Source organism: Adiantum capillus-veneris, chromosome 19, assembly GCF_014529385.1.
Source record: "Adiantum capillus-veneris isolate H3 chromosome 19, ASM1452938v2, whole genome shotgun sequence".
NCBI lineage: Eukaryota > Viridiplantae > Streptophyta > Polypodiopsida > Polypodiales > Pteridaceae > Adiantum > Adiantum capillus-veneris.
In genome coordinates, this window is record NC_140949.1 from 35,447,837 (window position 1) to 35,519,925 (window position 72,089).

Genomic DNA, 72,089 nt, shown 5'->3' on the forward strand with positions numbered 1-72,089 from the left:
TAGTCATCAAGCACTAAGAGCAGTACCATGCGATGCTTGTTTGTCTGAATTATTGGAGTGTAATAAGACAATTTTTTTGCAGACAGGTGACGTCTCCACATTACTACTAGAGAATCCCTTGGGGCTTATACTACTTTGTTGTTTAATATTCTATTGGTTTGTGCTAGTGTGCATAGAAGTACTTGTTTGTCTCTACTTCTATTAATGTCTCTACTTTTATTAATGTCTGCTAGTAGTGATTAGTGACTATGGTGCATGGCACTAAATAGTCTTTTATGCTATGGTTATACATTATCAGGGCACACACTATCATACATAATTGTTTTCACTATGTGTGACAAGTCGATGCCATGTGGTATATTTTTATAGCACTAGCATATAATACTTTGTCTAAAATCAATTTGTGGTACATGTTTTTTTATATAAGTGGTATTTGATGTAGGGCACTAAGAGTAATTTTTTTGCTTATGATATGCTATATTGCTTTGTGCCATATGATGTATAATAGCATTTGGTATAGTTAATAGTTTAAACTCTTTTTCAAAAAAAAAAATCCAATTTGGAACCTTCATTAAAGTTTTGTGTCATAGAGACGCAAGATTTGTGACCCACCACTTTTCATGAACCCAAAATTGTTGAATCCAAGAAATTGCAGGGCACCAACCATTGGGGTTGAGCTTGCGATGCCCTACATTCAAGTTTGATCTTGTGATGGTATGATAGCTATGGGCAATGCCTTCTACAAGGAACGACCAGAATGAAAACACCATAAAGAGGGAGATAAACCGAAAGCCAAGCTTGATTCTTCCTCACAAGAAAACTTGTGTTTAATCCTAAAAGGCCAAAACTTGAATTCAAAAACACCTAAACTGCAATCTCAAGAAGCAGCAACATGCAAATCCTTCTAAGTGTAACCAAAATCTCTACCGCAAACTCTTCACAAACACACAAAACAACACCATAACCAAAACCAATGATCAGCAAGGCTTACAAAGAAAAAACTCCATATCAAGAACCAAATATACAAAAGAAAGCAAGGCCTCTCCTTCACAGCAAGGAGACCACACAAAAACCACATATATGCATGCGAAAAGAAAGTGCTTGCGCAAAAAGCAATCGACCATTGCACGAGGTTTATAATGTATTCATAAGTATCACTCCATAAATGGTTGAGCTGCCTAAACTAAAACAATTGAGGCTTTAAAAGGGCTGTTCAATATTGTGACCACTTTAAACATCCAACACTAAACAATTAGAATTGAACAACGCATGCAAGCTCAATTAGCTCTCAAATGTTACATTAAACATAAAATTTTAACAAACTCCAAAACTATAGATTACTAAGTGGATAACAACCAATCATAGGTGATCGTCTCATCAAAATAACAAGATGATAGTGACTCTCTATGTATTGAGTTTAATAAAGGTCTAGAGGCGCATAAAATCCCCAAATAAGAGGGGCGTGTGCTCACACAAATGGTCACCCAAAACACCCACTTCAAGCCCAACAACAAAGAAACTACAAAGAAAAAAACTAATGTACGACACTATCTGTACATATGGAACCCTGTAGGGTGTGATAGGGACTTGTATATTGAATAAATCCAACCTTGGACTCTAAGTTTTTGTGCAGTTTGTACTTATGATCATGTGACAATGCACTGAGGGCATATCTATGGATTCATGGGAGCTAGTTGTTGATGTGTCAATCATTATCATTCCCCTTTTCTTTTGGGTTTTGGCACCTCGTGTGCGATGCCCACATCTATGTTTCCTTTGTGGATTGGGGGAGAGATGTTGTAGCAGTGACTCCTCATTGAGGGCACTATACTATAGGCTAGTTAGCAACCGTTCTAGCTTGGGCTCTTATCAGCACTATGAGTGTGATAATTCAAAAATGATATCTTTTGGAGATATATATATATATATATATATATATATATATATATTGGCAACTCTTTATAGGTACTCCTTGACAACTCTTGGCTAAATGATCAATGCCACAACCTGCACAATGCCTACTCTATTCTTTCGCTTCATAATCTAGGAGTTGAAGTGCACAACAAGAGTAAGGGCATTTGAAGTCGTGTTTTTGGCACTCAAGTAGCGAGTATACACCAAATGTCCATGGAGGGACATGCTCTCTCCTCACATCCCAACATGTTCTCTTGACATCAACAACATAGAGCATTGCCATCTTGATTCTTAAGGCGTGCCCCTCGGCTCTTCACTAAACAACAAAAAGTTAGCGAGGGAGGCATGCCAACAATTGAAATGTTCATGAATGATAGCATCTCTCTCAGGAATGATGGCCTTTGAAATAACCATACATTGCCATATCTAGCAACACATGCACATTTTCAAGCATCAATAGCATTTTCCTCTCTCTCTCTCTCTCTCTCTCTCTCTCTCTCTCCCAAATAAAAAATAAAAAATAAAAATAAAAATTGTAGTCATCACCAAGTTGCAACCATTAGTAGATTCTCAAGATTCGAGAGAGTTACTATAAAGTTAATGGAATTTTTTTCTTGGAGCCCATTAGGAGATGTATATTGATGACCTAAAGGCATTTTACCTTGATTACCTAATAGACTTCTACAAAATGTTGGCAAGACAAAAAGCGATCATAGTTCAAGCATTCAATGCAAAAAAAAAGTTAGCATTTTCTGTGCATGACAATTGCATTCAATGCTATACTAATTTGTATTTTCTATGTATGTATATTGTGGTGTACTAGCCTCCACACCATACATTGATTGTCCATCTTGCTAGACTACACGGTATGTAAACCAAGTGCAAGGCAAGGAAGCCCTTGAATATTTTCCCTAGGGAGAAAATGATGGTGTTTCACCAAATGCAAACACTTATGCTTGCATCTTGAAGGCATGTGCCATCTCGCAATATGCTTGCAAAGCGAGAACATTCATGATGAGATTTTTACCCACCGGCTCTGGGATTTTGTGCTTAGCACACCTTTGTTTAACACATAAGAAAAATTTGGTGTACTTCCAAAGGCACAAGAAGTTACAGTTGAACTATCCAAGATGAAATCTCATGGAATGCCAAAGCAACCCTAGTTACACTAGACATGAGATCTTTCAAGTAGTAAAGATGTCATTTGTCTATTGTAGCGAGGAAGAATTGATGATCTCATTGCTCAAGAAGATTGTGTGATTCTAATTCTCACAATCTGGGAACTAGGTTCATAACTCTAAGCAATCTATATTTCCAAACTCAGCTTAGGATAGTTAATAGTTTAAACTTAAAATAAATAAATTTGAAATCCAATTTGGAATCTTCACTAAAGTTTTGTGTCATAGAGATGCAAGATTTGTGACCCACCACTCCTAAAATGACAGGGTTTTTTCATGAACCCAAAATTGTTGAATCCGAGAAATTACGCACCAGCCATTGGGGTTGAGCTTGCGATGCCCTACATTCAAGTTTGATCTTGTGATGGTATGATAGCTATGGGCAATGCCCTCTACAAGGCACGACCAAAATGAAAACGCCATAAAGAGGGAGGTAAACCGAGAGCCAAGCTTGATTCTTCCTCACAAGAAAACTTGCGTTTAATTGTAAAAGACCAGTAATTTGAATTCAAAAACATCTAAACTGCAATCTCAAGAAGCAACGATATGCAAATCCTTCTATGTGTAAACAAAATCTCTACCACAGACTCTTCACAAACACACAAAACAACACCATAACCAAAACCAATGATCAACAAGGCTTACAAAGAAAAAACTCCATATCAAGAACCAAATATACAAAAGAAAGAAAGGTCTCTCCTTCACAGCAAGGAGACCACACAAAAACACCTATGCATGTGACAAGAGAGTGCTTGCACAGAAAGCAATCAACCATTGCAGAGAGAAAGCTCTCTCCTTCTTCACAGCAAGGAGACCACACAAAAACAGCATCTATGCATGCGGAAAGAGAATGCTTACACACAGAGCAATCAACCAGCGCTTGAAAATAACAATCAAACACACTCTCAACCAAGCCACGAACCACCCCCAAATGCATAAGCTATGGATCTCAACCAAGACCCAAGCATTCGATTTCTTCTACACATGTTGCTTGTATTTTTTCCTCGTGCAAAAAAATGACCCCTTCTCATGAAAAAAAAAAGTACCTTCTTAGCCCACACACGTGTACCACTTACTTATTAAACCCATCACTTATTTAAAAAACCTTTCTACCTCTACTTTTGACAAAACTATTCATATTTAGCAGAATTCCGTCAATTACAAAAAACTTTGCTTGCAAAGCTTTGCCACTTTTGCAATTTATTTTCTAAAATAATTCACGAATCATAATAATGTTTTATTCATCTATTTACATTGTCCTTATATATGATTTTCTAACTAAGAACAGAACTATGAGCTAGCAAGCAACAAAGCTCTTAACTCACGAAGTAGATATAGTCAAGATTGAAATTAGACAGTAGTAGGGACGTGCAAGGAGCCATTGAAGCAAAGCTATGAGAGCTACTTAATGCAAATGAGCCTTTGCGAACTTGTCATATTACTTGCATGCAAATGCTAGTTGGATAGTAGATATATATATTCTTACAAGTGTACTTCATCCTCCTTGCATTCAACATGCTCTATACCCGATCCTCGCTACAAAACTAACACTTATCATCCATCATCAATATGCAACCATACAACATGCATATACACAATGCAATTCAAAAGGGGAAGGAACACACATAAACTATACATTCACGCATGCCATAAGACAAGAGAATGTTGCTCTACATTTTGCTAAAAATTGTCAAATTGTTGACCTTTCAGGTGTTGGGCATATTCTAATTGCAACACTACAAGATAGGAGCTTCTCTTGGAAACGTTACATTAAAAAAAGAGCACCACTTGAGTCACTACATGCATTACTCACAAAAAGTAGCATTCAAGGAGACGCCGTCATTTTGCACCAAATTGAAAATGTTCTAGGGCCACACAAGATTTAAATCACTTTCCGTGCATTGAACCGGTTAAAGAATGAAGACAACAAAAGTACCCTTACCTTAAAGAATGTTCAAAATCTTCCCTGGAGGCTAACTTGGGTATAACCCATATTTTGATAGTGCAGGGTGCCCTTCAATGCTATTATTGACGCTCTATTAAAGTTTTACAATGCTATTGGCGGCCTTTGCTCAAAACAAGATGCTGCCACCATAGACCTAGTGCTTGATTGGTCAATCATGGTGGCAGCAATGGAGAAGCCTTGTTCAAGATGGACCATTGAGTAGCACACAACGAGCACCACATCATGACTCATAATGTATCTCACAATAGTAACAATGATAGCATACACTCAGAAGGGCACCATTCGAAACCTCGCAAGCAAAGTGAGAAGATGAACTCTTCCTTGCCACTCTACATGGTGCGAGCCATTAGTATAAGGTGAATGCATGTCATGAATAAAACTACAAAGGTGACACCAATATGAGTGATGATAAAGAGAAGGGAAGGAAAGGAGGGAAGGAATGCTCCCACATGGAAGGTACAAAGGGTGCTTAAGAGGGTGTTTCTACATGTAGATGACATGTAATGGCTAACATGGAGAGCCCTACAAATACCTATCTAGAAGTTACAAGTGATTTCAGAGAAGGATTTCAAACACATACAGCCTGAACTGAGCACATCTTGCCTTCCATGCATAAGGTATATCATCATAACTAAAGCAGCACACTTACCTTCTTCACTCTCTGTTTTCCATAGCAGTTAAAACCCTCAGATTATGTTAAAGAAAACTACGGAGAACCCTGCTGATATGTACAATGCTGCGAAAACAGAAAGTAACATTATGATCTGCTATGAAATGAGTTGTCAAGCAAAGCATTGCAGAAACCACAACCACTAAGCCTGCCACATCTTTCAGGGAGGGAAGAGGAAAGCGTGAAAGAGTAGCACATTATACTGGATAAAATTTGCCCTCTCTAGGTCCGCACATCCACCACTAAGACCCAACCTTGCCAACTAGTCAAAACCACCTTGTTACAGGTCCTATGCTCTTATTTGTACAGGAACACTGTAGAAGTATATTCCAATCTGTTTTATATGGGAGCACTCCGGCTCCCTCCTATAAAACATCTGCATAAGATTACATTTCCACAGACAGAACCCAAAAGAACTTGTTCACTAAGGATTGACGCATAAGATTGAACCTTCAAACACTACACACCATCCAAAAAATGCTAAGAGACCAACAGATCACCTCTCCTGATTGTGATTCACATCTGGTGGGTATAAAGTTTGAGCATGTATACACTCCTCGACGAGGTGATGCTGGTCCTTGTGGTGATACAAACGTGCCTTTTCTGTGCAACCTGCTCCGGACGAAGAATGAGCCTGCTCAACAAAAGCCAGAACACAGCTGCCTTTTGACCCTTCAGGTACTGATTTCAAATGGAGAACCTTCAACCACAAAGAATTTGTATGGATGAAATCATAAAGCAACATCCCCTTGTCAAGATGGGCTTAAGGTTTCCACAACTTCATAACACTGTCTTCTCCATAAGTTACAAGAAGGTTCCTATGTGGATGATGAGTGACGCCAATCGCATCCTTCTCATGAACCTGCACCAAAAGGCAGCCGCAAGCTCAATGTCACAGCACCTGCATGTGATACATAACAAAAATGCAGACAGAAGACATTTGTCAAAGAGTCCAGGCAATCTAAGAGATGCATACCTTCAACAGATGCTCTAACTTTCCTGACTGATGACTGAAGCAATAAAGCATCCTGGAGAAAGATACCAGATCACAACACACACACAAGTAACCAGAGCTCAAATTGTGCACTGCGAACTTTCCAGAAGCTTACCTGTCTTCTCCCACACAATAAATCCATTCCCCTTTTGGAGAAACACAAGCACCAACAAAATCACCTCCTTCCCGTTTTCCCGAAGAAAAACTCTTAACCACCTACAAATCACTTATTCTTTTAGAGACATCCAGTTGCATGAAGCAAATTTGTTTTTTTTTTTTGACAAGCAAGTAATTAAAAGGAAGGAGAGACTGTTTCAGATCAACAAGAACTTGTCCTGTTACTTATGTGTTGCTTGGCATCATGCAAAAAGCTCTTACCTGGCCCTGAAGGGTCATAATATAGATTGAGGAAGCTCTGTTGCATACTAGAATATGGTCTGGATTCTTGGGAAACAGATGTACAGAATTGACCGTTGCATCCCCACCCTGCATATCACAGTAAATAATCAACGAAGCTGTTCTGTGCTAAATTCGATTCGATGGAAAGGCTTTATAGGTGTATTACATACCCGCAAAGGAGGTGGAGGCTTGAAAGTTTGAAGGCAATCTGTGGTTTTCAAGTCCCACACCTATAAGAAAGTGAGGATTGCTTTTATCAGAAAATGCATGAATTGAAACAAAGGGAGCATCAATTCCGCACCACTTACTTTAACTGAACCATCACTGGAGGCTGTCAAAATGCGTGTACCATCACTGGTAAAAATCGCATGGTTCACATAAGATGAATGACCCCTGAATTCCTTCAGTTGTTTTCCGGACTTCAACCCATGTATTCTGTTGAGCCCAGGTTAAACAACTAGCCATAAGTAGACCTTTGACAAACAACCAATAAATATCCTCACTGTATTCCTCCTACCTGGCAGTGCCATCAAAGGAAGTACTTAGTATTTGACTGCTATCACGAGAAAACATAATACTCGTTACACCTTGAGCATGTGCTCTCTCCAACCGCCGCAAGCACTGCCCTGTCCGAATTCTCCACACCTAGAGTACAAGAACAACTTTCAATAGCCCAATTAACTAAGAACAAATCTGCACAAAAATGTCAATCACCAATACCTTAATTTTTCCATCTTGCGAGCCAGATGCAATCATCTCAGAATCCCTGCTAAAATCAGCGCATAACACTGATTCATCATGCATCATAAATGCATCCTGAAAGAAATAGCAGCAAAGCTTAACAAGAAATGTTACGTTCTCCTTGTGACTTCATGAAACATTGTTAAGGATCACAGTTATGACCTCTTACAAGAATTCTTAAACTGGTTGATTAGCTATTGTTGCTTCAAAAAGCTTAAATGTTAGAGGATGTCATTTCCAATGAAATTTTCCATGCAGCAGGCTGTTGGGCGCACACACAAACAGCTTGCACGTGACAACAGCTCTAATTTTCTGAGTTATCACTGCTAATTTTTTGCCACACTAGACGACCAGAGAAACAAGGTGGCAACTCAATTTTTGAAGACGACGACTTGATAATTCTGACAATTGATACAGAAGGAGCCACCAAGGAAAAGACAAAGCCTTAAGGGAAGATGTGTAAGAGAAATATGAGTATGTCAAAATCCACATTGCTCACACCATTATCTTTTCTGATAGACTGTCCAGTATCTCTAAAATTTTCATTTTCCACACCATTGGACTTCTTCCTGAGGTTGAAGTATCCAGCTCTTCCATTCTTCATCTAATTCATGTATTTCTTATCTATTCAAAACTGTGCAGACCTACCTGCTTGCAAGAAAATTAGGCTTCTTTGGAAGGAGATTGGAGGCACCCACCCATGCAACTTAATCAACCAAATGGTCCAGTCATCATACATTAATCACTTTCAGCAGCAATTTGCTTGAATGTCTCCTTACCCTGTATCTGTCTTTGTATCCAGCACTTACAGCGTAAATGGCATGAAAGGAGGGAGAAAATGCTGAATTCATCTCCACATTGTGAAAGCTACAAGATGAGCATGCTCGTAAACTCTAGCTATAAAGCAAGAAGCAATTAGTGGGACACCTGGCCTTCTGACCTGGAGGAGTCTATTTCACGCAATTCAACTATATCTCTTGGAGTCCACATGAGATAAGGCATCTACATACATTCACTCATAACTAACTTGAACATTCATTTTAAAAATAGAAAGAAGGACAGAAAATTTTGTGATATAGAATCTCCTGTGGCAATGGATACACGCAAAACTTTGTGTGGGCAATTCAAAATGTTCCATTTCGCATAAGCTCCCTGTGTGTTCTATGATTGACAGTAGATTATGAATTTTCCCACCAATCCATGGTTAAGAAATGCCTTCTGAAGGACAATAATTGGGAATCCTCTTTCATTATTTTCCACGTTCCAATTAGAAAACAAATTTGTTCTAAATTCAATTGAATTATGCACGTTTCTTGACTGCATAACAGAAAACATGTTGTTCTAAATGTGACCACATACCTAAGTGTGCTCCTTGTGCCTAGATAATATTGTGAAGGAACACTGGAAACAATGTAATTAAAAAGCTGTGCTGAAGGATAAAACTTGATTGAAAAGAAAAATCGGAAGAAAAGAAAGAATGCAAGGAAATTAGGTGCAAACGTGCAGTGTCAAGACAAGAAAGGGACGATCAGGAATTGGTAACAAATAACAAAAAAATGCAGTCAATGCAACACTTACATCTGCTTGATATTGTAGATCTTTCTTTAGCTTCCCACTAATATAATCCCAGACCTGCAGTCAGTCATCAGCAATCATAAAATATGGTCATACTTCCTAAATTGATTGGTGAGTAAATGCCATGATGCAAGGTAATAATTGTGATTATAAAGGTTTAGGTTGGAAATTGGAAACGAGTACTGAACATGATGACATTTTATAGCTTTTAATAAGAGAAATGGCAATCAACCTCCAGAAACCCATCAACAGAAGAGGATACAAGGTATTGACCGTCTGGAGAGAATCGTGCAGATTCTGGATGGCTCTGCTTCCCAAACTGCCGAAGATCACGCCGAACATTAGAACACATCTAAGAATTGTTCCTGCTTGGTTTGTTACAAGAGGAATTAAGTGTTACTTTTATTGAATGGGCTAGCACTGTGGGATAAGTTTCTTCCTCATCTGCCTTCACTGCTGCTGTACCTCGGAAAAGATCGAATTGGGTGCCTGGTGGCAGCAGTCCTAAAAAAAATGTCACAAAAAAGGAAATGGACCAATCAGTAACCTCTTCAAACTGATGAAATGGAAAGAAAATATGTAAATTATTCAGAGAGAAATGAACCTTGGTGTTGTTGCCATTTCAACGCCTGACCGATAAGGCCCATTAATCTTGATGGAGGTACTACGGTAACCTCGGTTGCAAGAGCTGTGACCAAAGGTGAAGATGAGAAAATAAAAGAAGAAACACAAATTTTTCATAAAGCAAAGAAGGTGACACATATTTCAGTCCTGCATTAATGAAACATGTAGTGACATAAATATCTACCATTACTTATACACCCACATATGAAGTTTCGAGAATTATTGCAACTTATGCACTGCATTAGAGCACAGAAGATATCAATTATGAACTTGCCTTGACCTATCTGAGCTCTCCTTTTCTCTTTGGAAGAATCTTGATAAGCCTACTGACAAAGTTCCACACGGAGATAAGCTTCAGACCACTTGTCAATGCCAGGCCAAGAAAATCACATCAAAATCTACTTGCAGTTGCACATATTACCTCCCTAGGATCAAAATACGTCCGGACTAACAAATGTTCAAGCCGCAGATATCTTTCGGGCTGTTCTTGCTTCATAAAGCCCATCGCTTGTGTCTGCCGTAGTATAGACCTTGCTGTATCCAGCTCCCGTAATTCTATCATCTCCAACACTATCTATGACAGTGGTAAGAAGGAGCTTAACATAACAAAAGGAGGGCAGAAATCCAGCATATGATAGAATTCCAAAGATAGATAACCTGCTCGTATAAATCTTCAAGCTTCTTTCTTGGAAGCTTGAGCTGAACAACCTGTGGTAGAACTGCATCCCAGCGCCCATTGTTGATGTCGGCAACAAATGTTTCAAGACTATCTACAGTATTTAATGAGACTTGACACTCGTTTTGTAAGGTCTGAAAAGTTTGATGCAGGGAGTTTTCTTTGCAAAATTGCAGAACAATCTTGATGACGCTGCAATATGAATTGTATACATGTCAGAAACAAAACTGCAAATTCATGTCAACAGTCATTTGTTCAGAATTAAACATGTTCGCCTGGAAAATCTTTAATTAAACAAAATATCTTATGGCTGGTAGATCCATTTAATATGCAGATACAACCAATGAGAATAATAACAACCAGCTCCTACAGCAGCAGGGTAAAGACAGTGGTCTATCAAATCTGCAAACAAATACTTAACACAGAAAAATAATTAACTTGACAAGAGAGAGATACGCATGGAAAATCTCACATAGGCGAGCTTGATTGCTTCTGCAGAAGAGACATTTGAACCCCCAACAAGTACGAAGTTCATCTTGTTGCTGAGGGCGATGCACAGAAAGAAGGTGAAAATCTTGATGAGACTTTTGCTCCCACTGCACAATTTACCTCTACTCATCTTGTGTTTGCACTAGTCCATAAACAGATGTGAATTCTACTTTTCTAAATGGTGATTTAGAGGACGAAATGTATGCGAAACAACTAACTGGTTTTGTTGTTGATGCTTATGACTTGTTGAACAAGTCATTATCAGGATCATCTACTTGTTAAAGAAGGCACTCTATTGTCTATTGCATCCATGATGCTGGTATCATAAGATAGACAAGTGAAACCAGCTGGAGACTTGAGCAAGCGGTGAAACACTGTAAATAATACCACAACTGAATTGAAACAGCAAACTGAACTTGAAATTACTTAAAGAGTCAAGGCACAGAGGGGCCAAGTTCCCCTTATAGCTGCAGCGGCCCCTCAGTGCCCCTTGAGGCATTCCTTATACAACACAGTAATATATTTGGCTCTTCTTATATAATCAATTGCCACTGATACATATAGCAAAAAAACCAAGCTTCGACAAGTGCGAAATCCATCAATAGTATTACCTCTTTGGGAAATATATGACAGAATGGTTCATTCCCATGGATAGCATGTTACACAGAAAAAGAGAACATGCTGGAAAGACAAAACCCCCCTTTTTCTCTAAATAATTGGCCCCACATTGGTGTAATTCTGCACATGTCTGCTTTATGTACCATCTGGCTTGAATTGCTAATGCATCTTCTTTTCCCCTCAATAACGTATAGGTTTTATGATGTCCAATAATATATTTTACACCAGTTTCTAAACCTCAACATATCCCATAAAGATATGGTGGTTGGGGGTCATCGGACCACAGCAAGTAATACTGTTTACACTGAATATAATTTTCTGATCCTTTTTTAGTAAAGCCCCCAGCTGCTACCACATGCACATGATATCGTGAATTTTTTATGAGCTTGAACTAGCTGGCATGGAATACCCACGAGGGAAGTTTTAATGCACCAATTGTTAAACTGCTATATATTGATCTTGGTTACAATCGTTCTCTAAGCCCACTCACACAATTTGAGAACAACTTGGGGGCTGGCGTTTGATTTATTAGCTTAGGTCTACCCAAAGCAACTAAAACATCTACTATTTAAATCATGGCCCAATAGCAGAGGCACATAGCCCATGTGGAGAAACTACAAGCAAAGTGGACATAAAAATACACCACATCAGTATAAATCATAGAAAACTGTCACATGAACGCACCGTACCGCTGCCACCTTGCTGGCCATACAATAGGCCACATCACTGTCCGTACCACATCATCAGCCCATACACAAGCCATGCAGGGAGATACAGCATGTTGGTATGGGGAGATGACATCATGGTTTCAGGCACATGGGTTCAGCATAGACAGGTTGCCACCCTTCCAGTACTCATTGGATGCACCATCTCTCACTCTTACACAGTCCGAGATCACCAGGCTCATCCGTCAAGACCTGACCCAGCTAGACACCAGGCGACATGGATACAGCCGGCGCAGGGGCTGGGCACGAAGATGGCTTTCTACAGAGAGCATCTTCTCCAGCTTACGGAGGATGGTTTTGTGACGAGACCCATATACATGGACACCCACTTGTCTCATGGGAAGATGTGCTATTGGCCAGTTACGCACGTCTTCTCACCAGCTGCGGATTGAGACTGGGAGATACAGCGGAGTACCAGCAGAGGCCAGGACTTGCCCCTTGTGTGACATGGAGCCTGAGACAGAGTTGCACTACACATGCCGCTGCCCCGTCTACTACGAGATACGAGGCCGCTTCCATTGCTTGTTCAAAGAGGGTTTTGGACCACTCTCCAGAGTCATGGGGATATGAGGATCAGAGATGCTTGGGTTTGTTCCTGCTCGAGCTACGCAGACACAGAGATAGCCTGATGAGTGGAGAGGCTAGCCAGTCTCAGAGACGGATCACAGATTTCTTTAGAGCAGACATTGGACAGCCGCAGGAGCTACTACCACAGCAGAGCTCACTTCCGTCTCACACCAGAGGCACACTGATCGACCGAGCGAGTGAGCTGGGAAATCCAGGCGCCCACGACTGCGGAGGACTACACAGCATCGACGGAGGCTTCATCAGAAGATTCGAAGCACTCTGGCCAGGCATGCACGATGCCCGGTCAGACTACTGACCATGGAGGAGATTGATGAGATCCGCTAGCGCCCGATGCTAGATCTCCTATGATTTAGCTATCCCGGCAAGCTACCCCTTTTGCTTAGTTCACATCGACCAGTCTAGGATCCCATAGTATTTTTTGTTTTGTTTTGTTATGTTGTTAGTTAGTTTGTTACTCTGCTTTGTATCAGATCCACCACATTCATAGTGGTCTCGTACGGTCCCGTACGTTTTGTACACGTACGATGATGTGCGGTACTAAACGAACTAAAAAATATTAAGATGTACGATGACGTTACGTACGTTCAAAATAAAAAAACCAAGAATTCTTACGTCTAAGGCTCAGGCCCTTGGGTTTAAACTTTACACTTAAAGAAACTTGACATTATGAGATCTTCAATGGGAGCTTGAGAGGGAGAGACCCAATGGAGAGAAGATGGAGAGGCAAGACTCTAGTCTCTAGAGCTTGTCACTTGAGAGCTAGAACATGGGAGCATTGAGCAGTGAGAGCATTGAGAGCAATGAGCATTGAGAGCATTGAGAGCTTGAGAGCAATGAGCATTGAGAGCTTGGAAGTGTTGGAGAACAAGATGGAGAGGCATTGCTTAAATAGGAAGAGGCTAGAGCATGAGAGAGAGAGAGAGAGTTGGGCTGCTCAATGTAATCCATTCACAATTGTGAATTTTGCCCAAAAAAACCACCAAAAAAAAAAAAAAAAAACGTACAAAACGTACGGGACGGTACGTGACCCGCAGTACGGAACGAGACGTTCCGTACGTCGTACGAAAACTACCCTGACCACATTGTAACTTTCCGGTCTCATAGGTCACTTTGGCCTTTTGAAGACGTTAATATAATATAACATTTCATTTCATTTCTCTCTCTCTCTCTCTCTCTCTCTCTCTCTCTCTCTCTCTCTCTCTCTCTCTCTCTCTCTCTGTGCTGCTCGTTGTTGCCTGGCTTGCGCCATACCCCCCCCCCGCCTCTGCCCCTCGCGCCCGCCCTGCACTGCATCCACGCGCCCGCCGCCCTGCACCCCCGCCTCTGCCCCGCGCGCCCGTCGCCCTGCACCCCTGTCGCCCTTGCCCTGCTCGCGCGCTGCACGCTGCCCTAGCCCCCCAACCTCTACGCGTAGCATGTCTCCCCCCCCTTTCCTACACGTAACATGTCTTCCCCCCCCACCTCCCCCCTTTTTTTTCTTTCACGCGTAGGACGTCAGTTTTTTTTTTTTTTTTTTTTTTTTTTTGGCCCCGTTCCTCCCACTCTATCTACCATACTTATTCCCCCCCCCCCCCCCCCCCCCCCCCCGCGGCTCTCTCTCTCGTAACTAACGTTTTCACCCCCAGGTCTTACCGCCTCCGCTCTACCACTCGCCGAGACCGCTGCTAGTGTGGGTGCACACGTGCATCTATCCCCCCCCTTGCGGACAGCGATCAAGCATGAGGAAGACAAACGATAAAGCTGACCCCCTAGAGGATGCCATTCGAAAATGCAAAGAGGAAATGACGGAGACCGTCACCAAGTTGAACCGCAATCTCTGGGGCACAATAAACATCCTCGAAGGACGTGTGCTGATCCAAGAGAGCAAGATAAGCACGCTGGAAGACCGAGTGACGACCCAAGAGGAAGAGATCGCGTCACTCAAGAAAGAACTCGCCGAAGCCCGATCAAGAAACACACTGGAAGAGGGCGAACTGCAACCCTCAGTAATTGAAGAAATCAACACGATCAAGGAACAAGTACGGGCCATCAAAGAGGGAGAAGAACAGCACAAAGAAATGACGACTTCTTGGGTGGATGTTCTTACCAAAACCCAACAGAAGGCGGACGAAGCCGAGAAATGGATCAAGGTGGCCAAGAAAGGGAAAGACAAGGAGATAACGCCCACGTCCACACCCAACAACATCATTAACCAGACACTAGAGGAGGAGCAGAGGAGAAGGGTGCGCGCTTTACATGTGAGAATTTGCGGTCTTAAAGACAAAGGCAATGTGGACGAAGAAGTAAAAGAACTCACAGCCCTGATGGGGATTCATGAGCCAACACACACAAGGGCATGGAGAGTGGGCAACATAAAGAAAAATGGAGGCAGTGGAGAAACCTCAAAAGAAAGAGCACTCATCCTCCGTTTTCCCTCCATGGAAGCAAAGAAGTCATTCTTGAAGAAAAAACCAACTCTTAAGGAGACTGGCATCTTTCTCGGGGACGATCTCACCCTCTCGCAGATCGCTCATATGCAGGAAGTAATGCCGGAGATTAGAGCGGCAAGGGGAAAAGGCAAGATCGCTTTTTACCGAGACGGAAAAGTAGTAATACTGGAGCGACGCTCCACATGACGGTGCGAGACTTATGGGACCACACTCAAAGTAGCTGCCTGGAATTGCAATGGATCTATGCGTCTTGATGTGGGTGCTTTTGAGGATAGCTTTACTGGAAGAGACATCATCTTCTACTCTGAGACACACCAGGCCCCGGGGCAATCCATGCCTCACATCAATGGATATAAGTGGGAGACAGCCTACAGACAGGAGACACGCTCAGAGCACAGAGGGCGAGGCTCGGGAGGAGTGGTAGTGTTATTTAGAGAGGATCTGCAGCCACTGATACATATAGCCCGCAGGGACGAGCAAGCCAGGTACATGTGGGTGAGACTGAAAGCAGAGACAGGCAGATACCTCTATCTAGCTATTTGTTACTTTCCCCCGAGTACATCAGTTTATGCACCACCCAGGGGACAATCCCCTTTCTCTATTTTGGATGATGACATATGGGAGTTCTCTAGGGACGGTGACATTATCATCCTCGAGGACTTCAATGCTAGGACTGCCCATCACCAAGCAGTGTTTTATGATACTTCAGAGGAGATGCTAAGAGAGATAGATGTGGCAGATACGGGCCTTTCCAGACTATCACACGATATGGAATATACTGAGTATGGGTGACACCTGATAGACATGGGCACTGCACATGGATTGGCCATCTTGAACGGCCTACAGAGATTTCCTGCTGCGGGAGGCTTAACATGCTTCCCACACAGACATGGAACCAGCACGGTGGACTATGTCATGGCACAACCGAATCTCATCTCTAGTATCCAAGAACTCACAGTTGGGCCCAGACCGGTCGGGGTGGCAGTGGATCATGCTCTGGTGTCAATGACCATCTCTTTCCAATTCAGTGTAGCACATAGGCCACGAGTAGTACCCCCTACTCGCTACACATTCACAAGGGAGACAGACTCTGTATACATGGACGGAATCTACAGACGCCTATGCACTGAGGACCCGGGGCGACCTCTAGAGGAGCTAACTACTATATTGACACAGACATTACATGAGGCAGCAGCAGAAGCATATCCACACACCCAGCCTGAGCAGAGCCGCCGTTCTGGGAGCATGCCTCAGAACAGCTGGTACGATGAGGATTGCCGCCAGACTAGAGCCAGACTTCAGAGGGAGGTGCTGTTGAGGGACGTCACTCACAGACAGTCACAGATGGACTTTCGACGCCTGATGCGACGGAAGAAGAGGGGTTTTCTGGCTCGGCTCGAGCAGGATCTATATCAGCTATTCATGAGTCAAGACCCGCGTGAGGCGTGGCGGCTCTTTCATGAGCAATCCCCCCCCCTTGCTATTTCCTCCACAGAGACCTGGGGTCAGTACGCATCATCTTTGTACACAGTACCTGAACAGCCGCCCCTCCCCAACCCCCCCGACCCATGCCCACATACATGTGTCTTTTTCACCGTTGAGATGGTGAAGAAAGCTATTGACAGGATGAAGACTGGGAGAGCATATAATCATGAGGGCCTAGTAGCTGAGCATTTCATGCATGCCAAAGACCTACTAGCAGAGCTTCTAGCAGTTATGTTTAACCGTGCCATGTGTGAGGGCCTACCGGACACTTGGAGCCTATCTACGATCGTACCTATCTTCAAATCAGGAGACCCCATGGAGCCTGGGAATTATCGCACTATTATGATCGGGCACACACTGGCACGGTTGTATGCATCCATTCTTGAGCAACAACTGAGTAGATGGGTAGAGAGGGAAGGAATGCGTGCAACTGGGCAGGTAGGATTCAGGAGAGGCTTCTCTACTCTTGACCATATCCTAACACTCAGGGCCATCATCGAGGAAGGCAGATCTCATGGGAGACGGATCTATTGTAGCTTTGTGGACTTCCACAAAGCTTTCGACACGGTTTCCAGAGCTAGACTGATGCGCAGATTACAGGAAATGGGAGTACCCACAGAGCTCATTTGGGGGATCATGGCATTATACAGATCAGTAGTAGGGCATGTACGCACCCCGGAGGGACTCTCAATACCGGTTCACTCCACTATTGGGGTGAAGCAGGGTTGCCCGCTCTCTCCTACTCTTTTCAGTATGTATGTGGATGAGGTTTCTAACTACATTGACAGGGACGAGGATAAAGGTGCACAGTTGGTAGGGACATGGATTCCAGTTTTGTTATATGCGGACGATATTGTGTTGATCTCCGAATCCCCAGAGGGAATGCAAAGCCAATTGGATGCTTTGCATACATTTGCCCACGAAAGTGGTTTGTTTGTCACCCTTGGTAAAACCAAGGTTATGGTGTTTAATACCACCCCACAGTGGATCAGGAGATCAGCACCTACATTCACATACGGCCAGGAGATTGTGGAGTACACAGATGCTTACATGTACCTTGGAGTGGTTTTTACTGGACCCACATTCTCACTCAGAAGAGCAGCAGAGACCAGACTGACTAGAGCCCACGCAGCATTGGGTAGATTGGAGAGGATGTGTTCGCAGGTTCAGTTTCAAGAACCCCGGACGAAGCTCTGGCTCTTTGACACCTTGGTGGCCTCAGCATTGCTTTATGGAACCAAGATATGGGGACCTTCATTGGATCACCACGGGAGGCCGGGTCGCACAGACGGATGGGGAAACATGGAGAAGCCTCTCGTCTCTATGATCTCGCGGCTCATTAGAGCCAAGGCATCAGTACCACGGGCCATTATTCGAGCAGAGCTGGCGGCCCCCCCACTAGTGGTAGAGGCGCTCACCAGATCAGTCTCCTTCATAAACCGCACATGGGAACTTCCCAGAGACAGATATGCTCGCATAGCACTTGAGTCCTCCCGACAGTTAGCCATACAAGGAGATACAACATGCTAGTATGGGGAGATGACATCGTGGTTTCAGGCGCATGGGTTCAGCATAGACAGGCTGCCACCATTCCAGTACTCACTGGATGCACCATCTCTCATTCTTACACAGTCGGAGATCATCACCAAGCTCATCCGCCAAGACCTGACCAAGCTAGACACCAGGAGGACATGGATACAACCAGCACAAGAATTGGGCACGAAGATGGCTTTCTACAGAGACCACCTTCTCCAGCTTACGGAAGATGGTTTTGTGATGAGACCCAGATACATGGATACCCACCTGTCTCATGGGATACGGTGTGCTATTGGCCAGTTACGCACATCGTCTCACCAAATCAGGTTGAAACCGAGAGATATAGCGGAGTACCAGCAGAGGCCAGGACATGCCCCTTGTGTGACATGGAACCTGAGACAGAGCTGCATTATACATGCCGCTGCCCCGTCTACTACGAGATACGAGGCCGCTTCCATTGCTTGTTCAGAGAGGGTTTTGGACCACTCTCAAGAGTAATGGGATACGAAGATCAAAGATGCCTGGGTTTGTTCTTGCTCGAGCTGCGCAGACACAGAGAGAGCCTGATGAATGGCAAGGCTAACCAGTCTCAAAGACGGATTACAGACTTCTTCAGAGCAGACACGGGACAGCCGCAAGAGCCACTCCCATAGCAGAGCTCCCCCCCGTCTCACACCAGAGGCACATTGATTGACCGAGCGATTGAACTCGGGAAATCCAGGCGCCCATGACTGCGCAAGACTACACAGCATCGACGGAGGCTACGTCAAAAGATTCAGAGCACGCTGGCCAGGCATGCACGACGCCCGGTCAGACTACTAACCATGGAGGAAATTGATGAGATTCGCCAACGACCGATGCTAGATCTTTTGTGATTCAGCTATCCCAACTAGCCGCCCATTTTTGCTTAGTTTTTCGGCTTAGCTCACATCGACCTATCTAGAATCCCATAATATATATCTTTGTTTTGTACTGTTGATTAGGTTATTTTGTTACTCTGACTTTGTATCAGATCCACCACCTTGTAACTTTCTGGTCTCATAGGTCACTATGGCCTTTTGAAGACGTTAATATAACATTTCATTTCATTTCATTTCTCTCTCTCTCTCTCTCTCTCTCTCTCTCTCTCTCTCTCTCTCTCTCTCTCTCTCTCTCTCTCAAATAAACTGAATAAATACAAATCTCAAGGGCATAGCCTCAAGATAAGGGTACAATGCTGACCATCAAAGAGGTGTGTGAGCAAAAATCCATAAAATATACAAAGGTCGTTGCAGGCTTGGACACTCCAAGCAAGAAATCAACAGCAACACACGAACAGAAACTACAAAATCAGTGAATTTTGAGAGAGAGAGAGAGAGAGAGAGAGAGAGAGAGAGAGAGAGAGAGACAGCACTGCAAAGTTCCGAGCCAAGACGCACCGGTCCCAAAGACTGGCCCCCCCTTCTGGTATTTCTTTATTATTATGCTCGCAAAGTACAACTAGTTCTCGCTCCGTTCTGGCTACCTTCTTCCTATGGCCTCGACGTCACCTTGCACATTCTTTGTGTTTGCAGATTTTTGTTTGATTGTCCTCCACCTTTTTGTTCCATCACCCTTGCTACTAATGCTTGGATCTAAGAGGCAAAGGGCAAGGAATGCAAAACGGTAGGGATGTTGTCTGGGATCTGCAAACTCGACAAGGCTAAGGGCTGATCTAGTATGGTTGACGTTGAGGACGGGCTGAAAACTAATAAGTAGCCCAAGTAATCAATGCATGGTCGTCACCAAACGCAGGATGGATACTTTGCATGACGGTGATTGTAGCAAGGCTACAGTGTCACAGGCACTGGACAAACAGTTGGTTGCAGTTGGGATGGGGTTCACACTGGACGGACTTTTGTTGAGCAGTGACACATGGCAGGCATACGGGTGGTGGTCTAGCAAATGCGGGGCCAAACCACCACGACCACAATTTGGAGATAGTCTTAGTTGGACGGGATATTTGTGAGCCATTGGTGGCTCTTTATGGTTGTATATATCCATAGTGTTTGGGGCTATGGATATCATCTACTTTGTGTGGTCAGTACTCTAGAGTCTATCATCTTGAGTTATACACAGCACGTCTGCACCATCCCCGCACATTTGAGCCTCGACACCCCATTGTACCTATGAGTTCTTGGCTGGAGCTGAGTGTGTTGCCATGCCAGAGTCTGTACTGGTTTCTTTGAGTTAGTCGAGTCCCATATATTCAGATTCTGCTGTTGTCAATTGATGTCTCTGTTTTGTTGCTCTGTTGTTCCTTGTTTTTTGTGTTGTCATTCTGTTGGAGTGACACACACTGCACTGAGGAGCACCCACTGTAGAGAGCACAACACGATATCTCAGCTACATGTGCTCTGATTTTTGGCACGCCCGGTGGGACCTCAACTGAAATCTCACTCCGTGGAAAGTCCAGTCGAGGACCTATTGGGTTTAACCTCTCTGTCTTGGTCTGTTGGTTTCGACTGGGTTGGGCTGCGCTTGGTCCAGTCTAGTTTCACCTTGTCGTGCTTAGTCTAGAGCTGTCTGTCTAGTCTCTCGTCCTGGTCTAGTAGTCTCTCAACTTGGTCTAGTTGTTGCTAAATGGACTATTTTCTTATTTTCTCAAGAAATTTCTTTTTATTGAAATTAGGATATTTAAAGTTGTGCATTTGAACCGTAAGGTTAGGAACTGTAGATCTACTGGAATTATTAAAAACCATCAGGATCGGAAAACTCTGATGCGTCATATGATGGGTGACATTAAGCATCGCGAAGGGGTTTTACCGTTAGTTTGGTAGGAGAGACCGGGAAACGAATATTCCTCATGCGTCACGTGATGGGGTGACGGGAGCATCGGAAAGGGAATATCTCGTTGGTCTGGCAGGAAACCCGAATTGGAAAGAGGAATACGCGTAAAGACGCAAGCACAAGAATAAAGATGGGTTTTGAGAGGCTTTTCTTAAAAAGAGAAATATTTTAACGAGTTTTCCGAGAAGAGCAGACGTATCCCGCGAGGAATCTATGTCTGCATTGCATTTGTGCATGTGGTTGCATACAAGGACGCCTTGGAAGTGTTGTGAAAAGCATTGTTTTTAACCTATATGTTTTGCACTGATAAGGTTTTATTGAGTTTTTGGGCAGGTTCATACCAATTTTAAAATATGTCGATCGCCCACTTAATAATTGGGCAACCACTTAGAAAATAAAGCAACAAAATCAGCCAGCGAATTCTCTCCCTATTTCGGGTAGAAGATAAATTAATTAATTAATTTTATAATAAAAAAATCCGCCGCGATCTCTACGCGGGCAGCCTCCGCTCAATTATTCCTGCCGTGGCCAAGGAGCTATAAAAGCATCCCATGCCCTCACTCAAAGAAAGGAGTTGCCAGCGCCAGCAAGAGAAGACTCTGCCGCCAGAAGACGCAAAAGATCGCGAGACTACGAAGCACGAAGTCGCTTTTCCCGCGAAGGAGCGACAAGTATCTATTGTGGATTCGCCATACGAATTGTTGTCCCGTGTTTGTGTGTGTGTTTGCGGGTACTTCATTGCGAAGGAGAAGCGAGAAGGCTTCGGCCTACGCTTGGGAATTCCGGGAACGGAATTCAAAAATTGTTTGCAGAGTCTCGATTTCGAGTACAGACGAAAACAGGATTGAGAGCTCGTCTCTCGGACTTACCTTATGGGAAGGAACGACCATCGAGTCTAAGAATTAGAACGGAGGGGTTTTCTCCGGTTCTTGTGCTTGTAAAAAAGATTCTCCCTAATAAAGGATTCTCTTTAAGGAAGGGGACCAGCCCATCTTCTGGTCCCAAATAGTGTGTCAAACTTCTCCCTCGACTCTGTTTAGTTGAAAGACTATTTATTTTCATCTTGTTGATTATTTGTGTGCGCTTCCGTTTGTGACAGTGGTATCAGAGCTCGGATTCCTCTCTTTCTCTGCAAAGGAGGATGATTCCGGGAAGGAACGGGAAGAACCATGACCCCACGGAAGAACCGTTGAAGACGAACATCAGCGAGTGCAAGCCCAACTCGTGGAATTGCAACAACTCATTTCGTTGTCGGCTGTCCAAAAGGCTTTGGACGGAATCAAGAAGCCGCAAGGCACGAATGCCGATGGGCGTCAGGAAAATCCTACTAATGGAAGTAACCCGCAGGTGGATGGTGCGGAAAGAGGTGCCGAAACGCACAAGGGATCTCCGGATCATGACAAACGGCCTTCCAAGAGCAAGGGCCACGAAAAAGAACTTTCTCTGCTTAACGAAAGCAAGGATGTCTCTACCTCTTCTCCATCATACTCTCCTAACTATACTACTACATCTACTTCTCATACAGTATCTAAATCTTCTCCCAAGAAGAAAACTCCTACTACTTCCCTACATACTACTAAAGAGAAGCCCGAGTTCAAGAGGGATAACCGCAGACGTCACCGCAAGATGCGGATTTTCAAATCCGGTGACAAGGATGTCAAGTTTGATAACTACACATGACGAAGAGATATCTCCAAGGCATTGTCTTTCATCAGGCAGTTTGAAGTTGCTTTTGCCAACGGAAACTTCACTGAAAAATCCAAGTTGCATCGTGTTGGGATGCATCTCAAGGAGACTACAAGCAACTGGTGGTTAGCCAAAATTCTGGAAGGTACTCAAGCCAGATCCTGGGCTCAATTCAAAGCTGAATTCTATGAACAATTTCTTCCACCTGATTTCGAGAAGGACATTCAGAAGGAATGGGACTGGCTCGCCCAGAAGGAACATAAGAAAGTCACCACTTATGTTGACAAGTATTGGTCGGTTCTTCTAAAGGTTACTCCTTTCATGAAGATCTACGACGAGGAAAAGATGCGAAAATTCGAAGCGGGTCTCCTACCACAGCTTCGGAAGAGCTTTAAGGTGTATCCTCATGATACCCTTCAGAGGACGATGGAGTTAGCAATCATTACTGAGGACCTACACTCTAACTACAGAAGAGATACTCCAACCAGAGCAGACTATCCATCATCAGGATCGGACACTTAAGTCTAAAAAGATTCCACTGTAGATGCTCAGTGGATGATCGCACAGGAATTAGCATCCTATCCCGAGATTCTGGAAGGATATGTAAAAGCACTACAGTTGAGAAGCCAGAGGGATGTTGCTGAATGGACTATTTTCTTATTTTCTCGAGTAATTTCTTTTTATTGAAATTAGGATATCTATAGATGTGCACTTGAACCATAAGGTTAGGAACTCTAGATCTACTGGAATTATTAAAAGCCATTAGGAACGGAAAACTCTGATGCGTCATATGATGGGTGACATTAAGCATCGCGAAGGGGTTTTACCATTAGTTTGGTAGGAGAGACCGAGAAACGAATATTCCTAATGCGTCACATGATGGGGTGACGGGAGCATCGGAAAGGGAATATCTCGTTGGTCTGGCAGGAAACCTGAACTAGAAAGAGGAATACGCGTAAAGACGCAAGCACAAGAATAAAGATGAGTTCTGAGAAGCTTTTCTTAAAAAGAAAAATATTTTAACGAGTTTTCCGGCAAGAGCAGACGCTTTCCCGTGAGGAATCTATGTCTACATTGCATTTGTGCATGTGGTTCCATCCAGGGACGCCTGGGAAGTGCTGTGAAAAGCATTGTTTTTAACTTATAAGGTTTTATTGAGTTTTTGGGCAGGTTCATACCAATTTTAAAATATGCCGACCGCCCACTTAATAAGTGGGCAGCCACTTAGAAATTAAAGCAACAAAACCAGCCAGCGAATTTTCTCTCCCTATTTCGGGTAGAACAGGAAAAAATAAATAAGTAAATAAATAAATAAATAAATCCGCCGCGATCTCTACGCGGGCAGCCTCCGCTCAGTTATTCCTGCCGTGGCCAGGGAGCTATAAAAGCATCCCATGCCCTCACTCAGAGAAAAGAGTTGCCAGCGCAGCAAGAGAAGACTCTGCCACCAAAAGACGCAAAAGATTGCGAGACTACGAAGCATGGAAGTCGCTTTTCCCGCGAAAGAGCGACAAGTATCTATTGTGGATTCGCCATACGAATTGTTATCCCGTGTTTGTGTGTGTGTATTTGCAGGTGCTTCATCGCGAAGGAGAAGTGAGAAGGCTTCGGCCTACGCTTGGGAATTCCAAGAACGGAATTCGGAAATTGTCTACGGAGTCTCGACTCCAAGTACAGACGGAAATAGGATTGAGAGCTCGTCCCTCGGATTTCCCTTACGGGAAGGAACGCCCATCGAGTTTGAGAATTAGAACGGAGGGGTTTTCTCTGGTTCTTGTGCTTGTAAAAAAGATTCTCCCTGATAAAGGATTCTCTTTAGGGGGGGGACCAGCCCATCTTCTCGTCCCAAATAGTGTGTCGAACTTCTCCCTCAACTCTGTTTAGTTGAAAGACTATTTATTTTCATCTTGTTGATTATTTGTGTGCGCTCCCGTTTGTGACACTAGTCCTCTCTCGTCCATGTCTAGCCAAGTGGTCCAGTCACTCGCCTTAGTCTAGTAGCGTTTGGGCCAATGTCCAGTAAGTTACAGGTCTTCGGGCCCAAGGCTTGGGTGGGCTTTTGGTTACTGTATGACACATACAAGGCATTCAAAAGAGCGACAAAGCCCACTACTAAGTCTTGTGAAGTACTACCACAAGAAGCGCCAACCCTTCATGCCAAGCAAAAGTCCACCAGCCCCGTTACCCCTACCTTCCCCCTCAACCACTTCTACACCTCCCCAGTCACCCCCATCAATAAAGTTCTCATCCCCTGTGTTACAACAAGCTCTAGTGCAACAAGCTCCTGCACAGACAGTGATGGAGGAGCTCACAAGCGTTCTAGCTAAGGTGAATATTAAGTTTCCGACTTTCAAGGGTCTCTCCACAGAGGATGCTGACGGCCATGCCCGGAGGTTTGTTTCTCTCTGCAGAAGGTTTGTTTCTCTCTGCAGAGGTCGTGGCCTCAACCGAGAAGACGCCTACTTAGTACTCTTCCCATCTACCTTGGATGGCTTAGCAAACAAGTGGTACAGTCAGTTTGCTGAAACCAATTTACTACTTGGGCCACATTAAGACAACAATTTTGTGAAGCTTTCAGACCAGGGGACTTCGAAGAGAAGGTTCTCGATGAGTTGGCCAACCTGATGCTTCAGCCCAAAGAGACTTTTGCAAAGCTCATAACCAGAACAAAGTCTCCGGTCGCCAAGCTTCCTCAGCAACCCGAAGAATTCATAATTAAGAAGTGGATGGAGAAGGCTCTTTCCAAAACGTCTCAACAAAAATTGCGGGAGTCTTCGACCTGATGCCACCTTGGAGGAGTTTGTTGCAGCTGCTACTCGCATAGAAGGAGCTAGGAAGCTGTTCACCGACTCTCCTCATGTAGAAACCACCTCAGTCCTTTTAGAAAGTCCCTCTGATCCTTTGACCTCCTTACGTAGAGAACTGGAAGCTCTGAAGTTGCAACGAGCTCTTCAAGAAGAGAAATCACTCTCTCTTCGGCAAGAGAAGCTTCCACATCAAGAAGCTTTGGACAATCTCAAGCGCAAGCTCGAAGAGCTCAAAGCTCATCAGGAGACTAAAACTATGGTTTGGTGTACCGCGTGTTGTTCTCCCGAGCATCCTCCTCAAAAATGTCCGCTCCGAGCTTACTATCACTTCTATGAGAAGTCAGGCCATAATGACAAAGATGCTACGATCTGAAGGGACTGCGACATTTACAACAAAGCCTCTCTCCAACGCTTCAACAAGACTTGGCTCCCGGCATCCCATATGGTTTCTGCTTATGGTCCCAAATGCCACCTTTGCTGAGTCCTGACAACCCCTCCTATGCCAGTATTGCAAGGTATACAAAACACCTTATTATGTTGTTGCCCCCTCAGGTCCTCAGAGCTTCTACACCTCAACTGCCAACCCTATGCAGCAAGAGCAGACCACCTCGTCCACATTGCCCATCCAATCGCCCCATCCTATGGTACAGGTATGGGGAGTATGGACATTACCAAAGTAAATGTCCTCTTCCTGAAGGGTCTCCGCCTTGCCGGCATTGCCCCAAGGCTAAAGATCATTACACCAAAGATTGTCCAAAGCAACGAGCATCCACGTCTTCAAACCCGAACCTAAACCAACAAGAATTCACATTTCCCGAGATCAACCTGATCGCAATGAACGCTATCCCTCAGAAGAATGCTACTATCTAAAGGGACTGCGACAATTACAACAGAGCCTCTATCCAACGCTTCAACAAGACTTGGCTCCGACATCCCATATGGTTTCTGCTTATGGTCAAAAAACACAAATGCCACCCTTGCTGACAACCCCTCCTATGCCAATATTGCAAGGTATGCAAAACACCTTATCATGTTGCTGCCCCCTCAGGTCCTCAGAGCTTCTACATCTCAGCTGCCAACCCTATGCAGCAAGAGCAGAGACCACCTCGTCCACCACCGAGCCCATCCAATCGCCCCATCCTATGCTACAGGTGTGGGGAGTATGGACATTACCAAAGTAAATGTCCAATTCCTGAAGGGTCTCCGCCTTGCCGCCATTGCCCCGAGGCTAAAGATCATTACAGCAAATATTGTCCAAAGCAACGAGCATCCACATCTTCAAACCTGAACCTAAACCAACAAGAATTCACATTTCCCGAGATCAACCTGATCGCAGTGAACACTATCCCTCAGCCCTCACCTGCTACTCATGTGGTTAGGCCACAACAAGTGGAGGAGCCTGCTGGGGTCCTCACTCGGGCACAAAGAGCAGCTCTTGGTCTCAGCTTGCCAAAAGGTCCATCTCGTCAATCTCCACTTCCACTACCTGGCCTGCCTAGCCCAACTGACAATCCCTTCATTGGTGTTAAGAGCAAGCCAACCTCTATGCTGTCTAACATTGATGGAGCCTTCTTGGAAGCAGTGGCTGACTTGCAACACATCAAAGTTCGAGGGGGCTAAGTCCACAACAGAAGCCATCGTAAAGAACACCTTTCAGCAAGTGTCCCTTTATAATATGCTCTGGCACGATGCAAACCTCACAAGTGACATCCTTTCAGTCATTCAGTCTCTGTACCCGGGGGCAGGGCCTAGTAGCGGGCACCTCCGTACAATCCTCGGAGTCTTATATGATTTCCTATCAAGCCGCTCCCCTCACCAATTACAAAAGTCCCCGTCTCACTGTATCTATTCTTGGACACCAATTCTCCGACGTCATAGTTGATGGTGGATCTGGAATCAATATGATGCTAGAGTTCACTATGTTGGCTTTAGGTATGCAGCCTACCCGCCCTGCTCCATTCACTGTTACATTGGCCAACTAGAGGACACTCTATCCGGTGGGCATAGTAGACAAGGTGCCTTTGAAGGTACAAGACTTCACCTTTAGCTTGGATTTTGTTGTGATCAGTCTTCCCCAAGTTGGGGGGATTTACTTCGCTTATTGGTAGACCATGGTTGCAACACACTAAAGCACTTCATGATTGGGGAAACGACGCCATGTGGATACATACTCCCGGCTCCCCCTTGCAACCAATTCGGCTCGAAGGAGGCATGGATCCAGTAGTTCATCACAGCTCTTTGTCAATAGAGTCCAACCCCGATCGGGAACATCCTAACCCATCTGACAAGTACGACGAAGACCTACAGCAGTGGTTGGAAGCTACCACATCGATGCCATGCTATGTGGTCTCTATTCACCCCTTGCTTGTGGATACACCCTCTTTCCTTGATCTTCACGCTAAAACCAATAACCTAAATCATCCAGAATCAAGTGTGCCAGTCACAAAAGCGAGTGTGTCAATCCCTGAGGCTCATGCTTCAAGTGTCCCGTTGATGGAAGCCGTCGACCTTGGAGAACCTGTAACACACCATAGAAGGGGTAAAAAGGCTGGAGTTCGCCAATGTCCCTCCTCTACCCTTAACCTGCCTTGCATCTGACTCCCCACCCACACAAAAACACTCTGTTGTGTTGTGTCTGAGGACTTACCCTTCGAAGAGCTTCCACCAGGATGGTTACAAGAAGAGTATGCGGAGTTTCCAATCAATCAGACACCAGCTCATGATGTCTCGAAGCTCCGAGAGGCAGCTCAATCTTCATCTTCTGATGCACCCTCCCTAGCTACACCTCCTGACCCATTCAGAGAAGTCAACCTGCGTGACCCTGACAACCCTCAGCACATCTTGTTAGCCGCTTGGTTATGGGAGCATCCCGTGCTACTCGATCAGGTAGTTTCTTTCATGCACTCTTTTGAAGATGTTTTCACCTAGTCTTACAAAGATTTAGAAGGGATCCCACCAGAATTGGGTGTCCATACTATCCCTCTGGTTGAAGTGGCCAAGCCGGTCAGAGGACGAGCTTACAAGATCAGCCCAAAGTATGCAGAAGCTATCAAGTTAGAGCTAGAAAAAATGCAAGAAACAGAGATCATTGTACCTGTGGAGCACTCTGAATGGTTATCACCCATGGTAATAGCGCCAAGAAGCAATCCAATAAAATCCGTGTGTGTCGATTACCGCGCTGAACAAGGTAACTATCCCAGATGGTTTTCCCACACCTTTCACTGAGCGTGTGCTCGAAGATGTGGCAGGGCATGTACTGTACAATTTCATGGATGGGTTTAGTGATACAATCAATTGGGCATCCATCCAGGTGATCAGAACAAAACGACTTTTGTGACTCCCTGGGGTATTTTCATCTACACCAGAATGTCTTTTGGGTTGAAAAATGGGCCACCTTCCTTTTATTGCAGTATATCTCATGTTTTGTCCTTTGCTTACGGATCATCTTCGCATATTCATGGACAATTTTTCAACCTTCTCGGGTGCTCAATGTTCAACCTCAATGGAGAATCTAGAGGAGCACCTCGCTCAACTCTTTGCCGTCTTCCTCAGGTGCAGAAAGGTACGCCTAAAGCTAAATCCGAACAAATGTCATTGTTTGGTCACTGAAGGTACACTCTTAGGCCATGTGGTGTCTACTAAAGATTTAGCGCCTGACCCAGAGACAATAGTAGCCATCTTGAAGTTGCCTCCTCCCATAAATCCCAAAGGTGTTCAGAGCTTTGTAGGCCACACAGGCTATCATCGCAAGTTCATACGCATATATGCACAAGTGGCTCAACCATTGACCCGGCTCACCAATGCTATTGTATTGTTCAAATGGTCAAAACCCGAAGCTGAAGCATTTGCATACCTTAAAAAACGCCTCGCTAAGACACCTATTCTAGTTGCCCCCGACTGGCCTCTTCCTTTTCATTTCCATACGGATGCCAGCCAATTGGTTGTGGATGCTGTGCTAACTCGGCCTAGTAAGGAGTTCAACTTGGATCGCCCTGTTCACTATGCAAGTCGACTGCTCACCAAAGCAGAACCCAACTATAGCACAACAGAAAGGGAAGGTTTGGCTATTGTGTATGCTCTACAAAAATTTCGTTACTATTTATTAGGGGTCCACTTCACAATTATTACTGATCACCATGCCCTGCGCTATCTGCTTAATAAGCCGCAAGTTGTAGGACGAGTATGGTGGTGGCTACTCCTATTCCAAGAGTTTGATTTCGAAGTGATCCTCCACCCCCGCAAGCATCATGTCTCTCGCATTCAAACAGGTGAAGAAGCTACAGGGATTGCAAATGACTTTCCAGATAGCACTCTCTTTAAGGTGGATACCACTCTGGAATGGTACGGCGATATCTTGCATTTGCTATCTACTGGCCTGTACCCAGAGAATGCATCTCCACTGCAGAAGAGAAGATTGTTGTTGAAGTCTAGGCCATTCACTCTGATTGGAGGCCAGCTCTACAAATCGGGACCAGATGGTGTTCTTCGACAGTGTGTCTCCTCATGAAGTTGAGCATATTATGGAGGATGCCCATAATGGTCCCACTGGTGGCCATTACCCCGGTCACAGCACCACCCAAAAAATTCTACAAAGTGATCTATGGTGGCCTTATGTTTTTCGGGATGCAATAGCACATGTTAAAGTTTGTGATGTTTGTCAACGCTGTGGACCAAAGCCAAGTAAGCAGTCCAACCGTCCTCTATTGGTCTCCATGGCATGGTCACCATTTGAGAGATGGGGCTTGGACTTTGTGGGTCCAATTTCTCCCCCAGGTCAACCTAGTAATCGGAAGTATCTGTTGGTGGCTACAGTTTATGCAACCAAGTGGACAGAGATACTGGCGACAACTAATTGCACTGGAAATACTATAGCCAAGTTTTTGTATGAAAATATATTATGCAGGTTTGGATGTCCCTTGGAGATTACCAGTGATCGGGGCAACCACTTTGTCAATGGGTTAATTTTAACTTTGTTGGCCAACTACAAGACTTTTCATCGCAAATCGTGCCCTTATTACCCTAGAGCCAATGGGCAGGCCGAGAGCACAAACAAGGTTCTGATCACCCTCCTATAGAAAGCCTGTCATCTCCATCCGGCGTCTTGGGCTCGGGCTATCCACGGCACCCTCTGGGCATACGGAACGTCTTTCAAGGCAACAACGAATCACATGCCATTTCAACTCGCCTTTGGCTTGGAAGCCATAGCTCCGTTCGAGTTCAACTCAGGATCTCCTCGAGTAGGCAGTCTACGTGCAAATTGGGGTATGGAATCTGCCTCTGTCTCTCGCCTCTCTCTATTAGAAGAAAGCCGCTTATTTCCGCCATCCATGTTTGGAAGTGTTTTGTCATGAATCTTGTTATGCTAGTTCTGTATTCCTTGTAGAAGCCAAATCTCACCCCTTTTTGAATTTGGAACACCAAAAGTTTAATTCTCCCAAATTTTACTATAATTCCAAGGTTTTTTGAAGATTTGTCCATTTCCTAATTTTGGATGTACTTTAGCAGTCTATTTATGTTCACACTCAAGATTCCGGTGTCTAAGAGCAAGCTTTAGCAGTGGGTGACAACTTCCAATGGGCTGGTCATAGAGGTACATGGATCATGATCCATGTTCCTCAGAAAAACTAGAAGAAAGTTGTTCAAATTGTTTCCCAGGGTAGTCAGTCCCCTTCTTGCGCTTCTTCAACTGCTTTTTTGATTGATTCTTCGTGTCCAAAAGCTGAGTGATCTGGGTTTGAACCACCTCTTGAAGTTCTTCTTCTGTAAACATCCTCGGAGTAGGAGGTTTCTTGATTGCCGGTTTGATTGGTGGTTCGGTGGTTTTCTGCCTCAACTGAGTATGCACTTCAACCATGGACTGCTCGGTCAAAAATTTTGCAAATTGGGGATCTTTAGCAAGCTGAAGCATCTGCTTTGTGCACTTGTCAACCTGTTGTCGACGCTGCATCTCCAAAAATTCATACCTCCAACCTCCGCGGTTGCAGAAGAGGTTGATTGGTTCTTTTCGAAATCCATAAGTGTCGCGAGAAAAAAGATCAAATTTCTCGGTAGAAGAGAAATCGGTCATGCTCTGATACCACTGTAACAAACTTGGACACCCCAAAGTCTAGAATTTGTCGCGACACGAGAGAGAATCACTTAAAATACTTCACAACTATAAAATCCCAGTTCAATTTGGTCAACACGGCCGGCATAGTTCCGTGCCCAAAGAGATTGGCCCCAAAGACTGGCGACCCTTTCGATATTTCTTTTATATTAACCTTTGAGCAAAGTACAACTGCCCGCGAGTGCTCGCTCTCATACTCTGCGTCCAGATGCTCTGAGAAGTGAGCCCCTTGGGTCACTTATAAAGGTTTACAGCAGTCAACGCTAATTGCGGATATCCATACAGCCACGCCACATCTGTAGCCAACATAAAATGCCGAAAATCCCTACGCTGCCACGTTTAGCCAGTCAGCGCGTTTTCCGGGCGTCTGTACAGTCAAGCAATCAGTGCACTTTTCGGGCGTCCATACAATCAGCCACGTCACCATTGTTGTGTCCGGGTTGCACTGCCACGCCATCAATTTGTGACACATATACCTTATATACAAGGCTCTCAAGCACATTTAGCATTTGCACCAAGACTTTGCCCATTTCAGGTCTGTTTTGGCCATTTTCATATTTTTAAGATGAGGACTTTATTGTTGGTCTTGGTAATTGATAAGAGAGATTTGTCTGAAATTGCCCTGTCTCACTATATATGTGGCCTAGGGGGCTCTTGTATCATTCACAAAGTTTTCCATATGGAGTTATTGGGCTTGCCAGCCTTTGTCCTCTTTCCTCTCGTGCCATTGTCTCTTTCCTCCCTCCTTTCCGCTGTACACTCCAACAAATCCCGCCTAGATGGGTGCAAAAAGCAAGGGATCCCTCGAAACTAAGTGCTGATGCAAAAATGCAGCAAATTGAAACAAGTTACCACAACGCAATCTCTCATTGAAGCCTCTTGAATTGTGTCATAGGGTTTCCAAGTAGCCCTCGGTCTACTTGCTTCAATAATACAGAGGAACAAAGAGAGGAGAGCAGATACACGAGACGAGCACAAACACTGGGAGAGAGAGAGAGTGTGTGTAGCCCAAGAGCACTAACTCAACAGAATGCTCATACCGCCTGATAATGAGAATGAGAGGGTCATTGACAGGCCTGAAAAGTCACCTAAAGCTCTATAAACAAGGGCTGACCTCATAGTTACCCGGAACGGGAACGGGGAGCACGGAACGGCAACATGCATCAAATGCCATTCCCTGTTTCGGATACTCACGTCTGAAACCCGGAATGGGAAATTGGGATGGGAATGGAGAACGGAGACTTGAAAATGGCCATTCCCTGTAACTATGGCTGACCTAGCTCTAATAATTTGGCACATCATCAAAATAATTACAAGTTACATAAAAAGCTAATAAATGTGCCACCTCTCATAAAGATATGCCATATCAGCTAACAAGCTAATAAAAAGGCAAAAAGAACTAAAGATGTGTATGCAAGGCCATCATGGCCATACAACCATTATATGCAACTTAGAACCATTTGGAGATGACATATCCCCAACACACCCTTTCACTTCACAATATAGGAGAATTCTACAGTGGTGTTACATAAATTGTCTTATATTGGTAGTGTAGACCTCGCACTCGCAATAACAAAATGTTCAAATCTCCTTGAGATGAGATTTGAAGTTGAGTACAGCTACTAAAACATGCTCAACAAACGTAATCATAGTGACTTCGCACTCACGATAACAAAATGTTCAAATCTTCTTGAGATGAGATTTGAAGTTGAGTACAGCTACTAAAACATGCTCAACAAAATTGGCAACAAGAGAAGTTTAAATATTGGCATCAAAGCAAACAATGGACATGGTACAATTATAAAGACGGTGAACAAACACAAGAATTTCTGAACAGATGACTATACACACGCATAGGTTCCAATGACCCCTGCTATGAGCTCGTCTTTCTATTGGCACGGCACTACAAATAATGTGTTTGTGATTTGACAAATTCCTGTTTCATAGTGAACAAAAAATTTCGCTACAGACTAAAGCTTGTTCCTGTGGGTGTGGGTGTGGGGGTGGGTGTGTGTGTGTGTGTGTGTGTGTGTGTGTGTGAGAGAGAGAGAGAGAGAGAGAGGATGAATTTGACTTCTTGCCCTGTGGCGATTATATGCATTACTCTGAACCCAGTAAATTGGAATGGAGCCCGTACGGAAAATGCGAAAACGAGCAGAGTGGAAAGATTCTTACTCGGGGGCTTCGATTTCGAGAGCGGACATGTCGACAGCGACTCTCTGAGAACGCTCTTCGTTGGGAAACCTTGATATGAGACAGAGTGAGAGAGTGAGTGTTTAAACTTGATTAGTGTTATTTCCTTCCTATTGGTTTTCTAAACTTGGATGAACTTCAACTCAATGAATTTGCGTGAGGTGTGGTGTAAGAATTCTAAGGGGCCAAATTTCTTGCCCAAGTCCAAAATGATGATGAAATTTTTATGTGAGTTATGAAAATGATGATTACGTTGACGCAAATTAAATGTTCTCTCTTCTGTCTATAAAACACAACACAAGGGGAAGTCTTTGAAGATTTTTTTAAGCATTCATCAAGAAGATTTTGAAACGTATTATAATTTGACTTCATTGAATTTCATGGACCATTTTGAAGCTGGGCTGTGTATTGGAAAATCAAATTAACACCATCTTTTGAATCTTTATCCAAGGTAGCCAAAATTTTGACACAATCATTAAAAGATAACATGTGTAAAATAGACATCTTTTTGGCTGAGGCAAGAGCCAAGTCATAAATTAGTTGAGAATCATCCAAGCTGCTAATACATCTGAAGACAAGAGATGTTGCCACACAAAGAGGGGTTCAGAGGATAATTCCAAGCCTTGCGAGAGAGCAAAGGGTTTACAATATACAAAAAAGTTAATGAGGCTATGACTACTTATTGTAGTAAGTAATACAATATTTGGCCTTTCTTGACAGAAAAGGTCGGGTTCTAGCTGCTAAGGCATTTTTTGGAGTATGGTCTTTTAGGTAAAACTTAATCTGCTCTAGAATCCTTGTATGATTCTCAGGGTTGTGTTTTACTTTCATGCGGGATGTCATTCTAAAGTTTTTGTGATCCTGAAAGAAAATATATAAACATACGATTAGTCTTGTAGATCGGGCCTGCAATCCTTAAACCGGCAAAGTCAGAGACTATAATAGCTGTGAGCAGGAGACCAAAAACATAGTCTATGAAGGACCACCTAACACCAGTCAACCGGTCAAGGGTTTACAGACTGTGGGTCCAACTTAGAACTAAGTTCCAAAACTAGTTTCTAAAGCCAGCGTCCCGGTTTCCCCATAAGAATGGAAAAATCTTATGTTTAGGACCTGTGTGTAGCTGTTTTATCATAAATAATAAGACATAATTGAACTTTTACACTCAAAAGACAGCTGGCTCCAAAGAGAAGGAATGATAAGTACAAAAGAAACTCAGTCTTAGAATTATCTTTGTACAATGTTTATATGAATGAAGCCTCATTCCAGTATACAGATATCAGAAGTACTTCCCTTGCCGCCGTAGGTGTATGTGTAATCATGTAAGGACAACTTCTTAAAGCCAAAAAAACCTCCCAAGATAAGATAGAATCCTTACCTGCATCCATTCAAACAAGACAACAGATATGTTAGCGTTGGATGTGTTTTACAGGTATCAAATGGACTATACCAGTTGTTATCCATGTCCATATTAAAAAGTTTTTAAAAAAACTTTCAAGCCTAGTCCAAAGTATTTATATTCCAAAAAACGTTTTAATCATCCAAAGTTTAAGGTATTAATTCTATTTGGAAGGCCATACCACCTTCGAATCCAAGTGAACCAGCTCCTCATTTATATCAGTTAACCCACTTTTTTTTTATGAAGCTCCATTCTCACATACCATAAAGTAAAAGGAGCCTAAAGCAATTTTTCTTTCAAGAATATCAAACAAGTTTTTGATTATTTATGACAGATAAAGTTTATCTCCAAGTAGGGTTTATGGCATTCTCCTTCCTCAAGTTTGTATGTTACTTACCTTCATTCCCTAATGAGTAAGCCAATTAGCAGAGATCTTTAAATATAAACACGGTATCTAGCCAGACAGAGTGCTCAAATAAAAGAAATAAGTATTTTTATGCGCTTTTTTCGTCAGTCCATATGAATGCTAAAACAGTATAGCATTACCCCAAAAAAAACAGTAAACGACCAAGTCTAGCGGTAGTATGCAGCCGGGGGGAACCCCACCCAAAATAATCCACCGAACAACTTTTAACCAAAAAGTCAGTACGCAATCGGGAAACAACCCCAATTTTTGCCAGTAATTCATGCGCTAAGTAAAAGAAAACAACTAGTACCATTATCAAGTCAAAAAATCACTAATCAGTAAGATAACAACTAGTATGCAACAAGCCAAGCGGTAGTACTTAATAACCTCCAACCAATGGTCAATTTTATGCAGAGCCACCGAAAGCAGTGGCAAGATCATATCCTAACACATGTTTGCTAGCTCATTCAGCCATTACAATATATTATCAAACCTAGCCAACCCACATAGTGGGCCTTACCCGGCTAAGTAATTAGGAACAACAATCCACATTAGTGCCATTATCTGTTTAAGCAAGCCAACCACACGGTGGTTCCTTTTACCAGGCTAAGCGGCAGGTTATGCCACCCAATACTTTTGCCAGGCATTTATTTATGTATCGTCATCATTAGTAAATAAAAAACAATAAATATCAAGTTAAAAACTGCTTTATCCCCCAAAATTTTGAACAGTATGTACCTGCAATTTGTTATGAACAATGAACAGTTTCGCAGAGCAGCTAAAAAACCAGTAGCAAGAACATAGTCATGCCCCAAAAAAACTTTTCCAACTATTACCATATGATGCCATTCATAGCCGACCACCGTAGTGGACCTTACCAGGCTAAGGAACGAGGAACAACACCCCTCTGTAATGCTTCTTACTGTCAAACCGAGCTAGCCATACAGTGGTCCAACCATCCATATTTTATCATGCACTGCTTAGTATAGCCAACCCGACCATTAACCTTTATTAGGCTTTTTATGCGACAGTGCTTACCATTTATATCAAAATAAAAACGATAGAAACGAGACCATTAATGCTAAGCTTAGTGGCCAACCTCAGTTGTTTGTGTTGTAAGCTTCATGTTTGGTGCACCAGAGGTAAAACACGCACTCCTCACAAACTTAACACAAGTAGAACACACACAAAGCTAAGTGAGGGGCAGAATGCGCCCTCACCTCTTTAAATAGGAAGAAGGAAGGCCGCCATCACTCATGGCTAGTTGCTTGCAGAGCGTATTGAGTAGATCGAGCTCCTCCTGCAGACTCGCGGATGAGTAGCCGCCTGTGATGCGGTCCGGCACAATATAGCCACCATAGCACCTCAGGGCATAGTAAATAAGGACAGTAAGTAGTATTTTAGCCACGCCTTGTAACTATCATAACATTTTAAGGGTTCTAATCCATAATGGATATTCATCTAGTAAAAAGGTGTGGGACTTTTCAAAGCCAAAGTGTCGACAATCTATGGCATATTATAGCCTAATTTGATGCTGAAAAACGGTAGGCAAGTAATGAAGTGTGTGTGTTTGTGTGTGTGTGTGTGTGTGTGTGTGTGTGTGTGTGTGTGTGTGTGTGTGAGAGAGAGAGAGAGAGAGAGGATGAATTTGACTTCTTGCCCTGTGGCGATTATATGCATTACTTTGAACCCAGTAAATTGAAATGGAGCCCGTACGGAAAATGCGAAAACAAGCAAAGTGGAAAGATTCTTACTCGGGGGCTTCGATTTTGAGAGCGGACATGTCGACAACGACTCTCTGAGAACGCTCTTCGTTGGAAACCTTGATATGAGACAGAGTGAGAGAGTGTGAGTGTTTAAACTTGATTAGTGTTATTTCCTTCCTATTAATTTTCTAAACTTGCATGAACTTCATCTCAATAAACTTGGCGTGAGGTGTGGTGTAAGGATTGAAAGGGGCCAAATTTCTTCCCCAAGTCCCAAATGATGACGAGTTTTTTATGTGAAAACTTGACGCAAATTAAATGTTCTCTCTTGTGTCTGTAAAACACAACACGAGGGAGAGTCTTTGAAGATTTTTTAAAGCATTCATCAAGAAGATTTTGAAACGTATTATAATTTGACTTCATTGAATTTCATGGACCATTTTGATGAAAAAAATTCATGATTGATCTACGTATTATGGAATTGAGGCCAATTCCCAAACTTTCATTTATATTTTAAGCTCTATCATTCTCATGAGGCTGTATATGTATTTTTCCCTTTAGGCAAAGGTTTCATCCAATTTTTACTCCAATCATCTCTCTCTCTCTCTCTCTCTCTCTCTCTCTCTCACACACACACACACACACACACACACATGCACACACACACTTACATGTTCAAGAAGCCATCTTGGGTATAGAGTAGGTGTAGACCCGCATTGCGCATTATCCTAGATCCCATTATATGGACCTCGTTATGTAAATGACCCATTGAATAACATGCATCACAACTATCCCCATCTAGCTATCACCTTCTGGGATCTATAGTAGGGTCATTGGATTCATGTAACTTTCCCACTTCACACCTGCTTGAGAAGCTCCCTTGAGTATAGAAGAGTTACATACCCTTGCCTAATTTTAGAGTCCCTTCTCTTATAGTTGGATACTATAACAATAGCCCTTCTATCCATACCCTCTCCAAGAATTTGAGCTCGGAGCTTCTAATGATATCAATGTTATTTTAACCCATGAGGGGCGGTTGACACTTTGTCCGGAGCCCCATTGGCTTTGTACATCACTGTTTGTCCAAAAATAGCTGATGATCCGGGATTGGGTTCCAAGTTTGGACACTAACTAAGTTGTAGCATTCAAATGATCCATTACAATCCTTTTATAGCAAGGAAAACTTTTTTAGATGGTGTATGTACATATTCCTTGGGTCTTAAAGCAGGTAATCCAAAAGTACCTACTCACTTGCTTTTTTAAAACCATAGTTATTGATGCCAGCGTGGGTTCTAAAATAAGCGCATTAGCATGTGCTTGTCGAGCTTCGCCCCTTGATGAATCCTCAAGCTTACAGTTTCCAATGTCTCATATATACGCCATATGCCCTTCTGTTGTTATTGAGTTTTGTGCCATGGTATTTCGACACTCTGTACTCCTTCCCCACCTTATGAGTAGTGGACGCTCTTTGCCTCATCACACTTACCTAGCGGGGCTCTTAAGGCAGCAACGACTGCATACCTTTGATCAATATCATCCTTCTTATGGAGTAAATAGTACTTACAAACCTTGAGCCCACATCATCGCCAAAACCTTGAGCCAATACGGACAACCTCTGTATGAGCAATTCTCATGCTGATTCCTAGGTTACGCCTTCAAAATAGCTATGGATTTCTCTATGAATCATGAGAAGCTTTCATTTCCACTTCTTCGGATAAAGTGCACGTGGACGTATGGTGTAATCCTAATATGCTCACCACTCACCTTTGGGCAAAAGACAAACACCATCAACATTTTCCAGGTTTGATCTTTCTCAGTTTTGTGACATCGTCAATATAACATAATTTTGTATCCTTACTATTGTATTATAAATAATACTACCAGATTTGAGCTTTGGGCATGTATTAATGTGTCTTCAGGCATGCAGGAAAATAAAATTTAACGGTTTTTTAAATTCTGGTTTTCTGCAGACCTTTTAGTACACTGTCATAAGTTGATTTTTTAATTAAGTACATCCATTGGGGACGCTTTTGATATGAGTCTGAAAGCTCTCAAAGCACAAGTTTAGTTTTTATATATGAATACAATTGTATAAATTTATAATCCTTTTTTTTCCACATGATGCTCTATAAATTATTTTATCATAGTCTGTCATATTTTCTTGGTCAATATGCCTTAATCCTCCTGTGAGGGTTTCCTAGGAGATGGATGAAAATGAATTTTTGGAAAGATAGCCAAAATACAAACAAAATGCTGCCGTAATTTTCAGAAATCTCAAGATAGCATAATTGGCAATAAAATTGCTCATAATTGGGAGCAAGGTTCGGTCAGAGCTTTTAAAATACATCTGTAAATGAATTGACTTTGATACATGTTTACATAGTGGTTTAAGTTATTAAATACATTCACTGATACATGTTGTTAGTTTGTTAGCAATTCCTGACGCCGATAACAAGGGGAAGAAGTCGTTGACACCTGTCTTCCCACATGAAGCATGCCAAGTACTAAATGCTTTGTGGATAGCGGCAAATAAGAGGCTCTTTCCTTAAGACTACTACATGGACTGCAGATGTAGTAGCAGGTTTGGATTAACTCAAGCAGACTTACATTGGTTATGGTCTATCATGACAATTATTATGTTATGTCAAATTGGTTGGCAGTTGTATTTTATGGTATATATGGTTGTATCTCTTGTCCAATCTCTTCTATTGGATGATTCAATTGATTGTATGACTCAATCAATTGTTGGATAATCAATACAAACACACCACGCACACACATACACCACCATTATTTTTACTGTTGGGATTGAGGTCAACTAATTGGATGCCCGTTACTAACCCATCATTACTAACTCACTTATTCTTTACTTTGATATAGAATAAGGAGCGTGAGAGGATAACTCCAATACCGAGCTCCACCAACATTGTGTGTTTGCTCCTCTCATCCCTCGCACTTTGCACGCATCGTGCATTCTTCAAGTGGTATCAAAGCCGAAGGTTGTAGTGCTACTTCTCTCTCAGCATTTCCCACTTCCCGATGAGCTTCGCATCGGCAACAAATCTAAGCTTAGAGATTCCATGGCTATGGAGGCATTGTGAGCTCAACACATACAACTCATATATCAAGGTGTTAAAGGGGTAACTCCACAAGCCACAAGGGGAGAGAGATTGAGCTTCTTGTTAGCTCAAAGAGAGAGAGAGAGAATCAGGTCGTTCAGTTCAAGGCAGATTGACAGTAGGTCACTTTTTTCTATAATTTGAGCTAAGAACTCGGATATAAACACTTTTTATTTAAAACAAAGCTCTCTTTAAGCTTTGTGACTTTGTAGAAGGGCTTCTCAGCTGATTTGGAGTGCATGTACGTCTGAAATAAAAAACATAGAGGCTATTTTCTTACGCACAAATTGTGCATTCAAATTGAGTAAGAGAGGAGAGAGAGTGTAGAGAGAGAAAAAGATACCTTTATCTCAACTTCAACATTGAATGCCTTGAGGACACACACTTCAAACTCTCTCCGGATTGGACTCTCAAATACTTTCGGCATTGGCAACTTCGACATAGTGAGCGTGTAGCTCTCCGGTTGTGTCTACACATAGAGAGAGCGAGCATAGCTCTCTGGCCTCATTACAAGTCCAAGATGGAGACAAGGACACATATCTACATGCATACAGATTGTGCTTTAGTGGAGCATGGTTGTCTCTTGGCTTGAGAAAGATTTGGTTATTCCATATGCGTTTTTTGGGCATGATGTATACATTTGTGGTTTACTTTTGAGACCGTGATCTCCAAATTTGTAGTTCTCTTATACTCACAGGGCCTGCAACAATATTTTGACATTAAGAAAGTCCCTCCAACATTGGAGGAGAAGCATAAGTCCCCCTTCAACACTAGAGGGGACAAAAGTGGCAGGGAAGGGCATGTTCCCTATGGTATTATTAATAATGTGGAGAACGATGCCAACTCCACACCATATTTATGTGTCATACGTATGGTTTCTTCTTTTTTTGATGGGCACAGGCATCACAATACATGCAATGCATCTCTCCATCTTTGAATATTATAATGTGTAAATTTTCACCTCCATATATCTTTTAATGCAAAATCTCATTTGTGATGCCCCGTGCATTGTATATACGCCCATCATTCTAGGGCTATCTATCTTTCATTTGCACACTAAGTAATACACTCTCTATTGTGTGCCTTGAGCTTCCTTCGTCTTCTCCAAGCTGTGTGTGTTTTTCTGCAACCCTCATTCCAACAATTAGTATCAAAACAAGTTGCATCCTCCCGGGCATAATCGCAAGCAGCTCCAGCACACTCCTGCTCATTTTCTTCAATTCTGTGAGCTTTGGCCTGCGTTTGCAAGTCAAAAAATATTATGGGAGTGCTCGTCTTAAGAGCTCAGTTTGCTTAGATTTTTGATTCGAGCTCATTTCGGCCTCCGTTCCCACTACAGACAGTGCTGCACAGGAGGGTCACTTTTGTCATTTTGTGCAAATTTTTTGTCAATGTTGTTTTTTGCATAACAGGTCCCTTATAGTCTTCTAAAATTTGTGCTATATAGCATGTGCTATTCCCGCTTCATTTCGCCTCTTTTCGGGCAGTTTTCACATCAAGTGCAAGCGTTCACCATGGTCAACAACAACACATATGTGTTCAAGATGTTTGTTGTTGAGGACAGATTGGATGGGGACAGTTACCCTATGTGGGCTTACATGATGCAACATGTTCTCGTGTCAAAGGGTGTGTAGAATATTGTGTAGGGCATTGATGTATGTCCTAGTTCTGAGGATGTTGCAGGTCTTGCTGCAAGGATTGCTGCTAACTTGGAGACTTATGACCCAAGGAAATCCTGAAGTTGTCAAGTTTGATGCATTATGCACATTCTTGTTGCAAGAGTTGCTTTTTTAAAAAAATAGGACTAGACAGCGTGCGGTTGAACATGCCTTCATTGTTGCTCAAAGAAAAGGTGGTAACAGTAATGCAACCACTTCTCATGGTTCTTCTTCAGTGGAAAAATACTTGTTCCTAATGCTTTTGCTGGCAGCAATTCGTTTGGAAATTTTGGTGATAAGGGAGAAAAGAAGATGCGTTGCCATTATTGTAAAGCTAATGATCACTTGATCAAGCAGTGTCATAAGTTGATTAAAGAGGCAAAGAAGAAAGAGGGTGGTTCCACTGCAAATGTTGGTTCTACTACAAATGTGGTTATTGTTGAGTCTTTTGTGAAAGGAGACTGTGATGCTGAATGGGCTTTTTGTTAAAGTTTAGGCATCTCAAGTGAACTGCCCAATGTGATCCCATTATTTAGTTTGGCTTTTAGGTATTTATTTTACTTATTTGTCAAAGTCTTGGGTAGGGCAACATATATTTTTACGAAACCTGTTTCACCTTTTTTATGCCCTGAAATGTTCCAATATGTTGAAACATATGTCACACCCCCGAGGGATTCACTTTATATACAAAATGGGACTCCACCTGCGAGCAGACAGATTTGATAAAACCCCGATATACGACTCATATTAGAGAATATGAACCCCCTTTCTACGCTTATACAATAATCAATGCAGAAAAATATCATACTCCTATCTTACATATAAAATGTATGTCTCGTATAATCTAACTGAGTAAAACTAGTCAAAGAGCCTAGCATAGTGATTGGCAACGTACAAAGGAACCAGTTCTGTTGATAACTAGATGTACCCTCAATGTGTTTTAGTTTGACTTTCAAACTATGTGCCCATTCCGTCTGCACTCTAGCTACTCGTCCAATTTGGACCCATCTAAATTATTCAAAAAAAAGGTTATAAATTTGTGTTAGGTTCTCCGTGTAAATTTGCATTTATACAAGCGCTTTATAGCTTTTATCTCTCAACAAATGAACTATAATCACAAAACAAGAAATTGATTCAAAGCAGTGCTAGTTCTTGCATGTATATTTGTAGAAATTGACTCACAAGTTTGAGGGAAGACTCTTTTGGGAAGCCATGATTTTGAAACACAAAAACTTCCTCTCATCCCCCCCCCCCCCCCAAATATGATACCCCTTCCCTTATTTTCAAGCTTGGGAGATAAATTATTAGGGGCCTGCCCCCTAACTTATACACTTATGTAACTTGTAAAAAAACCCCCTTCCCCTGCACTTACCTGGTGCGGTAAGTTTTCCATGGCAAATCCCCCTGGGTCACACCCTGTTCAAATTTCCAATTATTGAATGTGTAAACCCACCCACCCAGTCTCAATGGATTGCTCCTCTCTTCTCCTTCCTTAAGAAAGAAAGGTAAAAGAGTGATTGAGTAATCCCACTATTCTCTCCATTGTGAAAAAGAGTGATATTTTCTATCAACCATTGCTCTCTCTATGGCATGTAATAGCAACGGAAATGCAAAATGGTTGTTCTCGGCTGGCATGATACTCACACAAGTTTACTTGGTGGTGGTTGTGACAGGTTGCAGAAGTGTGTGTGTATAAGTGCTTGTTTCTTCAGATGCATCTGATAAAATTGTGGATAAAATGATATTAGCCTTTGGCGACTGTAGATCATTATAAGCATACTTTTTGGGTATTGTACTTAACACTAAAAATGAAGCATTTTTCTTCAAGAATCATTAAAATAGTAACACAACCAGGATGCCATCTAACCATCTCAATTGTCTTTATAAATGTAAGTGAAATTTTTGTGGTAGAATGAGTAATCTTATTTATGACTTCAATATTCCAACTATAAAGGTTAAGTTATAATTATAACCCTTTTATGATGAAAAATATATGGCCCATAGTTACCTGAAACTCTACTTTTTCCCCGTCTCCCCATTTTCATTAATGTTATTGCTTTTTGTTTCCTACAATTTCTATTTTTGTTCTTGGTTCCCTATTTCCTGTAACATAGAACCTCTTTTGACTACAGGTGGTTGTTGTGCCTGGTTCTCAAAGAAGAAGCATAGTCGATCTTTTCAAGCAAGTATGAGAGTCACAAAGAGCTTGAAGTGAATCTTAGCGGCTATTGCAAATTGTACTATTACTATTATGCAGCTAATTTATTGGAAACTCTACTGGAACACCCGCCGTTTATCATGGAAAATGTGGGCAACCCACCATGTATCCATGCATGGTTGAACTGAGTAGCTGCCAAGAAGATCCTAGCTGGTGGGAGAATTCATGAGTAGAATATTGAAAATATAGACAAATTTTTGTAAGTTGGTTATTTCATCGGCAGTAAATTGAAAGATGGGATAACATGATTTCCTCATGTAAAGATTGATTAATCAAGGCCTTGAAATGGTTTTGTATAAAGATTGATTCATCAAGGACCTCCAAAGTTCTAGATGGGTGCCCAAAAGTGTTGTATTATTATCTGGGCTTGTAATATATGTGACTTGTGATGAGGACATGAATCAAAGATGGAGCATTCTCAATTTATATACTATTCATCAAATATCGCCTTTGACATACCGAGAAGAAAATGTATTGCAGTCAAATAATGCTCCAATGAGATATGGAGTAGCAGTTCTGAACTTCTTCATGACTCAATGGAAGACTTGAAGCAAATGGAGATGTTTCGGTATCATCTAAAAGGGGTCCAAAAAAATTCTTACCCAAACGGTAATTGATTTGTACATAAACCAATTTTTTTGGACCCTCAAATAAGCGAGCTTCAAAACTATCTTGCTTTTTAATTTGCAAAAATAAGTAATAAAGACCTGAAGTATGCCATTTTAGTAGTCAAACCATCACCACCATGAGGATCTAACTTAAAGGTCACATTTTTGGCAATGTTCTCTCTTTCACTTGTTACAATCGTAGTATAGCAACTGTGAGATTTGGGGGGGGGGGGGGGGATCACTATAATAAACAAAATCCTATCATGTGTGTTCATCAGTCCTTGAACGCACACAATCTGTAGGTTTTTCCTATAGTTGGCCTAGGCTCCATGCTAATGAAGACATGGTTGCCGAGGCTCGAGGTCTCTTAGCATTGTGCCTACAATATTAAAACTTCTCGGACATTGATGTTCATTTTTTATTTTATTTTACTTGATTTTCTTTTCTACCCAAACATTGGATTAGATCCACCAAGATTGTATGGGTTTGGTCTCATAGGTCATCTTGGCCTTTTTGAAGGCATTTAGATAACATTTCATTTCTTCTTCTTCTCTCTCTCTCTCTCTCTCTCTCTCTCTCTCTCTCTCTCTCTCTCTCTCTCTCTCTCTCTCTCTCATTGTTCCATACCCAATGCTCTTGTCTTGACATTGTCAAGACATAGTCCCTTCAAACCTTTTGAAGATTGGTCTCATAGGCCATTTTGGCCTTTTGAAGACGTTAATAAAACATTTCATTTCATTTCTCTCTCTCTCTCTCTCTCTCTCTCTCTCTCTCTCTCTCTCTCTCTCTCTCATTGTTCCATGCCCAATGCTCTTGTCTTGACATTGTCAAGACACAGTCCCTTGAAACACGACTCATTATAAAGATATGATGACCATCCTTAATATCCTTGCTATTGCATGGCTCATCCAACTAGGGAGTGAATAATCATGTGATCACATAAACTTTTATGTGATTACAATGTGTTATTGTCATATTCACTAATTACCCTTTGCATGATTTAAGTTGGTGATTGGTGACTTGATAACCCACCATAAGTCCTTTGGGTTTTTGAAAATTTTCAGCGGGTTTGTCGGGAAAAAGAAAAAGCCCTACGAAAAAACGTAAAATCCTGGTAAGTCCGCAAGATAATAAAAAAGGGGCCTTGGAACATGTATTGTATGTACATGTATATTCAATGTTTGTTTGAGTGCTATGTACACAAAGTATTTGGTCGATACCGCGACCATACAGAGTATTTCGTATGAAAATTTTCATGATGTCTATAAATGTTCGTGTTGATTGTTTTCGTTAAAGTGTCTCGTATCAAATTATAACGCATAAAAAAAGGAATCATAATTATTTGTCAACTATCTCTAAACTTTTATTGAAAAACTAATATTTTGTTCACAATATAATGCTATTTTTTCCTTTATTGAACTTTGGATATCAATTCATCACAAAATTAAATGTCAACTGTCAATGTCTTGTCTTCTCTCTCTCTCTTACACACTTGTAATGAGTCACAAAACTGACTTGAACCACAAAAATTGCTTAGATCATAGATTTTAGTAAATGAGATACTACTTCTGTATATAACATCGAAACCTCATAAAACTTCTTATATATATAATTAAGAAAAGAAAAGCTCAATTTACATATGCATGAATCTTACAATTGCCATGAAAAGCTCAAAAATAAAAACTTTAGCTCAAATTGACAAATTATTTATAAGATTGAATTCTAGTACTTAACTTGGATGAGTAAAAAATATCAACAGTCTTAAAAGATTTAATTCTCTTTCAAAATAAACTGACAAAAAATTATCTGTTTTTGTAAATTCTCTGCCAAAAATGACCATGGAGAGATAATTGCATACCTTTACTTAGCTTTGTACCATATTTTATGAACTTTAAATAGAACTAGTGCTACCAATCAAAATGTGAATCAATGTACTATGGTTTAGCATAGGTTTTCTAAATGTTACATGTCTTTAACTTGTATGGCTCGAAAGATTGATTTGATGTATTTGATTATCCTTGTCGTCATAGTTTGTGCCATATTTTATCAATTTTGGACATAAGTAGTACTAACACAATCAAATTGTGAACCAATGTCCTATGGTTTATCATAGATTTTTGAAGTGGTACATGTCTTTAACCTGTATGATTCAAAACATTGAGTCAATATATTTGACTAGCTTTATCGTCATGGTTAGTGGCATACTTTATCATTTTTGGACATAACTAGTGCTAACAATCAAAATGTGAATCAATGTTTTATGGTTTCTTTGAGAAGTGCAATCTCATCTTTTGACTTCACATTTTGATTGCTAGCCAAAGACATTGATTCACATTTTGATTGCTAGCACTAGTTTTGTTCAAAGTTAATAAAATATGGTACAAAGCTAAGTGAAGGTATACAACTATTCCTCCATGGTCATTTTTGAGAGATAATTTGCAAAAGAAAGAGAATCAAATCTTTTAAGATGGTTCAATATTTTTAACTTATCCAAGTTAATTAGTAGAATTCAATTTGTCAATTTGAGCTAATTTTTTAAAATTTTGAGCTTTTCATAACAATTGTAAGGTTCATACATATGTAAATTGAGCTTTTCTTTTCTTAGTTCCATATATGAGAAGTTTTATGAGGTTTTTATGTTATATACAAAAGAAGTTTCTAATTTACTAAAATCTATGATCTAGGCAATTTTTGTGGCTCATTGCAAGTTTTGTATCCTGACTCTGAGAGAGAGAGAGAGAGAGAGAGAGAGAAGATGAGAGATTGACAGTTAAAGTTTAAGTTTATGATTAATTGATATCCAAAGTTCAATATGCTAAAAACAAAAGAATTATATTGTGAAAGAAATATTAGTTTTTCAATAAATTTTGTTAACATGATACAGATAGTCGACAAATAAATCAACGGATAGCTAACAAATAATTATGATTCTTTTTTTAAAAAAATGGGTTATGATTTAATGTGAGATACTTTGACAAAAAGAATCAACGCGAACATTTATAGACATCATGAAAATTAGTATACAAAATACTCTATGCTCAAGTTATCGACCAAGTATTTCGTATACATAATATTCAAACAGACATTGAATATACATGCACATACAATTTATACGGCATTCATATGGTCAGTTCAACGACCTGAAGTCACATGTATGCATAAACACATGCTTATTCAAACAAATGACACATATTATTCAAGTTACTGACTGAGTGCCGCTTAAATCTAAAGATTGTTTAAGTATGAGCATCATATGGATGCGTTACCAAACGATGCCCATATGTTTTCTTTACATTGGAAAGGGAAGTTAACTCACCATATACGATACTAGTATCGTCATGTTATTGATGTAGTGCACATACGATGAGCCAATACTTACCACAAGGACATCATATTCCCTACATAATCGAGGTGATATCCCCGTGCTAAGCACTATTCAATAGAATGACTAATGCACACACCCACGTTGTGTGGTCAGCTACCCTCCTATTTTTGTGCACCACAATACATGGTACAATACAATCACATGAATCATGTGCTCTACTACTCCGCTAGTGCTGCACATTGCAACGTAGAGCACACTCCCACATGACCCCCTCCCCCTCCCCCCACCCCCACCTCTCTCTCTCTCTCTCTCTCTCTCTCTCTCTCTCTCTCTCTCTCTCTCTCTCTCTCTCTCTCTCTCTCTCTCTCTCTCTCTCTCTCTCTCTCTATCTCTAAGCTCTGAAATGAGTCCTCGGGGGCTCTTAATGGTGTATAAGCTATAAACACCAAACGAACCTAATCTAATTTTGACAGCTTCTACTAAGGCTTCATGGAGAATCCCAATCAAATGCACAGACTTAGCATTCAATGTTGGGCACATGAATGTTCACATGCCGCTAACATCCAACTTATCACTGATGGCTCCATGCATATTTTGCACTATTTTTATTTGCTTGGACAAAGTGGACTGATATTGTACTTTCACTCTCATTAATCTTCATCTACTTTTCCTCCCACTGTTTGTCACACATCTCTACCTTGGTCATATTGCGTGTAGGAGAAATGTCATCTTTCAAATTTCTGCAACATATCTTCATGCTACCAAGCACCATTGTGATTTTGTGAGACATATCGAATTCTATGATACCTGTTGGCACCAATAACTCATGGTGGCCTTGTTCACGTAACTTAGGTTCTGTATTCTTCCACATAGTGCTAATGTAATCTTTAATAAAAATATTGATTTCATTACTCCGATGGATTATAACATCTACATACATTGAAATTGTTTGTATGCACTCTTTGTAAAATTATTTGCATGACGATCTTTTTCTTTGCAGACACCATTTCTACACTGGTCAATAAAATAATGATTTAAATGTTACTGCATAGCGCATCTAGGTTTCATACATGTTAAACTATCAAAATATTAGGTTAGAGACATGTAACACTTTAAAATTATGTTAAGTCATCAGACATTGGTTCACATTTGAATTGCTAGCACTAGTTTTGTCTAAAGATGATAAAATATGGCACAAACCATGACGATAAGGCTAAGCAAGTACATTGATTCAATCTTCCAAACCATACAGACTAAAGACATGTAACACTTCAAAAAGCTATGTTAAACCATAAAACATTGGTTCACATTTTGATTGGTAGCACTTGTTATGTCGAAAGTAACATGTAACGCTTCAAGAAGCTTGAAAGATTGAATCAATGTATTTGATTATCCTTATAGTCATCGTTTGTGTCATATTTTAGCAACTTTGGATATAACTAGCACTAGCACAATCAAATTGTGAACCAATGTCTGTATGGTTTGAAAGATTGAGTCAATATATTTTATTAGGTTTATCTTCATGGTTTGTGCTATATTTTATCAACTTTGGACATAACTAGTGCTAGCAATCAAAATGTGAATCATTGTTTTATGGTTTAGCATAGATTTTTGAAGTGTTACATGTTACTTTGGACACAACTAGTGCTAGATCAAAATGTGAACCAATGTTTTATGGTTTAGCATAGCTTTCTGAAGTGTTACATGTCTTTAGCCTATATGGTTCAAAAGATTGAATCAATGTAACTAACACCACATTAGAGAATTTAAGACTTAAGAGCCAATTTGGGAATCGTCGATGTCTTCAAGATTTGGCCATATGGAAAAATCTCAAACTTTTTTTAAAGGCTAAAGCCTTCCACAAGGTAGTACTTGAAAAGCTCTTCCGAGCCATGCTCTCAAAACTTTGGCTAAGATTTGGCCATGTGGTCAAATCTTAAGCTTGTTTTGAAAATGGAAATTGAAAACTTCCAAAATTCACTAATATGGTGTTATTTGATCAGCTTTATTGTCATGGTTTGTGCTATATTTTATCAACTTTAGACAGAATTAGTACTAACTATCAAAATGTGAACCAATGTCTTATGGTTTAACATAGTTTTTTAAAGTGTTATATGTATTTAACCTAATATTTTGATAGTCTAATATGTAGGAAACCTAGATGGGTTATGCAGTACAATTTAGATCATTTTTTTTTACGACCAGTGTAAAAGTGACGCCTCAAGAGAAAAAGATCATCATGCAAAAAATTTACAAAGAGTGCACATATGCAATCTCAATGTATGCAAATGCCAAAATCGATATCTTTATCAAAGATTTCATTAGCACTTATATGTGGAAATATATAGAGTGCACGCTACCTGAAGAAGGCCACCACGAGTTATTGCTGCCAACAGGTATCAAAGAATTTGAGCTGCATCACAAAATTAGAACAACGCTTGGTAGCATGAAGATATGCTGTAGAGATTTGAAAGAAGACATTCCTCTTACATGCAATATGACCAAGGTAGAGCTATGGAAAAAACAGTGGGAGAAAACAGATAACTTAGATGAAGAGAGTGAAAGTACAAGATCATTCTACTTTGCCCAAGCGAGTAAAAATGACACAAAAGACGCACGGAGCCATCGACAACAAGTCGAAAGCCAGTGGCACGAGAACACTTATGCGCATAACATTGATTTCTAAGTCTACACATTTGATTGTCATTCCCCATGAAGCCTTAGTATAAGGAGTCATAATTGGATCACGTTCATTTGGCGTTTGTAGCTTATACACCATTAAGAGCTTTTCTTCTTTCTAGAACACATCAATTATGTAGCCAAATGCTATAAGGGAGGGATAAAAGCAAAATTTAACAACTTCTAAACAGAATAGGGCATGCAAACATTGCATTCATCCATTTTCAGATGCATCAGTTTCACTACAGACACCCCATGAATACACTTTCTTTTCATACAATAATGGAGGCTCGCTGGGAGACTTGATGTGTCGAGTACCCTTGTGCAAGGCACATTTTGACTTTGCATGCATAATGGTTGAAAGAAATTGCCCCCAATAGATCAACAACCATCAAAGATAGAGCATATGTATCTCAAAATAATGATTGAACACATGCTAGACATTTTGCATGCATTGGTTGACGGCATTGCAGCCATTTACTTATTTGACATTGTACATTGCAATCTACATCCATATAATGTAATTTTTATTTTCACAAGAGCAAATAATTTGCATCAGTATTAAAAATTGTGGCATGCTGCTCAGAATTTCAACCAAGCAGGTGTAAAATAATTATGTATATAATGCAGCTGAATCTTTGACAATGCAGTTTTGGAAGCAAAGAGTGCATGGGAGCACGAATTGTCAAAGTGGCCATGGATTGCTCCAAACATCTATGATCTACAATGTGATGATACATACACAAAGTGGCCATGGATTGCTCCAAAAATCTATGATCTACAATGTGATGATACATACACAAAGGCCATTGATATATATATGCGCTAGGTTTTATGTAAGAGATGGTGATAGATTTTTGGAATGCAAAGTATTCTTCAAAAATGAAGTATCTTGTTACCCTGATCTCACGATACTCTCAAAGTCATTCAATTAAAGATGAACACATAGATGAAGCTAAGGGAGCGTGAGGCCAAAAGGAATCTTTCTAACAATTTGCTATTTTTCAAAGATCATTTAAAGATAGATCCTAACCTTGTTTAATGGCCTCTCATTGAACTTATATCTTCTTTTTATCTAGTTGAAAAATTGTCAATATTTATTGTAAATGATTTTTTATTTAGGTTTTTATTTGGATTGATCTTTTCATTTGGGTCTACTATTTATAATTGTGTTGATTACTCTATTTATGCATTTTGATTTCTCTGGTCTAATGTGGCTTTGTCATGGTTGATAAACATTTTGAACTATAGAGTGAGAGAGTAGATCTTCGAGGGAACAACGTTTTGTCAAGATGTTTAATATTTGTCTATTTGTGAATAGCAGCTTTGAGACGCCATGGCTCAATAGGACCAAACATTTTATGCACAACTTGTCCCAATAGATAACACCAAGCAATTGTTAATGCATTTCAATGCATGAAGTCTTTAGCACATGGCATATCAGTACAAAGCAACACACACAGCTCATTGGCTATCCAAGTGGGCAAAACCCAAACCATGCACAATGGAAGATATCAACAAATAAGTGATCAAGAAAATGATCAAAATAATATGGCCATGTAAAGTCACAGAAATCAAGAAAGGCATGTGAAAATTATCAGAGTATCAACACCAAGAAATCACAAAAAATGTCAAAAAGATCGACCTGAAAGTTTTTGAACATCCATTGCACAACGTAGATTGTGATCTGTACTTTGCAAAGATGTTGTATGCACAAATTTTCCAACAATGTCCAATAGATTTCTCCTCAAAGGAAACCATCAAGATATAAGAGAGACCTGTTTGACATTCACACAAGAGGAGTTGATGCTAATAGTTGAAGGCACAAAGATAAACTTGAATGACAACACAATTGATGGAGAAGGATATAAAAATCACATAGCTCCTTAGATATTCCAAATATCTCCAATTTCACAAGCCAAAATGGAAAATTGTTTTCATCATTTAAGCCAAGATTATCAAAATGTAACACAACGAGTGAATCCTCCACCTGTTCAAGGGACACACGTAAGTCACTTGGTTGTACATGTTGGAATTAGGGTTGCAGAGAAACGCACACAGCTTGGAGAAGACAAAGGAAGCTCAAGGCACACAATAGAGAGTGTGTTACTTAGTGTGCAATGGAAAGATGGATAGCCCTAGAGTGATGGGCGTATATACAATGCACGGGGGAAAAAACCTCCTAAAGAGGGAAAAAATGCCTCGGCGGTCCTAGTGTGTTCACACACATCACTACCACATGTATATGGTAACAAATCAGCCTTGGAGTGATGCGGTGAACGAGAGCTGGCACATGAGTAAAGGGAAGTGCCATGCCCTGAGGACATGATTAGTCCACAAAGCGGAGTAAGCCCAAAGCTTTGCGGAAAGCTTTAAGCTTCTTACGAGACAATGCCTTTGTGAAAAGATCTGCAAGGCTGTCCTGTGTTGGCACATAAGCCAAGCTGATCTCTCCTGTTGAGAGCCTCTCCCTGACATAGTGGAAATGCACCTCAATGTGCTTTGTGCGAGTATGAAAAATTGGGTTCCTCGCAACTGCCAATGCACTCTGACTGTTAGTGTAGATAGTGTTGGTAGTGTCCTGTCCAACACCCAAATCAGCCATAAGGCGTCTGAGCCATACACACTCAACCGTAGCTGTGAAGACTGCCCTGTACTCAGCCTCACAACTCGAAGTGGCCACATTAGGTTGCTTCTCGCTCAACCATGATATACATGAACTGCCAAGCATGAAACAAAAACCACTTGTGGACACTCGTGTGTCAAAACAACCAGCCCAATCTGAGTCCGAAGAAGCATGTAAGTTTGGCGGCAATAATCCCCCCTTGGGATAAAACAAGCCAAGAGTAAAGTGCCACTAGGGTAGCGAAAAATCCTCTTGACAACCTGCCAATGCTTAGACCCTGGGCTATGCATAAATCTGCTGACCTGTGAGACTGCAAACTGAATATTTGGCCTCACGTTGCATACATAAATGAGGCAGCCAACAATAGTTTGGTAAAGAGTGACATCAACAGGATCGCTAGCATCATGTAGACTCAACTTCAAACCTGTTTCCATGGGAGTGGCAATAGGTTTGCAATCCTCAAGTCCAAACTTACATAACAATGTCTCTATGTAACTTTTCTAACACAAGGTAATACCACCATCACACTGCTTAAACTGTATACCCAAGTAATGATGCAACAACCCCAAATCTTTCATCTTGAAAGTAGCATTCTTATCAGCCTTAAATTCAGCAATATGTCTCTCATTTGGTCCAGTGATCAACAAATCATCGACATAAAGAACCACAATGAGAAGTACATCACCTTCACGCTTTACATACAATGTGCTTTCTGTTGGACTATTACGAAAGCCTCGTTTAACCAAATGAGTGTCAACTTTCTCATACCAAGCACGAGGAGATTGCTTCAACCCATACAAAGCCTTCTTACATCTACACACTTTGTCCTCTTGTCCTTTTATGACAAAACGGCGAGGCTCCGTTACATAAACTTCCTCAAATATGTCACCATTCAAGAAAGCAGTAACAATGTCTGATTGATCTACATCCCAACCAAAATGAGCTACCAATGCAAATAGAAAATGCACAGTAGTCATACGACAAGTGGGAGCAAAAATCTCTTCATAATCTATGCCTTTTTGCTGTGCATAACCCTTTGCAACAAGTCGAGCCTTATGGCGATCGATCTCACCATCCGGCTTGCGTTTCAACTTGTAAACCCACTTTGTACCAATGGCCTTTTTGCCAGGAGGCAAATCACATAAAGTCCATGTGTCATTTTTTATAAGTGCATCATATTCTGATTGCATGGCAGCCATCCAATTTTCTGAATTTTGTGCTTCATCAAAAGACAGAGGCTCCTCAACATCATGTAAGCTAGATACAGCCAAAGCATAACAATCTGATGCATAAGATGCATGGCGAGAGCTTAAACGAGTACGACTAGACAAAGGTGCATCCAATTTACTGTCATGCAAAGTGTGCACCAGCCATTTTGGCATACCTCTAGCCTACTCATTTTTAGCCCTTTCCTCATCAAGTACATCATGTACATTTGCGTCAGTAATAGGCTGATTTGTAACATTTTCAGAAACCCCCATAGGCTGTACATTTGCCTCATTGGAAATTACATTCATATTTCCACCACTGAAAAGAGGCAACAAAGTGTCATAAATGTCATGTGAGCTTACATTACTGTCTCTAGTAGATGACAGCAAGGGCTGAACAGAATCTTCCACAAGCACTACCTCCCGTGAAACCCAAATACGTTTTGTTTGCGGATGATACAACCTGTAACCTTTGCTTTCAACACTATAACCAACAAAAATACATTTGACAGCCTTATCATCCAATTTTCTGTGTTGCACTTGTGGCACCAAAGCATATTCCAAACAACCAAAAACACGCATGTGCTCAATAGAAGGCTTTCTATCATGCTATGCTTCATATGGAGTAATAGACTATAAAGCTTTCGTAGGACACCTGTTAAGTACATAAGTGGCACACATGATGGCCTCAAGCCAAAAAGAATGCGGCAAAGCTTGACTTTTGACCATACATCATGCCATTTCCGTCAGTGACCTGTTTTTCCTCTCACCAACACCATTTTGCTGAGGGTATAAGGCACTGTACATTGGTGTTTTATCCCACGACTAGCCAGAAATGCATTAAATTCATGAGACATATACTCCCCCCCTTGATCGAACGGAGGGTGCCCATAGTAAATTTTGAGACATTTTCAGCCATAGCCAGAAATTGTTTGAAGCACATAAAAACTTTGGACTTCGCTATAGGGGGAAATACCCATGCATGCCTAGAGTAATCATCAATGAAAGTCACGAAGTACAGGTAATTGCCCAAGGATGGAGTTTGCATGGGCCCACAAACATCACTATGCACAAGCTGCAACCTGCATGTGGCCCGAATTGAACCATCCTTTGGAAACTTAGAACGCTGCATCTTACCCAAAATACAGCCATATCAGATTTCTGCAAACGTAGCAAACTAGCAAAATTCAGATGACCAAAACGTGCATGCCAAAGTTTTGCATCTGAAATAGCCCTTGAATCTGCAACAGCATTTGCAAAATTTTGTCCACACTTGTCATACAAAGTGAGCTTATACAGCCCACGGCACAAAAGGCCAGATGCAACAATTTCATCACCAAAACTGAGATCATGAATTGTACATATGTCATCCACAAATTTGACTACAAGTCCAAGTCTAGCAAGTGCAGATACAGACAAAAGATTCTTCTTGATCCCAGGTACATAAAGTGCATCAACAAGTGTGAAGGAACTGCCATTTGCAGCAATAAGCACAATCTTTCCAACTCCCTGAACCGGATAAGAGGCATTGTTGGCACAAGTGACTGAATTCCCATGAGGGACAGACTCGAGAGAGGTAAACAATTCTCGATGTGAGGTAATGTGCTTTGTAGCACCACTGTTGAAATACCACACATGTGAATCTGCAGCAACTGACAAGCATGCATCATGGACATCAAGATTGTAAGTGCACTCTGCGCTAAAAGCCCATTCTGCATCAACATCAGCAACACAGTCTCCTTTCACAGAAGACTCAACAATTGCTACATTTGTAGTGGAACCAGCATTTGCAGTGGAACCACCCTCTTTCTTCTTAGCCTCTTTGGCCTTCAACTTAGGACACAACTTGATCAAGTGATCATTGGCTTTACAATAATGGCAACGCATCTTCTTTTTGCCCTGATCACCAGAATTTCGAGACGAAGTGCTGCCCGCAGAAGCATTGGGAATAGAAGTTTTGCCACTCGCAGCAAAACCATAAGAAGTGGCTACATTACTATTACCACCCTTTCTTTGAGAAGCAATAAAAGCCTGTTCAACTGCACGCTGTCTAGTCCTATTTTTTCAAGAAAGCGACTCTTGCAACAGCAATGTGCATAATGCATCAAACTTGACAACTTCTGGATTTCCTTGGGTCATAAGTCTCCAAGTACTAGTAAAAGTCTGGTAAGAATCTGGTAAGGCATCAAGAACAGTCTGCACAAGGGAACTGTCTGAAATGACTTCACCTGCAGAAATAAGCTGCTCATTCATATCCTGACACTAGCAAGGAAAGTGTCCATATCATCTTCCTCATGCATAATCTTTGACTCCAACTCTTTATGCAGCAAAGCAATTTTAGCCTCATTGCGACTTGCATAAAGACCAGACAAAATATCCCAAGCCTGTTTTGCAGATTTTGCTGAACGGATGTGAGGAACAATGGTGCGCTTCACAGACAACGCAATCAATGCATGAGCTTGTGCATCCTTAACATCCCAACGAGCTTGTTCTGCCGTAGGCAAAACAACTCTAACAGCAGCAATCCTTGCAGCAAGACCTGCAACATCCTCAACATCGCCTACATCCTCATAACCAGGACGTACATCAATGCCCTGCACAATATTCCAGACGCTCTTTGACACAAGAACGTGTTGCATCATATAAGCCCACATAGGGTAATTGTCCCCATCCAACCTGTCCTCAGCAGAGCAAACATCTTGAACACATCTGTGTTGTTGTTGTCAGCCATGGTAAATGTTGCACCTGATGTGAAAACTGCCCGAAAATAGGAGAAACGGAGCAGGAACAACACGTGCTATATAGCGCAAACCGTAGAAGACTATAAGGCACCTGTTGTGCAAAAAATGGCATTGACAGAAATTTTGCACAAAATGACAAAATAGCCTGTGCAGTACTGCTTGTAGTGGAAATGGAGGCCGAAATGAGCCCGAATTAAAAATCTAAGCAGATTGAGCTCTACGAGCACACCCAAAATATTTGTCGACCTGCGAACGCTCGCCAAATCTCACTGAAATCAGAGAAAGTGAGCAGGCGTATACTGGAGCAGCTGGCGACTAAGCCCGGGAGGACGAAACCTGCTCTGATACCAATTGTTGGAATTAGGGTTGCAAAGAAACGCACACAGCTTGGAGAAGACGAAGGAAGCTCAAGGCACACAATAGAGAGTGTGTCACTTAGTGTGCAATGGAAAGATGGATAGCCCTAGAGTGATGGGCGTATATACAATGCACGGGGGAAAAACCTCCTAAAGAGGGAAAAAATGCCCCAGCGGTCCTAGTGTGTTCACACACATCACTACCACATGTATATGGTAACAGTACATCCATAGTTAGTCCCCGCATCAGATTCAAATACATCTTCATCCTCTCAATACATAGTATGCTACAAAAGTTTTATTGGATGGAGTGGTTTCTATACATTGGCGTATAGTCAATATTACCATCTCATTTGCTTGATTAGACTCATGCAAAACAAGTTAATGTGAAATTTATTCTAAAGAAATTTCAGAGGGTGTGTATTATATGTTCAGGATAGCCAATGAGTATAAATTCAAGCAAGCGCAACAAAGCATCCCTATTGCAATAAGAAATGTGTTTATTAGTGAAAAAGCACAAGCTCAACATCAACCTTCACAACAATAGACATTGTAATTTTGCCTCAAAGTAGCATTGTATGCATTAAAAGCTTGTTAAAAAATAAAAACTTCAGTTACAATTTCACATCTTGTAAACTTGTGACATTTATGTTGAGTCTATGCAGTCATTGTTTTGCTCTGTGTTGTCCATTGTCAGTTCTCCACTGCTGAATTGTCTACATCTATCGTGAGGTTCTCTTTGATCTCAACTATTTTACATTGAGATACGTCAATATTGATGAATTCATCTTTATCTTTTGCTTGATAATCGTCTAGTCAACTAGGCATTTATTTCTCGTAGCCAACACTTTCAATATGTTGTAGTATTTTTTCATTGTAGAACATGCAAGCTAATTTTTCAGCTCTGTCTGCTAATAGTTTGCAAATTGTGCTATGAACATACTTATACATACTCCAATTTCTCTTAAAGCTCAAATTATTGCACATTACACCAAAACTTTCATTGCAAGTGGATGTAGAGTCAAGCAATGCTCGCCACCGTGCATCATTTACCACTTCTATGTAAATTTCTCTTTTGCCATCAATTCAACGAAATCATTTGCAAAAGGTCGTTCTTTTAGTCTGAATGCACTCAACTCTTTGATGTAATTAATATGATCTTGAGCATTGGAGTAGAATGTGTTGATAATCTAATAGAAATCTTGACTACCTCTGCATTTGACACCAAGTTTAAATTCCAAATACTTTGGATCAAGCATGTAAGCCGCATTATAGAGTGGACTATGAGCACTCTTTCACCTTGTATAAAAGTACTTTTGGTGGTCTAGCTTAAAATAGTATTTGCCACTCTTTTTCTACTATAGACTCTACTTTTCAAGATCCTCGCAAACTTGTAACCTTCTCTTTCGCTCGTTCAGATTGATCAACCTATCATTTGTCAAATATCGTACAATCAAAAATATCAATTACAATGCACTTATTATGTAAGAGAGACTCCAATGTGTAATAGTGCGTGCAAAACCGAGTATCAATAGGCAATTTCAACATAACTGACGTGTGCATCATATATATATATATATATATCAATCACTCTTTGTCCTTTCAAAATAAACTTCACAACATGAAGTGCGACGTTGATTATTTTGGCAAACCATATAGTTTTTTCACTAGTGTACCAATCTTTAGCACCAAGTTTAAACCGTATGTATTGTAGCTTTTGGCATAAATGTGTGGAAAGCACTTTTTTATTATTTACAATTCTTTGCATTGTTTGTGACTATCTAAATGACATGTTCAACACCTATTTTTTAAATTACACTAACCAAAACACCAACAATAAAAATCACTTTTAATTAGCACCAAAACTATCAATAGCTTTTATGAAGATTTGTCCTCTCGGACACACCAACATATCATTGATCAATGGTCTTCTTTGAACATTAAACCAACCATCATTGACAATTGTGTACCCTAAAACTCTGGCTGCTCTTGGTATGCATTCATAAAAAACTTCTTTACGTGGTGTCTCTTGCGACCCTTCTTCTTGAGCTCTTCTCTTAAATGTTTTTTTTTCTTTCCTAACTACGTACTACTTGTGTCGACATTTTTTTCCCATTGATTGCAATTATAGCTGAAAGGATAAGAACTACATGTTCAATTGCAAAACTAAATTTCTACTTTTCAATATATATAAAAAATAATAATTTCATTAAAAATGCAATAAAAATTTACACACTATGCGATCTGCAAATAATATAACACATTTGTAAAAATCACAGTCTTTATTTAGTGTTGGTAACTTTTATTATTCGCTCAATTATTTTCACATGCAACAAAGAATAATCAACTAGACATGATAACGATGTTAATTATTTGCAATACACAACAAAAATATGTATGATTTCAATCTCATGTACCAACAATCTTTCACAATATACAATGCACTCTCTATCTGACATTATACATAAAACAAAATTTTGAAATCTTCAACATAATTAGGTACTTGAGGACTAATTTTACCCAGTCAAGGATTGTAGTCCCCTCATAAATTTGATTAAATATATAAGAATTGCTTTCACCCAATTAAGGATTGTATCTCTCATATTGTGTAGTGCCAAACAACATACATCAAATAAAACCTATGATGGTGTGAAATGCAAACCTTCAAGGATTTTTATATATCCAATACACTAGTACATGACATCCAACCTCTAACTAACGACTTATTTCTACGTATATACTCATATTCTAAAACCAAATTCAGTCCCTTTACGAACTAGTGATTTTGTTACAATGAGCATGACCCTAAAGAGACCCAAATTGTTCAGCATCGTACCTTTATTTTATGTCAAAGTTTTTAATCATTTACCATGTGGTTACCATATCAAGAATCATATTCAAGCCATGTGGATACACACGATATAACAGAGAGCTGTGTGACATTCACAAGAGATTATTTGATGATAATAGTTGAAGGCGCAGAGATAAACTTGAAAAATCTATAAAACATTTGATGGATGGAGTAGTTTCTATACATTGGTGTGTAGTCACTATTACCATCTCATTTGCTTAATCAGACTAATGCAAAACAAGTGGATGTGAAATCTATTCTAAAGAAATTTCATAGGGTGTGCATTAGTTTGGGATGGCCAATGAGTATCAAGCAAGTGCGACAAAGCATCCCTAGTGCAACAAATTGTTTTGCTCTGTGTTTGTCTATTGTCTATTCTCTATTGCTGAATTTTCTACATTTATCGTGAGGTTGTCTTTAATCTCAACTATTGTACACTGAGATATGTCAACATTGATGTGAAATCTATTCTAAAGAAATTTCATAGGGTGTGCATTAGTTCGGGATGGCCAATGAGCATAAATTCAAGCAAGCGCGACAATGCAAAACAAGTGGATGTGAAATCTATTATAAAGAAATTTCATAGGGTGTGCATTAGTTCGGGATGACCAATGAGTATCAATATGCTACACTATCTTTTTATTGTATAACATGCAAACTAATTAATTTTCAGCTCTGTCTGCTAATAATTTTTTGTGAATTGTGTTATGAACATACTTATACTCCAATTTCTCTTAGAGGTCAAATTAGTGCACATTGCGCTAAAACTTCCATTGCAAGTGGACATAGAGTCAAGCAATGCTCCCACCATTCATCATTTAGCACTTCTATGTAAGTTGCTCTTTTGCCATCAATAGAACAAAATCATTTGCAAAAGGTCCTTCTTTTAGTTTGAATGCACTCAAATCTTTGATCTAATTAATATGATCTCGAGCATTGGAGTAGAATGAGTTGAAAATCTGATAGAAATCCTTGAGTACGTGTGCATTTGACATCAAGTTTAAATTCCAATACTTTGGATTGAGCATGTAAGCCACATTATAGAGTGGACTATGAGCACTCTTCCACCATGCGTGAAAGTACTTGAACAAAACTTTTGGTTGTCTAGCTAAGAATAGCATTCGCCACTCTTTTTCTACTATAGACTCCTTTAACCTCTCATGAATTTCTAAACTTTATATTGGATTTTCCACCAGGTCATCCATAGTTTTCTTAGGTTTGTTTCTTTTTTATGAAGGTTGCGAATCACAAAAATTACGTGGAGTGTATCCATTACACTCCTGCATTAAGCAGGCTTGTTTATGGATCCTTTCAAACTAGTAACCTCTCTTTCACTCATTCACATTGATCAATTACCATTTGTCAAATACCGTACAGTCAAAAATATTAATTACAGTGCACTTATTATGTAAGAGAGACTCCAATGTGTAATAGTGCTTGCAAAATCGAGTATCAGTAGATAATTTTAACATAACTAACATGTGCAACATGTATATGTCAAGCACTCTTTGTCCTTTCAAGATAAGCTTCACAACTTGACGTGTAGCATCGATTATTTTGGCAAACCCATGTAGTTTTTTCACTAGTGTACTAATTTTTTAGCACCAAGTTTAAATCGTATGTATTGTAACTAATTGGCATAAATGTGTAGAAAACACCTTTTTATTATATTACCTGCACTATTATACTTATTTGCATTGTTTATGACTACTTGAATGATATGTTCAACACCTATTTTTTTAATTACATTGACCAAGATACCAACTGTCTAAAAATCACTTTTAATAGCACCAAATTTATCAATAGCTTTTATGAATGTCTATGCTCTTGGACACACCAACATATCATTGATCAATGGTCTTCTTTGAACATTAAACCAACCAGCACTTGACAATTTTGTTTCGTAAAACTCTGGCTGCTCTTGGTATGCATTCATAATAAACTTCTCTACATGGTGTCTCTTGCCACCCTTCTTCTTGAGCTCTTCTCTTAAACACTTTTTTTCCCTTTCCTGACTATGTATTACTTGTGTCGACTTTTTTTCCCATTGATTGCAATTATACATGAAGGCATAAGAACTACATATTCATTTGCAAAAATAATTTGGTACTTTTCATTGTATATTAAAAAAAAGAATTCATGTGATTTGCAAATAATAAAACACATTTGTAAAAATCACAGTTTTTATTTAGTGATGGTAAATTTTCTTATTTGCTCAATTATTTTCACATGCAACAAAGAATAATCAACTCAAACATGGTAAGGATGTTAATTATTTGCAATACACAACAAAAATATGTATGATTTCAATGTCATGTACCAACAGTCTTTCACAATATACAATGCACTCTTATCCAACATTATGCATAAAACAAAATTATAAAATCTTCAACATAATTATGCACTTGAGGAATTATTTTACCCAATCAAGGATCCTAGTTCCCTCATACATTCGACAAAATATATAAGAACTGATTTCACCCAATTAAGGATTGTAGCCCTCTTATTGTGTACTAACAAACAACGTACACCAAATAAAACCTATGATAGTGTGAAATGCAAAACTTCAAGGATTTTATATATTAGATACACTAATACATGACATCAAACCTCTGACTAACGATTTATTTCTACGTATATACTCATCTTCCAACACTATGAAGATCTCTAATTGTTTACCGCGGTCTTTTATCACATTTTGTAGAGAGAAGGTCCAAAATGAGCTGGACAGGGAAGAGAGAGAAGGGCGGGGGTTTTTTTTGCATTTCAAATATCACTGTGATTATTTTTGCAACTATTACTGCGATAATTACCTCTAATACTGCCGCTACAATTACCACATTTATTCTCGAAGCGCAATTTAGTGCCTAAACATTCAAATTTTGGCTTAAACATCCCCCTCCCCCCCACCCCTCTTAAATTTTGGTGTTTTCCTCCTCTTAAATAAAAGACATTATATGAAATTTGTAAATTTTAAGAAAAGAGATATGAAAACATGGAACAATAGTTAGCTATGTCGGATTACACTTGGTTACAACTAAACTAATCACTATCACTTGATTGACACAATTTAGCTTGCTTCACAAAATTAGAGAGAGGAAGAGGGAGGAGAGAGAGATTAATGGATGACATGACCAAAGAATTTCATAACTTAAAGTATGCAAAATGTTTATGAATCATCTTCCAAGAGATCCCTTCAAGAAGCATCATCCAATTCTAAGCCCATGGCTCCTAAATCAATAAAGAGAGAAACAGAATTTTCATTTGTGAATGTGTTGGCTTAATCATCTTCAAATTTCTCATCCTCCGTCTTATCATCTTCATCCTCATGACATCTTTGCTAAGACTTGCGGCGGCTGGACTTGATTCATTGACCTCCCTCTTCTCTATCTCCCCCTCATCCAAAGTAGGAGGTGGAAGAGGGTCGAAGATGGTCTCCACTTCATTAGTGCAAAAAATGCTCCTCCAAGGTGTTGCGGGAATCACAAACCAATTTGAAAGTTTTGGTTGGTGGGCTGTTGGGATATAGATGACCTATATAAGAGAAGCTCAAAGTGAGAAACATTGGTGTAATTAATGTTACAAGAAAATAAGAATAAAAAAATTAGTCACCCACCTGCTCACAATTGCGTGGCAAAACTAAATTGGCATACCTCCCTGTGTGATGCACACTAGAGTCCACCATGTAGAGGCCATTCCCATGTCGTCTAGACACATTTGAACTTGCACTCAAAGATGAAGGTGTCAAAGGTTCTAAAATTAACCTTTAGTATTCTTTCAATAGTTCCACAGTACCTGGCTTCAACACCATCTGTGTCAAAATTGCCCAAGATGCCACAATCCATGGTGATTCTACGCTCGTCGATGTGGCGCGTACGAAAGTGATGACCCTTTGACCAATAGAGTTAAAGGAAAGGCACTACAAAAAAGGAAAATATCTTTTATCAATTACAAAGATAAAATCAAGAAAAAACTATACAATATGGTTTAGGTATATGAGTACTCTACCTTTGGTATGCAGCCTTGTGCATACTCCCATTCTTTGTCGGTGATGTCTTCTCCGCGCGCTTTTGCTTTGGTCATTCTCCCATAAATCAACTCCGCACTAATGAGATATAGGAAACATGCAAGGTGTCTAGGCACTGAGGGTGCCTCCTTCCTCCATGTACTTGTTTCCATGCTTCTCTCTCTTGCAAACACCTTGCCTTGCCATTGTCCACAAGTCCACCCACTTGGTCATAACCTTTGCATTGAGAATACAAAAGTTAATGACCACTCGAGATAGATTCATAAAACCATGTTAAATAATTTCCCCTTTCCACTTGGCAAGTGTGAAGTCGTCCTTGCATCTTCCTCGTCTAACCACATGCGAGGCATTGAAGGATCAGCTTGTGCTAAATACTGTGAGATGTAAACAAATTCCTCCTGCACGATCCACCCTTCGGCCATACATGCCTCTGGTTGAGACCATAGCCGCACCAAATCTTTGAGAGCCTTTAAAAACCTCGCTAAAAAGAACATACATCATGCGTGCACTACTCCACATATAGTGATCTCCTCCACCATGTGAACTAAGAGGTGGATTTGACTAAGAAGGACCAATAGAGGAAATGCATCCTCAATGGCACACATAGTTTTTGTTGCAAGTGTTTGAGCAGCAGGGATACCATCTATTTCAATTTCCTTGGAGCTCACAAATCTGAAAGAAAACACACAAGAATACACTAATTTCTAGTTGAGGCTATTGCGTACATAAAAAAAGTGTAGTTGAGTGGAGTTTTGTGGTTTATCTTACTAGCTCTCCAAGTTTAAAAATAGCACCCTTGACATATGCACATACTCACCAGCAAAATGAACTACAATGTAAATTAGGGGAAGGAAAAGTGAGAGAAAGTCATACACACAACCAATAGATAGAATAGAGAAAGGGACATTACCTAAATCATCTTGTGCCAATCATGGGACTTCAACCCATACAATTGAACGCTTCACCTTTCTTCACTTTTGTGAAAGCTCCCTTTAGCGACCTCATGCATCTTGTTGGTGTGTGAACAGACACAATGGTATCCTTCACTTTGTCTAATTCTTCTTTGACTAGCATCCATGGCGCTTTAGGAAGCACAACCTTCCCATTGGGGGCACGACATGGAGTAGCAGAGACGGGGAGACGTTTAATGACCCTCAAGTCCTCCCTCACCCCCAATGAGTCCTTGCCAACAATGTGGTCCCACAGGGTGTGGGCTACATTCTTGAATATGTGCATGGGATCCAAGAGGTGTTGTATTTTTAAGTCCTTCCAATATGGAAGCCTTAAAAATATAAAATATCTTGACATACCTTTTGATGGAGTACTTGGAGCCGGATTGTTGTTGCAATGCTCTTCCCAAATGGTTGCCCAATTTGCCATCGTGAGCTTTAGAGGCGTCTTCCCATTTGTTGGAGCCTTGTGCTTGCTATGACCTTGGGATAAGAAATGATGGTTGTTTGGATATATTAACTTACGTAAGGAATCCGGCCTCTGTGTCACCAATGATGGCCCGCAAGTAGGACATGCATTGTGACCCGATGTGGACAACCCTACATACATATCATATCATTAGAGATAAGCTTCAAACTAAAGGGAGAGAGAATAGAGAGAGAAGGAGAAGGGAGATACCAAAAATCTCTCCAAGCCCAGGATAGTTATGCATAGTCCACATAAGGATTCCCCTCACAATGGCTTCTTCCCCCCCTTTGCAAGTGAGACATCTACAACACAGATGCCTCTCCATAAATCCTCCAGCTCCTCAATGAGGGGCTCATGAGGTAGACGTCAATATTTGACACTTTGTACTTCCCTGGCACAAGCAAGGAAAGAAGTATATTGTCCTTCTTGGTTGTCTCCCATGGTGGAATATTGTAGTTGATGATCACCACAGGTCAAGTGCTCCATGAAGTAGACTAGCCCAATCTCAAGTGTCGAGGCTCCAACCTAAACTCTGGCCATTGAGTTTCGATGTGCCTCCATGTAGGTGAATCAGCAGGGACACGCATCATTCCATCATTTGAGCGGTGGTTGGCGTGCCATGCGAGAAGCTCCACGATAGACTTGCTTTTAAACATGTGTCGAATGTGAGGGATATAAAAAATGTCTCAATAACTTGCAGGGCAGGTGCACCCCGCTCACTCCAGTCTTGTAACGTGCTTCCTTGCACATGGGACATGAGGTAGCATTGTGTGCTCATTGTGGTATAGTATGAAATCATTGACGCATGCGTGGATGCGCCCATACTCCATGCCAAGTGCAGGACATACGATCTAACTCGTCGACAATCCCGATGCATGTGGTGATCTTTTGGTAACATTTTGCCTATCAAACTACAACAAACAGGCATATTAATACTATTGCAAGGAGGCACCATGAAGCAAAAGAGATGTATAAAAAGCCATATAACGAACTTATCGCAGGAGTGCATCGACGCTTGCATTGCTCCAACCAAATTTTGCTCGCAAGTTGAGGACTTCCATCGATGCCCGGAGCACCAAGTACTGTGCATCGTCGTCGTAAAGAGGTGTCTGGGCCCTCCCCAACAATCTCTCCTCTGTTTCCGTTGCATGTCGAGTGAATGGCTGGAAATCCTCCTGGCACGTCGTGTTCATGAGCCAGTAACTCATCACACATGTCAAACGTTCACTGTCCACCTCAAAGTGCCACTGAGACGCCAGAGGAGGAGCTATCAAAGTAGAGCTAGTGGGAGGATCACCATGCGGTGCGCCCAATTTGTCCAATAGCTCTTGTCTCTGTCGTTTGGCCTTGCGCGTCCGTGCACCACCACTGAACACAGACCAATGGGGCACCTCCTCAAGCGAGGGGTGAGTGGCACTCTCATCTCTCGAGCGGTATTTCGAGGATGCCAAAGCCCTTCGTTCTCCACGTGCTCCAATGCAATGCGTCTCAAGCGAGGGATTTCTCTTTTTGCACTTGGTGCAAGGACAAGGGAGTTTGTCCTTGAGCCACCGATCATCTCAGGGCTGTTCGGAGGAACACGATCATCCCAGTCGACGTCCTGCACACGCGTGAAATAGAGAGGAGATTAAATTCAAAAAAAAAAGTCATATGTGTCCTAAAAAATAAAGAATCAATTAGAGAAAATAGTGTCAACTACATATTTCAATAAAAAAAGAGAAATGAGTAAAAATTCAAAGAAATCAAAGTGCAATGAGTGCTACAAATTTTTTAAATAGAGTGCAATCAGTACTTTCACTAAATGGTTTAATTTTTTAATCGCAAATGTTACAAAAAGATTAAAAGATGTACTTAAAAAGCATCTAAAAGTCAAAAGTACTCATTAAAAAAATCAAAAGGCTTAAAATGACATTATTGATATCTAAGGGTAGAGGAGGGTGGTTTGTACCCCCACTACCTCGGATATGTTTGTATCCGTTTGAAATGACAATACGCAATAATATCCGTTGTAATCATTGGCGCCTAAAAAAGAAAGAAGGGCAAAGAGTATGCCGCTTATTTGCAGTGTACTCTGTCCTATTCTTCTCCGCCATCGCACCTGCACCAAGCCCTCCCCCTCCCTACTCCATCTTCCACACCCTCTACCTCTCTCCCCCTTGTCCATCTCTCCCCTCCTTCTCCCTCACACACACACACACACACACACACACACACACACACTACGGTCAAATCACACACACACATACACACACACATCTATATTCTATTTAGATTGATTGCGGAGACAGTTTTGGAGTGGGGGCCATCCGCGAATGACATTGGACGCTCAACCTCATTGGCAACCAACTCTTCAACGCACGGTAAATATCTCATGTCCTCCCCCCCCTTACCTTATTTTTTTCTACCGCCACACACACACACACACACACACACAATAATGGAAATAGAAAAAATGCATTAGTTGCGCATACCTCGTCCATTTGTAGGGATTTACGACTAGTGTGCAAAGTAAAGTCTCCTTTTCTCCATGAGATCGTTGTGAACAGGCGGTAATAATGCTTGTTGTTGGCATGCAATTAGTTTGTAGGTGGCGGTGTACGATTGGTTGTTTGCTTGGTGTATGATTAAGAGAGAGAGAGAGAGAGAGAGAGAGAGAGAGAGAGAGAGAGAGAGAGAGAGAGAGAGAGAGAGATTATGAATGATTTAATGGTTATTGTTAAATAAGTCCTAATGTAGAGAGAGAGGGAAATGTTGAATGTTAGAGTAGTGTCAAAATAGTGTAAGTTAGAGAGATACTAGTGTAGTTAGAGAAAGAGAGAGATACTAGAGAGAGAGAGGGGTAAGAGAGAGATAGAGAGGGAGATAAAAAGAGAGGGAGAGAAATACAACGAGAGGGAAGAGAGAGAGAGAGAGAGAGAGAGAGAGAGAGAGAGAGAGAGAGAGACAGAGAGAGACGGTAAGACAGAGAGAGAGAGAGAGAGAGAGAGAGAGAGAGAGAGAGAGAGAGAGGGAGAGGGAGACATAATAGAGAGAGAGAGAGAGAGAGAGAGAGAGAAAGAGAGAGGGAATAGAGAGGGAGAGGGAGACAGAATAGAGAGAGAGAGAGAGAGAGAGAGAGAGAGAGAGAGAGAGAGAGAGAGAGAGAGAGGAAGGTAGAGAGAGAGAGAGAGAAAGAGAGAGAGTAGAAAAATAGAGGGAGAAAGATATAGATTGAGAGCGAGGAAAAGAGAGAATAGAGAAAGAGAGGGAGAGAGAGAATAGGGTAAGAAAGAGAGAGATAGAGAGAGAAAGGGAAAGAGAAAGGAGAGAAAGAGAGGGAAAGAATAGAGAGAGAGAGAGATCAATGATTGCAAGTAAGTAAAGAGTAATGATTGTAAGTGAAGCCACCATTTTGTGGGGTGCGTCATACAATAGTACAGAGGCTTCTATAGAGTGCTTTGAAAAAAAGCTTTTTTACGTCCCCAAGATGGAGTTTATAAATGAGTTTCTACGCTCTTCTCTCTACCTTCTCTATCTTTCTCTCACTCTTTCTGTCTATCTCTCTCTCTTTCTCTCTACGGATGAGGCATTAGGTCGAAGAAGTAGCTGTTGTGAAGAGATGTTGCACAAGAAGCACAATAAAGAAGCTCTTCTTCAAAGCACCTTACAAAGGCAAAAGCACTGTGACACTGCACACGACACAAATGATGGCTACATTTACAACACTAGCTCTTTACCCTAAACCCTAAACGATGGCTACATTAACGTAATTGTATATACTTAAATTATTCTTAATTGTAGAGAGTATGTAATTGTATATACTTAAATTATATGGGGTCGGTAATGTTTATATTTGTTTATGCATGTATTAAAGCACTGAGTACCGGAGCATAGCACCCAAAGGTTAGACACTTCCTCTTGGGTATAGTCCTTTTTTAATCATGGCATTGCGATCATTGATCCACTCATGCATGGATTACCGCAACGTACCTTTGGTTTTACCACGGTTGAGCCTGTGATGATATCTAAAGAGGTGCCACTTGACCTTTGGCACTACTAGTCCCTATTTAGGTCTACTAGTATGTATATGTATCTACATGCTTATGTGCATATATACTTGTCTATATATATATATATATATATATATATATATATAGATGAGTGAATAGGGGGATAAAGCTAAATCTCATATTTCTCTTTGTAATATGGATGTCAGACGAGAGACCATCTGGTGGGGAGCAGCCATTTGGCTTTTCTTTTGGTTGATTCACATACCTTGTGAACTCCCATCCGGGGTGGACATCGCCTCCAATGGACCCAAGTCTTGAGGCGGTGAGACCAAGCAAAGAAAAAAAAGATTATTTGTGGCTAGTTAATCCTAAACCATGAGTTTTATAGGTTTATTTTTGTTCATTTTAGGCATGGCCATCCTACACCTACTCTACTAGGGTTCCTCCATCAGTGGGTAGATCCAGCAGACCTACATCAGGCTATCTCTTTACGGGACCAATACCTTCATTTGAAGGATGCATTGTTTGGCTAGTACACTCCGAAGCAGCTTGTGACCTACGGTCTTTCTCCGCATTCCATGCCATGGGAGTCTCAAGGAGGGACTCCTTACATCCAGAGCCTCGCATCGACGGCACCTCAGTCTACGGCCCCTTCTTATCGTCGTACTCCCCTTCCATTGCAGGGTCCCACTCCCATGGCATCGTAGGGTCCCACTGTCATAACATCACAGGGTCCTACGCCACTCCATTCCACTCCTACTTCGCTAGAGCATTGTTGACGGACTTCATCTAGCGGCGGGCATCGACGCTCGTCTCAAGGCAGCAAGCAGCGAGAGAGACGAAGCGGCAAGGGATCTTATGGCTTCACTTGTTTTGGTAGTGGGTGGGGAACATAGTCCCCTGTTTCAGAGCGTGTTGCCCTTGATGCAGAGGAAGAGAATACTTATGCATCCATGCCAGACACGCATGGGTGCTACTACAAGATAAAATATGGTGGGGAGGTGGACTTCGATATAGCACAGGGCATGGCGTTTTGATGGCATTTTCATATTCTTATACATTCGACATATAAGAATTGTTTTGTAAAGTTTAGAGACCATCTATCCAATCATGCACGCTACATTGAGGACGTGTTGCATGCTAGATTTTCCAAATGCCCTTGATCAATTTTTCACAATAGTGGTTGGAGGGCTACATAAAAACATTTTGGAAAAACAAGCAGTCCAATGTACGGTGCACAATGGCCAACCAAGTTAGAGATCCAGACAAGAGCTATCGTGGTGGCAACATGGCAGATGCGGAGTGGGAGTGAGCAATGCAAGAAAAGAGTGATCAGGTTGTAGCGAGCTCATCCTACAGACAACAACGTGAAGCTTAGGCCATACAAACTCCCATGCACTATGGCTCGGGAGGCAAAGCAGCATGGAAGGACAAATATGTAAGATTGATTAAATTACAACCTAAGTCGGTGATTGTAAAGATTATAGTTGATGATTTGTTATTGTTATTGCTAACTTAGGAAAATATCACTCTTAGTCGACCAACCA

General features: G+C 41.1%; 1 protein-coding gene across 1 annotated transcript; it reads right to left on the minus strand.

Annotated features, from left to right (window-relative positions):
• Positions 1-5,905: 5,905 nt before the first annotated feature.
• On the minus strand, positions 5,906-34,332 carry SMU1 (transducin family protein / WD-40 repeat family protein). The gene is made up of 16 exons (XM_086490434.1): positions 34,190-34,332; positions 10,719-10,929; positions 10,483-10,635; positions 10,336-10,384; positions 10,042-10,125; positions 9,838-9,941; positions 9,670-9,756; positions 9,441-9,494; positions 7,842-7,937; positions 7,639-7,766; positions 7,430-7,556; positions 7,292-7,351; positions 7,101-7,208; positions 6,838-6,938; positions 6,705-6,756; positions 5,906-6,590 (listed from the first exon to the last, which is right to left on the minus strand). Exons 1-16 carry the CDS (start codon positions 34,216-34,218, stop codon positions 6,492-6,494), a joined length of 1,542 nt encoding a protein of 513 aa, XP_086346560.1. The 5' UTR covers positions 34,219-34,332; the 3' UTR covers positions 5,906-6,491.
• Positions 34,333-72,089: the final 37,757 nt, after the last annotated feature.

Excerpts from the sequence above, each read along its gene's own strand:
- SMU1 (XM_086490434.1), bottom strand. The coding sequence starts at position 34,218 with ATGTCCGCTCTCGAAATCGAAGCCCCCGA. Across the intron at positions 7,767-7,841 it reads CGCAAGATGGAAAAATTAAG|GTGTGGAGAATTCGGACAGG; the intron begins GTATTGGTGATT and ends CTTGTACTCTAG. Across the intron at positions 7,557-7,638 it reads TCCTTTGATGGCACTGCCAG|AATACATGGGTTGAAGTCCG; the intron begins GTAGGAGGAATA and ends TGGGCTCAACAG.